The sequence below is a fragment of the Marmota marmota genome, unplaced genomic scaffold (assembly GCF_001458135.2).
Source record: "Marmota marmota marmota unplaced genomic scaffold, marMar, whole genome shotgun sequence".
Lineage (NCBI taxonomy): Eukaryota > Metazoa > Chordata > Mammalia > Rodentia > Sciuridae > Marmota > Marmota marmota.
Genome location: NW_026000241.1, coordinates 30,902,172 through 30,968,665, shown reverse-complemented (window position 1 = coordinate 30,968,665; position 66,494 = coordinate 30,902,172). Strand labels below are relative to the sequence as shown.

The 66,494-nt window shown below is 34.9% G+C and overlaps 3 protein-coding genes and 4 pseudogenes across 3 annotated transcripts; 4 read left to right on the top strand and 3 right to left on the bottom strand.

Annotated features, from left to right (window-relative positions):
• Positions 1 to 3,383: 3,383 nt before the first annotated feature.
• On the bottom strand, positions 3,384 to 5,463 carry LOC125613812 (annotated as a pseudogene).
• Positions 5,464 to 15,314: 9,851 nt separating this feature from the next.
• Positions 15,315 to 16,420, top strand: Tas2r10 (taste 2 receptor member 10). The gene is given in 2 exon segments (XM_015488949.1): positions 15,315 to 15,596; positions 15,599 to 16,420. Coding segments are annotated over 2 exon segments (1,104 nt in total).
• Positions 16,421 to 27,029: 10,609 nt separating this feature from the next.
• On the bottom strand, positions 27,030 to 27,654 carry LOC107145140 (annotated as a pseudogene).
• Positions 27,655 to 28,328: 674 nt separating this feature from the next.
• Positions 28,329 to 44,084, top strand: LOC107145139 (annotated as a pseudogene).
• A 1,799-nt stretch (positions 44,085 to 45,883) lies between these two features.
• Tas2r8 (taste 2 receptor member 8) lies at positions 45,884 to 46,801 on the top strand. The gene has a single exon (XM_015489637.1). It carries the CDS (start codon positions 45,884 to 45,886, stop codon positions 46,799 to 46,801), a length of 918 nt encoding a protein of 305 aa, XP_015345123.1.
• A 3,650-nt stretch (positions 46,802 to 50,451) lies between these two features.
• LOC107145138 (taste receptor type 2 member 7-like) lies at positions 50,452 to 51,381 on the top strand. Its single transcript, XM_015488948.1, has one exon. The coding sequence runs from the start codon at positions 50,452 to 50,454 to the stop codon at positions 51,379 to 51,381; it is 930 nt and encodes a 309-aa protein (XP_015344434.1).
• Positions 51,382 to 62,231: 10,850 nt separating this feature from the next.
• On the bottom strand, positions 62,232 to 63,457 carry LOC107145137 (annotated as a pseudogene).
• Between the last annotated feature and the right edge of the window lie 3,037 nt (positions 63,458 to 66,494).

The window sequence follows — 66,494 nt, the reverse complement described above, 5'->3', positions numbered from 1 at the left end:
CCTCAGTAAAAAAAAAAAAAAAAAAAAAAAAAAGTAGCTAACTTTCCCAGTTTCATTTTCCAGTGGATTCAATGGAAAACTTTCAAGATGTTTCTCAAAATTGTACCAGGAAAAACCTCTCTTTCTGCTTGTTCTTTCTTTTAGAGACTACAACTAAGTGCTGGATCAAAAAGCATGTAAACACTGACAGAAATTTAATATGGGACATCTTAGAAAATGTAGCTTAACTTCCCACATGCTTCTCAACATGATCTTCATCATCCCCTTTGTAATGTCACCAAAAACCTTTCTCCTTTTAATCCTCTCCTTAGGATACCACACCAGGAAGAGGAAGGGCATAGGTTCTGGGGATCCTAACACAGAGGTCACAGGAAATCTGAAATCAATGATTTTATTCCTACACCTCTTCATTATGTACTTTTGAAGCAATATTGTGATAAAGTGGACCAATCCTATTCCACACGGGGACATGGCAAGGACTTCTGCTCATATACTGATATTTTCTTATCTATCCAGCCATCCATTTATTCTGATCTTATTCAACAGCAAACTAAAATAGGCTTCTCTTTGTGTCCTAAGGAAGCTAGAGTGTTGCATGAAATAAGGAAATCTGTATTCCTAAAAATGCCTGAAGTGATCCATGAGTTTCTCAAGAATAAAGATGACAAATAGGACTTCATGAACATCTCTTTCGTTTAACCCAACATCTTTTATCATGTTCTGTGATAGGTCACTGAACTCCTTGAAAATATCTGCGTGAGCTGGGTTCATAGTGTGTGCCTGCAATCTCAGCAACTCGGGAGACTGTAGCAGGAAAATCACAAGTTCAAGGCCAGCCTGAGGAACTTAGGCCCTGAAAAATATAGTGAGACTGTCTCAAAAACTTTTTAAAAAGGAGTAGGGATGTGACTCAGTGATTAAGCGCTTTTGGTTTCAATTCCCAGTACCAAGAAAGAAAGTTTTAAAAAAGAAAGAAAGAAGAAAATATCTACCTGAAATCAGTTAAAAAGAATTTTGCTCTTTCCATCAGAATATTAATACTTAATAGTAAAATTAAATTAGCAACATATAATATTAATAGTCAAATCAGATGGTTAACACATTTTTGTTAGGCAATATAATTGACATTTTAATTTTAACTAATTTAATTTTCATTAAATCGATGATGAGGCATATATGTGTGTTTATATTTATATATACAAACATATTTAGAATAGCCATGGATTTTTAAAAATACAGATACATTCATATACATACAAATTCATGTAGATTTAATTCCTAAAGAATAGTTTAAGTTTTCAATTAAATCTAGTAAAGATCATCAAAATGAGAAGAATTAATATGCAAAGTAATATATTGAGAAGTTAATAAAACATTTCTTAAAAACTGTGAACCCAATTCGAGTTGTTAAAAAAATCTATATCTTCAGTGGCTATTTCCTAACACAATTCATGACTTGTTTGTACCTGCAACAAAAAGCATCAAGTAACAAAGTTTTTCAAGATTAAAAAAAAGGAACTCAACTAGCAGACTAGAATTAGAAAACAAAATAGCACAGATTTTTTATTAAATCTGAAATCAAGAGGCCTATAAAATGCTGTGTCCTTCGACCACTGTAACCACATCAGGTACAACCACAAGAATGGGAGGTATAAATAAATTAATTTTAAAAATTAATTAATTAACTAATAAAAAATGCAAAGTAATCTTCCATGTATGTATAATATGTCAAAATATATTCTACTGGCCTGTATATCTAAAAAGAACAAATAATTTTTTTAAAATGCCGTACCATTTTTAGTGGTGGGTGGTATAGGATTCAGCAAATTGTCTTTCATACTGGAGAAGACATCTCAACATGCTTTAAATCCCTGTATTATCAGAAACCTCATTCAGGTAGCAATCTCCTGAATTTAGGGGGGAAGGTTATCTCTCATGCTTTGATTAATATATATTTTACTATGGCATTTGAAGTACTTGCTACTTCTTGATTGTCAGAATCCACAAACTGATAACAATGTAATGGACCAGGTGATGCTTATGATGAGGAGTAGGAGGGCTGACAAAGCCTCAGACAAAGCTGTGACCATGTACCATTTGTACCACTAGAGTAAAGGCAAATTGCTTCCAATGGTTCTTAAGAATTGCTATGGCAGAAAAAGCACCAAAAGATCAACAACAGCATTTCAGATGCCAGAAATTGTTAATTTGCTCTACTACAGATGCTACTTCTGAAATAACATCTGTAACTGAAGACATTCTACAAAATCCACCTATCTAAAATCCATCAGGATAGCATGCTGAGTTGAGTGGGGATGTGACAGATACCACCATTCTCATGGATATGGAGACTTAAGGTCAGTCAGTGATCCCTGAAACTTACAGGGAGGCAGTTTTACTCCTGGTTTAATTTGGTGGGGAGAGTCTGCTACTTGGATATTTCTCTTTAAGGGCAAAATATCAGATATCAGTCTTCTTCCAGTTACTAAATATGTTTATTCCAGTTGTATTTTCAGGGACATAATTTAGGGTTGAATCAATGATCTATGGGCCAATGTTCATTCGAATATTTGCCAAGACTCCATGCATTATGTGACCAAAATAAGCTCTTATTATAATTGGTAGACTATGGTGGTTACTTTGGATCCTCAGGAATTAGTGTAAATTCAAGGGCAGTATCTTGCAATCTCTCAGAGTAACCTGGATATTCCCCCTTGTGCAGTGCACATTTTATAATATGGGCACAGGTCTCTTTGGAGAACACTGTAGGGAAGATATATTGTATAGAACTGTAGGAGAGCAGCAAGGGCTTTACTTAAAAAAATCTGCTGGCATCTGTAAATTGGCTGAGGTTTCCAAACAGAGTGGGAGACCGTGATTCTCCATTGTAGGACTTAATTTAGAATTTGGCTCATAAAAATTGAAGTTTCTCCTGTTATATGAATCAAGCAGTATTTTGTGGGTATGACCATCTCTGAAATGTTGAAGCATTTATCTTTATTTTTGCAATGTATAAATTTCTCCAATGTATAAATCTCTCCATGTATCTATGTGTACAGTTTATTTACTTGTTTTATCATTTTTATTACTACTATAAAAAATGAATGTGCTTTTTCTCTTGAAACCTCAAACATGTCCTCAGCTCAGCTTTGGAATAGCCTTTAATTCCAGAATGTTATTCGGCTCAGATTTTTTTAACTTTATTTGTTTGATTATTTCTTTTAATTTAGCTTTAAATTAACAATAGATAAACATTTGCATGATATTCTTATTCTTATTATTCAGGTCTCTTATTCTATCAGAGTTTTTATTTCTTTAAGAGGTTTCATTCATCTTATTTTTCTTATATAAAAACCCTATGTTGCAGCTGCAGCCTGGATCCTTTACACAGAGACTCTGGTGTGGGTTTTCACAAGATGGTGGGTGATTTCCTGATAGGGAGATTTGGTGAACACAGTCTCTTTCCAGAGATCAGGGTCAGGTCGCTGTATGTCTTGGAGATGGCATCAAAGGTGGCTTTGGCAAAATTACCCAAAGTGGCAGTACAACCCCTGGCAGAGGTGTAGCAGTCATCAGTACCAGCCATCAGCAGCAGCTTCTTGGGCACAGGGGCTGAGACGATGCCAGTGCCTCTGAGGGCAGGAATGAGACACAACAGCACAGAATCATAGCATCCTGTCACCTTGCAAGGGACAGTGTGGAGCTTGCCAATCTTGTTCCCTCAGTAGCTTCTCCACACAGAAACAATAGAGAGCTTGGCCAGGATGATGTCCCCTCCATAGCAGTGGCTACCTCCTCCAGCTTCTGTACAAACATGATCTTCAAAGCCTCTTCCTTGAGTGATGCCCCCAGGAAAAAAATCAATGATCTCAGATTCCTTGATAGCCAGAGAAAAGAGCTAGGTCTCCTTCAGGGACTTGATCTTCGTGTTGTTGACCAGGTGGCCCACCTTGGTGACCAGGATCCACTCCATGTCTTAGGCCTTACCTCAGAGGCCACTGCAGAATCCTTCCTGGACTGTAGCCTCCCATTTCCAGGCCCCCAGGGCCTCTGGGCCTTCCCACTACAACTTTTGTTATTTTCCCAAAGAAACAAGAATTTTCATTTCTTAATTCTTCTGAAATGTGCAAGTTGTTGGGCTAGGAATTCCAATTCACTATTCACTATTTAGAAGTCTGGTCTCCAGTCCAGCATTTACTATCACATCAAAAAAAAAAATTACAGAAATGATTAAGATTCCCAAATATTCTGTTTACCTTTTTGAAAATTATAATAGCTTTTTAGTTAAGGAAGACTTCCAAGTTTCTCTAAATTATTAATTGTGCCTTAATAATTTATTTAATATTCTATTAATTTAATAATTAAATTAATATTGATTTATTTAATATTCTCTCATGTCTCCTCCATTAACTGAACTTTCTTAAAGATTAATTCTTTTGTTAGTTCCAGCTCAGATTTCTCTTTATTGTTATGATTTTCTTTAATTTTTTATAGTATCTCTACGTGCAGTTGTAATCATTGGACAGGATTTAGACTAAATATGCTGTTTTTACTGTTTTTCTTGTTTTCTGTTGTTATTGTTTTGATTAAAATAGTATCTTATAATTTCAACTATGAATGCCTTCAGATAGGCCATGTTCTAATTTTCATATCTCTACAACTTCCAGTGGTCTGTCATTCAGCAGAAATAATACAGACACATGTTCCAATCCACCCTTTTAGATATTGAATTTTAAGACTTTAAATTATGGGTATGCCTTGGTTAGTTTAGGTGTCTAAAAGCCATCACTTTGGACCATATCAAATCTCCTGTTGTCTGAAAGCTGGAGCTTTCTGATGGGAGAGTGCTAGTTCTGGTGATTGTGCTGTGCAGGGAGTAAAGAAGGACCTTGAGAGATGTCCTCAAAGGTGAATGAACTGCTTTTTTTTTTTTTTTTTGGAAGCATGACATCTTTGATATATCAGAAGAATCTGAGCTATTGCACTATATTTTCTTAATCTGATTATTTGTCTGGTCATAAACTTTGTCCATTTTTCTACAGAACTATGCAAACTGTTTTTTTACGAATTCATCAGATCCTGTTATGAAGAATGAGTATTACAAATATTGCAAGTATCTTTCAATAAATTATTTATTATTTATTTATGTAATATTATTCCCCATAGAACTGTTTTATAACTATATGAGCTTAAACTGTCACATTTCTTTTATAGTTCTAAGATTTTGAATTATATTCTTAGGACTTTCATATTAAATTATTTAAATATTTTTATTTTTTGTTTTTGTTACAATCTCTGTGTTTTACAAGTAGATCTGTAATCAAATTCATAATTTGTATATTTTGTGAGGAGGGGAACCTGATTAGTTTAAATAAATCACCAATACACTAATACAGCTTTAAGGAGGTCTGCAAACTTAAGTACCTGCAGGTGCAAGGAAAGCATGTAAATGTGTAAAGACATTGTAGTAGAGTTCATTGACATAAATTTGTGTACATATTCCTTATAATGTGTTCAAATTTATTTTTCAGTCAACTTTTGCTCATAGTCTGTCAGTGTGTACTTATTTTTTCTTTTCTTTTTCTGAGCTATTCTGCAACATTTACCCCTCTAGAAGATTTTTGGAATCAATTTCTCAAATCTCATCAAATATACTATTGGGATTTTGACTAGAATTGTGGTAAAGTTATAGATTTCTCTAAAACATAGTATATTTTCTCCAGAGGATGTAGTATATTTTCCTCCAGCTTCATTATTTTAAGCCTTCCCCTAGATTAAAAAAAAAAAAAAGTTTCAGTGTTTTTTTTTCTGTCTTTTTTGTGTTACATTTTTTTCTATGGATTCTATCCTTAAATCCATTTTAGTTTCATGACAAATTTTGAATTAATTTTTTTGGATTATATATGAGATGAAGAATAATAAAACTTGATTTGAAGACTTGATAATATACCTGTGAAGTCTGATGACCTTGTAAAGAAAGGTTTTTGAACAATAGCAATAACCTGTAACTAGATTTGAATTTACTGCAGCAATGGAAATTGTGGGGTTGAAATTTTATATGAAAAGGACACTACAGACTTTTTGTTTGGAAGAAGAAGAGTATAGAGTATAGATGCTGATTAATAATCTGGTTTTATACATTCTTAAAATACAAATGAACAACTTCTATAGTAAAAAGTAGAAAGCCAACTAACAACTTTTCTCCTTCAAAAAAAAAAAAAACGGTAATATGTTATAACTCCAACATGAAAAGAATTGGTGGAAATGTGTCAGAAAACCACCAAGCTTCCTCACATAAACAGCTATGGTTGTAAATATACAATTTAAGATGAATAATGAAAAATACTGTTCCAATTTTCATATTAACATTTTAATTAATTAATAGTACTACTTTGCAAAAATTATCTACAATAGCAATTTGAATTAACAATCAAAAAACTTTAAAATACTGGTACACTTAAACTCATTATTCAACTTATTGATGTTTTATCTAAGTAAGTAGAGAATTATTTCTACATACTACAATACTGATTACATAATTTTATTTAATAGAAAAATGAAGTAGAAGGAGAAAGGAAGACAGAGATAATACCCCCAAAATAAGGGCTCCTGAGGAGTAAATATATTGTATGTCCTTGATATACCATTATAAAGTTATTAAAATCATTGTTGTAGAGAGTTTACAAACTTAAAAAAGTCCCTAAATTCTAATGCTGATTTAAAAACTACACCTCAGCATTACAAAAACTGTAATTCTTTCTGTGTATAATAAAAAGAAAAAATAATGAACAGCTAAATGCTAAAATATTGCATGCTTATATTTCATCCAAAATTTATCATTTTTAAAACAGTATTTAAAATGATATTGATATGACCTGAAAGGCTGCTTCTTTATGGCAGGAAGAAAAAACATTTCCTTGGGAATTATAGTCCTCAGGTTTAAGTCATATATTGCCTACCAAGTTTCCTGAAAATTTCAAACTCTGTATTTTACTTTGTAACTCAGCAACCTACACTGTGAATGCTCTATAACTGATCGCCAATGGGAGTGTTGCTGGTTTTAACTTGTTGAAGAACTTTATTATGGTAAAAATAGGTGTTCAAGGTTCCTATTTCACACTTCAGATTTGTAAATCAAATGATGTAGTTCTTTGGGAGAGCAAAAAGGATTTTCATCCAAAGGAATGAAAATTAATCTGTCTTTATTTGCGTGTTAGCAAATGAGTGTTTGGACCTTTTATCATATCTATATGTAGGAAAAAACAGTTTGCAATTGACATCTGGATCAAGACTGGAAATTTTTAGCAGAAGTGGCTGGAAACTGTTTGATGGCTTATGAAGAGTAATTCCACAGTCCTACTGCAAACAGTGGGCTTCATAGTTAAAGACAGAAACCACATCAAAAACAAGGAGAAGAATACTAATTGCATAATCAACCTTAAGATCTATATCATTATTTAGTAAGTCATCTGACAATTCCTCAACCAGCAAACTACAGTGTAGAGTTTTCTGTTGACAGCCATGTTGAATATGTTGGAGAAAAATTTCATGATTCCAACACATGGGAAATTTATGACAGGAATTTTAGGGAATGAACTCACTGGACTCATAAGTTGTATTGCCTGGATTAGAAATCAGAAGTTCTTTGGATGACTTCTTTCTTACTAGTCTAGCCTTTAACAGAATCTGTTGATTTGTTGCTACAAATTGTAAATGTGTTTTCAGTTCTGTCCCAGGAAATCCCTGACACATGCTAACTGGGACCTGCATATTGGCCAACCTCTTGAGCACTTGCTTTGCCACTTACCTTGCTGCATTTTATTTCCTGAAGATTGCCAATTTCTCCTTTTTTTCCATTAGCTAAAATGGAGGATTAACAAGGTGGGTTTCAGAGTCTACTGGTTTCTGTGCCTTTCCTGTTCATGAGCTTTGCTTTGTCACATAGCTTTGATGTCTTCTGGTATCATGTCCAAAAACATAAAAGAAATAAGGCCAGGTTTTTTCATATGAAACAAAATTTTATAGTTAAACTATTATTATCTTTATTTTTTTTGTCCCTCTCTCCTGTATTTCCTCTTTTTTGTTGTTCCCTTTTTTGTGGAAATGCATGAAGCATATTAAGTTTAATGTCGGGCATTTCAGAGATCCCACGATAGAGGCCCACATCAAAGCAGTTACTCTTTTTTTCTTACTGTGTCTTTTGTCCTTTCCTCTGTATCAATTTATCCTTTTTATGACATTTGAGAGTTTGGGGGCTGGAGGAGTATTTTTGTTTTGTTTGCTACAGAACAAACTGGTTGTGATATTTGGTTTTGTGATAGGAATTCTATATCCTTCAGGTCACTTGTGTGTTGTGATTTTTGTAAATGTCCAAATGAGAAAAGCCTGAAGCTTATCCTAAAAAGACAGGTACTCTAAGCTACACAGATAGGCCTGAAAGAGAATTTTGTAGAATCTACCTGGCTTCATTGGATTCTTCTTTTGTATGTGCACTGTGACAGTGAGGATCACATAAGTTATTCCTAGACTTGGATAGAACTCTAATCTAATAAAAACAAACAAACTAAAAAAGCAAAGAGAAAATACATCAGAGGACTTCAAGCTTAGTTAGAACTTTTATATTATTTTTTTAATTTTTTAAAATATTTTTATTTTTTAATTGTAGTTGGACACAATACTTTTATTTTTATTTATTTTTATGTGGTGCTGATGTTTGAACCCAGGGCCTCGTACGTGATAGGTGAGCACTCTACCGCTGAGCCACAACCCCAGCCCCTTTTATATTTTTTAAAGTATTTACTCACATCAATCTACAGAAGATGGATGTTGTCAGAAATTAAAGATCATCAAAGTAGAATGAGTAAGAGATAGTGAAACTTAACCAGGAAAAAGTTAAATAGAAAACATATTCACAGAACATTGAAAGTCACTGATTATTAATACTGAGTTGCTTAAAAGTTAGGATGGTAGAATCAGTCAGTGTTTTGTGGAATTATGAAGTCAATATGGATCTGCAAAGTAAACTATTGTTCAGAAAGTCATAGTTTATGCCAAATGTGCCATTATCTCCAACAATTTATTTCCTTTAGGAAACAACTTTGTCTCTCTAATATGGATTTAACCTTTATTTCATATTTTGCTAACCTTTTACAATAAATTTTTACTCATGAATATTTTTGACACTGATGTAACTAACCACAGAAATTAGATAGTCCAGATTTTGTGGAAACTGTTAAACAGTTGTCATGACAGCCTAGGTACTACTTCCTGAAATTTGATTATAATAGCATATTGTAAAATCTAAGCAATGAGAAATTATTGTATATAGAATGCACATTGTGTTGTTGGAAAAACAAAATGCCTGTTTCTCCTCTACTTTCACACCACAATAAACAGAAGATTTCTGCACTCTCAAAAGTTATGAGGACAAAGGTCAAATATTTTCCCTCATATGTGGAAGCTAGAATAAAATAAACACAAGGGGGAGCAAAGGATAGGATATTATAAAGATAAAGAGAAGATCAGTAATGCAGAATAAGGAAATCAAGAGGCAGTGTGAAGGGATGGGAAAGGAAAGGAAATGCAGAATGAATTCTTTAAAAATCATTTTATGTGCAAATATAGATAGGCCACAGGGAATTTCACTTTTATGTATAAGTAAAAGAACCAATCAAATGTAAAACCAATCAAATGTAAATAAATAGATGAGCAAAAAAAAAGTCTAACAGAGTAAAGATAACATGGGAGGGAAGAAAGGACAGGAAGCAAAAAGAGGAGGGAAAGAGTGGGGATCATGAAATGAAATCAAATTCTATGATTTTGTTAGGATGAACCCAACTACTGTATAACTATAAAGCTCTAATAAACAAAATAAAATAGAATAAAATTAAAAGTTATGGGAGTATTTCTCCACCAGTGAGCAATGAGTTCCCCAATAGCAGATACTTCTGTCACTATCTACACTCTCTAACACTATATACCTAGAGATCAAGTTGCATCCCTCACAGTGAATGCTCAGTCCAAAGACTGCTCCCCACTTCAGATACAAGTTGCAAACCCCAGATTAGTTTTTCCTAACCCAACAGCTATCAGCCTGGATTCCCACAGTCCTCTCTTTAGGTTCCATTAATTTGCTTGGCCCACAAAACTCGGGAAATATTTCCTTATGTTTATCAGCTTTAAAGGATATTACAGTGGACACAGACAAAGAGATGCATATAGTGAGGAATGGGAAAGGTGCAAAGTTGTTGTGCAGTCTCTGGTTGCACCACCCTGCAGAACCTCCACCACATCTTGTGCTGCCTGAAGCACTCTGAACTCTGTCCCTTTGGGTTTTTAATGGAAATGCCATGAATTAGGTATGATTGCTAGCAGACTATGCACAGAAAACTAGCAAGGCCTGCCTGCTGAGATTCTTTTGCTCCCCAAACAGCATGTTTTCCTCCAGGATATGAAGCAGGACCACACTGGAATGGGGAGGACCTATTATCAGACAAAGTAGATCAGGGAATTTCTTTACAGCCAGGAAAGATTCGATTTTTCTATAACCTGTCTTAGAAAGTTATAAACCAGGAACCATGGGGGAAAAAATATGTGTGTGGAGGGGGCAGTCCTTGTATAAATTTTTTTTTTTTTTGCATTACTGGGGATTGAACATTACTGGGGATTGAACCCAGGAGTTCTCTGCCTCTTAGCTACATCCCTGGCCCTTTTTATTTTTATTTTGAAACAAGGTCTTGCTAAGTTGCCCAGGCTGACCTCAATTTTGATTTTCCTGCCTCAGCTTCCCAAGTTGCTGGAATTACAGATATGTACCACCATATCTGGCTTGTACAAAAAATTTTTACATTTTCATTCACAGCTCTGCTGGTTCCGAGGGAAGAGGATCATGCTGCTTGATATATACTGTGTTTTTGAACCACTTACATTCATTGTGTGGATAGTAAATATTCCCCTAAGACTCATAAATGTAGTTTTATCTTGCTTGTTCTTAGTACAGAATGAGGACACAAGAACCACTATTAACTTGTGTCTATTTTATCCTGTGATTTCAGCCATAGGGAACTTTTTCTTATTCAACCATCGTTCTTCCTCAGATTTATATTACTGAATCTTAGCATAAGAGTAAACTCACTCTGAGGAATTTCCACTTAAATTGGAAACTCATCAAACATTCTCCAAAAACTACATAGGTTAACTAGATAAACTAAAGCCACAAAAATTCCACACCCTCAGCTTAAATAGAAGATAGAAAATAATAAAATGTTCGGATGATTTCTAAATAGAAAATTGCACACCAAATTCCAGCAAAAATCTCTCTATCCTCCTGCTGTAAGCCCTTTGGAGTTTGGTGGTGATGGTCATGGCATGGAAGGTCCCTGGAAAATTTGTGTGAAAGACACAAAAGTGGAGTGAGGATCTAAGAATTGACTAATCTCTCCCTGAGAAGAAAAACATCCATCTTAAATGCAAAAATTCTGAAAAAAATAATCCTGGCAGATGATAACAAGGACCACACGAAAGGGAATTTAAAATGTGCCGTTTCATAAAAATTGCTTTTGGAGGATGAAATGGAGACAAAAGAAGGGAATGACCCTGGGGAAATCTAGGTAACCAAAGAAAAAAAGAAGAGTAGTCAGTTTGGACTTAGGACCCTAAGTCTGAGATGATTACATCTGCAAGGCCCCCTTTTCCAAATAAGGTCTCATTCAGAGGTACCAGGTTTAGCTCCAGTACTTTTATCCTAAGAAAAGATACTTCCACCAACTACTCTATCCTAATAAGAGTTGGAGCTCTACATGGAGGGAGTAAGTGGAGGGAGAATATCCCTCCTTAAAATTTATTTTCTTCTCAGGTACTATAATCAGGTGGGTTCTGAGACATTTGTCAGTTTGATATGCAAATGAGACCAGACAGGACATAGAATAAAGGAGGAGACCCTGGAGAGACAAATACTTTCCTCCTGTTTTCCCTCTCTGGTATATTTTAGAAATGAGATCTCAGTCAAATGGGATGTTGTGGCTCAGGAGTGAGGAGGTGTGTGGTGCAGACCTAGTTGGACCTTTCTCCAGACAGAAAAGCCCAGAGGGCCTGAGCCAGTGTGGTAAAGAGAGATTTACAAATGCTGAACACAGGACTTCTAACCCTTAAGAATCCCAAAATTAAAGCTGTAACCAGTAGGGGATTCTGGCTATATTTAATCTCAAGAATCAGAATTTATAAAGAAACATAAAATTTAGTTCTAACTTGTTACTTTAAAGTTTTAGATGAGTAAATTTAAACTTTCCTGTTAGAAGAAAGAACAAAATGATGTCATAGAATCTTCTCATTTGCATTTTAGCAAATGTGAGTTCAGCCTTCAGCTAATCTGAGAAATTCAGCCTGAGATAATGGCAAAAAGATATATTTGATAATCAATCTGATACAAGGATGCTGTTTAGAAGGATTTTGTGTTTGGAATGACTTTTATGGAGCTTCCAGTAGTGTTTGCTCACATCAGGGTTAGATATTTTTTTGGTCTGAAACAGACTCCAAAATAAAAGCCCAAAGAAGAGTATTTTCAACTGTTGTATCATTTTCCAAAAGTCATCTGGAAAACAATCATTCAGTTTTGACAGAAATAATGAGAATGTACTTCTGATATGTCAAGTGCATTCAAAAAGTTTTTAATAATAATTGAAAGTTTAGAATCCATAATAAGGATTTGGGGAAATGGATTCATTGGATTAGTAATTTGTACTGAATAAATCAAAACCAAGAACACCTTGTTTGACTTCATCCTCAGTGTTTAGCTACCTCCAGAATTGGAGATGCATACAGTCTTCCTGCTTTTACCATCAGTCTTAAAAGGGAAGAAGACCAATTTGCAGGTGGTACACAGTCCATTAAAACAGAATGAAATAAGAAAAAGTATCCATATTAGTTGAAGGATTTAACAAAAATACTCATGCAAGATAAATATTCAAATAACAGAGAAATAAATGCATTTGAAAACATCTTTCCCCATTTCTGAAAGTGATCAAAAGCATAAAGAGCCAAGAAAAATCTTTTAAGTAGTAAATAAAGACTGTATTCTTTAAATTTTGAAACACTGTATGAGTTATACCTAAGAAGACCCAAGTAAATATATAACTATACTATTGGGAATTTAAGATTAAGTATATGGTAATACCAAATCTTTCTTTATTATAATTTTATTGAAATGACATTTAAAATAGATTTAGTTAGGAAATTTACAAAAAAAAAAAAAAGATTGCAGCACATCAACAAATATAAAGATGAAATAATTGCAAAGTACTTGTTTTGGTTTTCTTCCCTCTTTCCCTCCTCACCCCTAGTCTTTCTCTTTCAAGATGAAAAGCACTTTAATTTCTGAATGCAGAATTTCTATGGATTCACTACATTTCTAGTTGAATGTGGAAATTCACAAAATACCACCACATCCATTCTGAACATTAGACATTTATTGGAAATTGTTTTATGAATCAAAGTATAATTAATCTTGGTGAATCCTAAGTGCATGTGAAAAGAATGTATATTCTGGAGTTATAAGTAATCCTCTGTAAGTGTTGATTTAATAAAATTACTTGACAGCGTTCTTGGAATTCTGTATAACTTTACTGGTGTTTTATCTATTTGTTTCGTCTATTAGTATGAGTGGGTGTCTTAGTCTGTTTGTGCTATTAAAAAACCCCTTAGATTGGGTGATTAATAAACAATAGAAATTTATTTCCTCATAGTTTTAGAGTCTGGGAAATCCAAAATCAAGGCATCAGCAGATCTGAGTTGTTGTGAGGGCTATTATCCGCTTCCAAGATGGCACCTTTTGCTGCATCTCTTGTTGCTGCTTCTTTCTGAAATTGAATCTCTTGTATTTGTACACACTTCATTCTTAGCTGATATAGCACACAAATTCTTGTTAATTCTAATATGGGTAGTCCATATGAAGATTAAGCCTGTTTCTTTTTTCTTTTCTAAATGTCATTCCTGGACATTCCCAAGCCTCATCGTGAGCTCATTCTGTGATTACGCTCTTGGGAGTCATGCCAGTGTTAACGGCAACAAGCTCTTCTCTTCACTAAAGCTGCATTTATTCATTTTTAAGACAAAGGTAAAGATAGTTCCTGTCTTAAAGACTTGAAGCCTTATTGTGAAGTTGAAATGAAAAAATAATAATGAAGTACTTAACAGCGCTAAGAACATAATATGGGCTAAATATTAGATTTTACTTTTAACATTTAGATCAATATAATGGTTTCCTTGAGTGTTTCCTGATTTTTACATTAGAACACAAAATCCGTGAGTTAAAAAACCTTTGAAAGTCCATCTGCCCTCAGTGACCAGAAGCAAGCATGGTATACTTTGACACTCAGGAAATATTCATTGAATAAATGATGGATGGATGTGAGCAAATGAAACTATGCTTTCATGTTAAAAGTGGTGAACATTATCTTCTGAATTCCTGGATGCAACAACTAAGAGTATTGCATAAAAAACATTGCAACAACTCTGTGAGATAATATTTGTGAAACTTACTATGCCAACAAAACAACTTTTTTTTTGTTTTTGTAACAGGAATTGAACCTAGGGGTGCTCAACCACTAAGCCACATCTCCAGCTCTTTCTTTATGTTTTATTTAGAGACAGGGTCTCACTAAGTTTTTAGGGCCTCACTAAGTTGCTGAGGCTGGCTTTGAACTTGATCCTCCTGCCTCAGCCTCCTGAGCTGCTGGGATTACAGGCATATACCACCATACCTGGCTAGAACTTACATTTTAATTAAAAGTTTAATTAATTTTTCAGGATAAGCATCTACAATGACTACATTAATTTGTTACTTCTATATGCTAGTTTTTCCTTTATATATATTTAAACTGTGATCATAGACAATAAAAATGATGGTGATTTTATATTGAAAAAGATGAAGTCCAATGTTTGTTTCTGATATGTTTTTTATCATGTAGGTCTAGTTTGGCACTTCTACTCCATAATTCAGTTTATTAAATGCAAAAGAGTCTTAGAAGGACAAGGAAAATCTATAAAACGGAAACTTTCATTTGCATATTAACAAATTATAAGTAGGCATCTGTCTAGATATATGTTCCATAGACTAGCTAAGTTATATAGAAATAACTGGGTCAATTTCTGTAAAGACGTTTCTGATAGGATCACCAGTCATTCCCGAGGCACTTTAAAGTCTTTATTTAAATAAAGAGAAGAAAGTCACACTTCCCATCAAGCCGCTAATATATGCTTCTTTTTGGAGCAGGTAATTGAAAGCAGATGCAACAGAAGTGACCTTGGATACTGAAGATATGCCAAGCGTGGTAGAAATCCTCTTTTTTGTCACAACTACTCAGTTAGTACTGGGGGTTTTGGGGAATGAATTTATTGGACTTGTAAACTGCATGGACTGTGTCAAGAATAAGAAGTTCTCTATTATTAGCTTTATTCTCACAGGCTTGGCTATTTCTAGAGTTTCTATAATATGGTACATAAGTTTTGATGGAGTCATAAAGTCATTCTCTCCAGATATGCATACTTCTAGTGACCTAACTGAATATTTTAGTTACTTAGTTGAATGTTTTAGTTCCTCTATCACTCGAATATCTGGTTTGCTACCAACCTCAGCATCTTCTATTTCCTGAAGACAGCGAAGTTTTCCCACTACATATTTCGCTGGTTGAAGAGAAGAATCAATAGAGTTTTTGCCTTTCTGATTGGATGCTTGTTTGTGTCATGGTTACTTACTTTTCTACAAGTTGTGAAGGTGATTAATGGTGATAAAATAAACCATAGAAACACATCATAGCTGTTTCACCTACAGGGAAGTGATTTCTTACTTAAACAGATTTTTCTCAATCTGGGAGTCACTCTCTTCTTTACAGTATTCCTAATTACCTGTGTCCTATTGATCGTTTCCCTGTGGAAACACAAAAGTCATATGCAACTGAACAACACAGGATTCGCAGACCTCAATACAGAAGCTCATGTGAAAGCCATGGAAGTTTTAATATCTTTTATCATCCTCTTTATCTTGCATGTGATAGGCATCCTCATAGAAGCAGTATGTGGTAGTAAGCCAGAAAACAAACTGCTATTTACTTTTGGTTTCACAACCACAGCCATATATCCCTGGGGTCACTCCTTTATCCTAATTCTAGGAAACAACAAGCTAAAGCAAACTTGCTGGAGGGTACTGCAGCAATTAAAGTGCTGTGAGAAAGGAAAAAATCTCAGCGCCTCAGACAGGCTTGCACAGAAATGTATGTTCCAGGAGAATAATCCGCTGAGAAAATCCTCAAAAACCTTTCTCCTTCCTTTGCATCACATTCTTTTATTGTTCTATAACTGTGTTATGGAACTTCATTCAATTTTCCATGAAATGTTCTACTATGTCTCAGAGAATATCTCTCTCTGATGAGATTTTAGTCTCATGTGCAAGTTCCTGACTCTTCAACATCTTCTCATACTCTTCCCAGAGGAAAAATGTCAGCCTGGAACTATTCTAGGTAAAGACTATTGTGTTGGGAAGAGACATTTAAAACAAGCCTCTTTATTGTGCTTTGCCCAACTGCCCTGAAGCACCAATCCCCATCTTCTTCCTCAGGAAGATCTACAGAAAAAGAAACCAAGACAGAAAATCTTGATCAATCTTGACAGTTAAGATATGGACTTGAGAAACAGAAAAGGATGCTTTTTGTGTGTGTGCAATTTTAATAATTTAGAAAGTTACTTTTATATTCACTGTTAAAATCCTAATGTGCTTTAAAAAAAAAAAAACTTGGGTATGTTTGTTAAAGTACGAGTAATCATATTGGTGAAAGTGAAAATTAGTTAGAGAAAGAGTCTGCCTTAGGGAGAGGGGATCAGAATACCAATGAAATGAGTCTTCAGACTCCTCAGTAAAGTGATTTGAGATGAAAAGTCATGAATCAATCAGTTGAGTAAGGATTCTGCCACATCTACAGATCCACAGGACTCAACATGATCTCTGACCAAGGGACAAAAGACTGACCAAGGAAAAGGTCAGGAAAATAAAATGTTGTGGCCCAGGGCTCCTCAGGCGCATGGGCATATAGGCATATTCACACACAGTTCCAGGAACTGGAAGAGCATATAGAGAATATTGAAATTATTTTTAACAGAAATTCTAATGAAAATGAATTTGATACATTCCTTGCAGAATTGGTAAGTAGTCTGCAGCAATAGTGAACCAATATTTCAATAGTAAAAAAAAAAAAAAAATCCATTTATTCCAATCTCAAAATCACTCAAGGTTATTATTTTAATGTTGCTACTTAGATTATAAAAACACTTTTGAATTTGTATATATTTGATTACTAGGGTGTTTACAAATTTTTATAGGATTTAAACATTTTAGGAATTACTTTCTCTTATTTTTTCAAGTCTTCTGGCTATTCTTACCAATTTTGTGATTATAAATTAGCACTATTATATGTTAGGATTTTTTTCACTTAATTAGTTCTTTAGCAAATAATTCGTGGTGTTTGTAGAAATGCCTTTGTAATTTAGATAAAAACAAAAATCAAAATTTACAAGTTTTATTCATGATTTCTTCTAGTGTTATTTTTGCCAATATTAATTTACTTTTATAGATTATTTTCCCTTTTTCAATAGTTCCATTTTTTACTATAAAATAATATGATTTTATTGCACCTAAAATTAGCACAGAAAAGCATGAAGGAGAAATTGATTAATCATGTTTGCAACATTTAACCATTATTAGTATATTTTAAATAAATTTTAAGATAGGTGGATAGATAATAGGTTATTGCTTAGAAATCTGTTTCATACATTGATATATATAAACTGAATAAATAGGTTTCTTATGCCTGAGTAGTAGAATTATAGATTATTTTTATTTTCTTAATCCTTTATAAATTGCTCACTTTTCTATGAAATAGTTTATGTAATCAGAAAAGATAGTTAAATAAAAGACAAAAGACATGAAAAAAAAAGTCTGCTTGGTTAAAGTTCTTTAATAAATGAGAGAAAGAGCCAGGCCATATGGGAAGGTGGCACATGCATGTAATCCCAGTGGCTTGGGAAGCTGAGAAAGGAGGACTGCAAGTTGAAAGCGAGCCTCACCAACTTAGTGAGGCCCTAAGCAATTTAGTCAGACACTGTCTCAAAATAAAAATTTTTTAAAAGGGGCTGAGGATGTGGCTCAGAGGTTACATGGCCCTGTATTCAATTCATTGAGTGAATGAATGAATAAATAAGTAAACAAATAAAAATAAATAAATAAATAAATAAATAGGGTTGAGGTTGTGGCTCAGTGGTAGAGCAGTTGCCTAGTATGTGCAAGGCCCTGGATTCAATCCTCAGCACCACATAAAAATAAATAAATAAAATAAAGCTGTTATGTTCAAATACAACTAAAAAATCAATATAAAAAAATAAAAATAAATAAATAAATGCAGTGCCTTCCCCTGTGTTTCCATAAGCTGTGTAAGTATCAACTCAAATGTCTGCTGTCTTTGTTGGTCTGATAATTTACTGTGTTGTTTACACTGACTTTTGATTTTGTTAGCTTGGTTTTCTCATATTTTGTGTCTTTATGGACATAGTGCATATTGCCAAGAAGGATTTGACTTTGTCCATAAAGACTGACTAAGAACCCTATCAATTTTGGACTTCTTTAAACTGAATTTTCATTTTGTAAATTTTTAGACAAATCAAATTCTAGAGCAAATTATAGTCCCAAATATACATGTATGCAAGGCTACAGTAGAAACTCAAAACAACAGAACTACCTCCCCTTCCATTCTGTTTACAGGTAAGCATCCCCGCTTTAATCTTTGGCTGGGTGTCATTGTTTTTTCGTTTGCCCATTACTTTCTTGCCTTCCAGAGATCCTGGCTCATTGATGGCATCCAGTCTAACTTCCAGCTTTGGAGAGGCCCATGCATGCCTGGTTTCTTATCCTACATGCACATTGTCTGTAGAACTTGAAACTCTGGTTTCAAGATAATTAGTGATGCCCCAGGGAAAATTCTCTTTTTCAGGATTTGCACTTTCCCACCATTTTTACAGTGCATTTTTTTAAATATAAATACAGTGAATATTTTTTTTCTTACTTCCTGACAGTTGGACCACCCACTTAAAATATTTCTGAAAACATGTTTTTCAGTTTATTTGTATATTCTGAACTGAAAGCATTTCTGCAGACATGTGGTTAACTGTACTTTTAAAAGCAAAAGTTGGCCTTCTTTTATCCTTTTCAATCTTTACTTTTTTTTATAAATGTATTAAAAACTTTGAGGTTTTTTTTTTTTTTTTTTGAGGATGGTGGAATGTAATGGACATCTTTATCCAAAGTACATGTATGAAGACACGAATTGGTGTGAACATACTTTATATACAACCAGAGATATGAAAAGTTGTGCTGTATATGTATAATAAGAATTGTAATGCATTCCATTGTCATTTATTTTTAAAAAATAAATTTAAAAAATTTTTTAAAAAGTATCCAAAACTGTTTTCTGCTTGGATATCATATGCATTCTACAAATGTTGGCATATGGTTTTTATATTTTAATTCAAAAATTTAAAAATATTCTTTATAATTTCCTTTAAATGTCAAGGTCATTTAACACAGTAATTTTATAGCTATAAGATTTACTTTAGGTAACTTTTTTTGTAGTGATATTCTATTTCACTGAAGTTGGGTCAGACAACATGTTTGTATGATATTTGGCATAGGATATATTTATTTGGCCAAATAAAGATTTACTTTTATGAATGTACCAAGTTTTCCTAAAAGAGTTTTATGGTGCCAGTGTTAAATTTATGTGAACCCTATTACTTATATTACCTCTATCTTTGCATAATGTATACCAACTTGGAGAAGTAAAGTTAGTAAACATACACTTTAATTATTGATTTGCTTGTTTTTGTTCATTATTTTTTTCAATTAAAGTGGCCTTAAACTGGAAGCAATACTGATAATTGCATTTGTATTTGGAGGCATTACTTTTTTTTTTTTTAACCATAGATTGAACCCATGGGCACTTAACCTCTGAGTCACATCCCATCCTTTTTTATTTTTTATTTTAATACAGGGTCTCACTAAGTTGCTGAGACTGGGCTTTGAACTCATGATCCTCATGTCTCAGCCTCCTGAGCAGTGGGATTACAGGCATGTTCTATAGAACCTGGTTATGAGCATTACATTTTTATAATTATTTTAACTCATATTGAAAACCTTCTTTCAATACTCCAAAACTTATGCATGCTTCTGCTTTAAGTTTTATTTTATCTGTGCTAATATTCACTAATTTTGTTACCTTGCTTTGTATTTGGTAACATTTCTTCCATCCCTACATTTCTCTTTTTTAAAATGTCTCTTGTAGAAAACAAATTTTGAGTTTTGATACTTTATTTAATAAGATGTTAAAATTAATTATCATTGACTAATTATTTTTGTATTCATTGCAATGTGATTATATTATTTTTCTTTCTTCTGTCCCATCTGTTTTTTTCTTTTTTATGCTTTTTTTCTGTTTTGTCTTGTTTTGTTTTCTCCTTCTTTCCTGTTTCTACTGATACCAGAATTTCATATGCTGAGTTAAACATGAATACTTTCTCTTCGCTCCAAATAAAGTAAAGAATTTTAATTGGTTTTATCTCATACTTCATCTTGTGTGTGAATATGGTCTGGAGTTTTATGATCTTTATTTATATATTTATTCAAAAAACTGTGATAAAATATGTATAACAAAATTTATCATTCTAACCATTTAAGGGCATAATCATGTGACATTTATTATATTCACAATGTTGTGTAGCCATTACACTATTTCCAATACATTTTTATTATCCTAAACAGAAATTATGAGCACATTAGCAATAATTACCCATAATCTTCCCTCCCCCCACCCTGTTCTAGTTTTATGAACTGGACTATTCTACAAATGTCATTTAAGTGGAATCACACAAAATTTGTCATTTGGTGTCTGGATTATTTCACTCAGCATAGTGTTTTCAAGATTCACACACTAATCAGATCCTCATTCTTTTGTATGACTGAATAGCATTCCATTCTATGAAAACACTACACTGAGTGGTATTACTGGACCAAACCATAAGTCCAATGTTTAGTGTTTTGAGGAAACACCAAAGTATTTTCCACAGTAACTGAACTATTTTACCTCCCTTCTAACGAGGGTACAAGGGTTCCAGATTCTCTACATCCTGACCCACTTGTTTTTCCAGGTTATTTGTAACTATCCTAGTTGATTTGAAGTGGTATTTCTATTTTGATTTGCAATCCCTAATGACTAATGACATGTAAATCTTCAGAGAGAATGTCTATTTTTTTATTTCTCTTTTCAAAATTAGGTTTGGTTGTTTTTTGTTTTTGTTTTTTGGGGGAGTACCAGGGATTGAACTCAGGGCATTCAACCCCTGAGCCACAATCCCCAGCCCTATTTTGTATTTTATTTAGAGACAGTGAAGTAGAACAGTTGAAGTCGGACACCAAAGCATAGCAGGAAGCAGATTTATTGGCAGCAGCCATGTTCAAAAGGGGGGCTTTTCGCCTCCTTCAAATCATCCCTTTGAACCCCGAGTTTAGAAAGTTTTAGAACTTTATGTCCAGTGTGTGAGGGGAGCGGCTCAGGGGCTCACAATTTGTGAAAATTCACATAAAAGTAGCTTTTTCACTGTTCTGGGCACCCAATTCAGGCCTAGGACATTCTCTGTGAAAATCAGTGTCTGGGTAAGGGAGTTTTTCTCCTCTTTCCTTTGAAGAGCTGGTTTTCAAGGATTTCTCCACTCTCCTTTAAAAATGTAAATGCCTCTGTGAAGGCCTTGGGTTAGTTTTACCCTCTGTTTCAGCAAACATTATCTCCTGCCTGAAAACTCTGTTGTAGAAATTCTTGCTGATAGTCTAAGTACAATTATGTTAAACAGAATTTTTGAGGGTCTCTGGAGAAGCTTAATTAAGATTTTCTGTGAAAAGGGGGGTGGCATTACAACAGGATCCCACTGAGTTGCTTAATGCCTTGCTCTTGCTGAGGATGACTTTGAACTCAGGAACCTCCTGCCTCAGCCTCCCAAGCCACTGCAATTACAAGCGTGTGCCACCACTGTAGGTTTTTTTTTTTTTTTGTAACTGAGTTGTAGCAGTTTTATATGCATTCTGAATATTAAACCTTTTTCAGGTATAAAATCTGCAAATATTTTCTCCCATTCTGTAAATTGTTCAATTTATTTTACCAGCTTTTGATGCAAAAAAGTTTTCATTTTGAGTTGAGTCCAATTTATGTACTTTTTGTTGTGCTTATACTTTTCATGTCATATTTAATAATTCATTGTCAAATCCCAGGTTCATAAAGATTTACCAATAGATTTTTCTCTTTTAATTTTTATCGCTTTGGCTCTCTTATTTATGCTATTGGCTCATATGGAGTTCAGTTCTGTATATAGTATAATGTAGGATCCAATTTTATTCTCATGTGTAGATATCCAGTTATCCCAGCAGCATTTGTTTAAAAAGATTGTGTCCTAATGAATTCTTTAGTTTCCTTGTCAAAAATCAATTGACCATAAGTCAATTTAAGAGTTTATTTCAGGACTCAATTCTATACCTTGGGTTTCAATGTCTGTCCTTATGCCAGTACCACAGTCTTAATTACTGTAGCTTTGTAGTAAGTCTTAAAATCATTAAGTATGAGTCCTCCAACTTTTTTTCTTTTTAATATTTAATTTGGAATGGAATTTAGGATCTCTATAATTCCATGAATTTGAGAATCAATTTAATGTGTTCTCATAAATGCCTATGGGAATTTTAATAATGTATTTCACTGAACCTGTAGCTAACATGGGGTAGTACTGACATTCTAACAAAAGTATCTTATTAATGAACATTTACTTGTGTCTTTTTAAATTTCTTTCAGCAATATTTTATATTTTTCAGGGCATTAGTATTTTGTTACCTTAGTGAAATATTTGTTTCTTTTGGATGTTATTATAAATAGGATTTTTTTAATTTAAAGATTTTTCATGACTGGTATGTAGAAAAACAACAGATATTTGTGTGTTGATCTACCTTGAAATTTTAGTTTTATTTACCTGATATCCAGATATGTTTTTTTAAGATTTTTTTCAAAAATATCAGACACTATAAACTTTGCAAAATTCTTTACTAAACTTTATTCCCCATATGTTATATAGGCTTATTCTAACCTCATTTCAGCTTTTACTGATACATCTTCCAAAACTTTGGGGAAAGGGTTTCTGCATACATTCTGAAAACTTTATTACGGTTTCATATTGAAAGATGTTGACTAGCCCCTTAGAAATTAAATAACAATCACAACTGAAATTCACAGCAAAATCATAACACATGGAAGGCCTATAGATAACAATTGATGTGGATATGGGTGGAGATTTGGCAACAGAGCTTATACTGATAGGAAAATTCCAGCTGATCCATGCACAGGAGCAGAAATTTTAGAGGAATTCTGGAAATGGAAGACCCCAGAGGCCATCCACGAGACTCACACCCTAAGGAAAAGATAGGTTATACTGTGAGTAAGCTTAGGGAGGCAGCAAGTTTTCAGAAGGGGAGAAAGGCTTCACAGGGGGCTGAAGCATAGTTTCTTCAAGGAACAAGACAATATAAATCAAGAAAATGAGAGAAGACAAAACTGTAAGATATGAGTCCAAAAATTAGTACCATCTCATAATCAGCAAGACTGAAGCAATTCAAAAGGACCCAAAGACTGAGAAATAAGCAAAAAAGACACCCAAGAGCCCTTTAACTACCAGATCCTTTTGCTGGTAGTTGGTATAGGAATAACAATAAAATTTAAAGAAGAACTACCACACCAAGAATTACAATTGCAAAAATAAAATATCTGCATACATGTAAAAATATACCATGAAGAATGCAGGTGTATTTGGGGGAACTAAAAGGGGTTAAAAGTGAGGAACATTATAAAAGTTACTTCATACACAGACAGATACAACAAAAAGCAGATAGCAATCAAGAAAAAAGAGAGATAATCATCTTAGAAATAAAGAGAATTTTAACTTGCACAAGAACACACAAGATCAATAAAATACTATAAAAGCAATAAAGGACAGAAATGAGCAAGAGAAAAAATGCTCAAAATAAAAAGGATAATAATACTAAAAAGAAAGAGACAAATATGGAGATTTGAGATGAAGAAATAACTAAATCTCTGAAAAGAACAAAACAAAGTATTGAAACTGAAAAGGATGCTCAAAAAAAAGGTTTTCTAAAATAAATTACTTGATTTTATATAATGGAATGACATAGCATGCATAGAAAATTGGATTCAGAAAAGTCACCTTGATCTTAGTTATAACCTAAGACTCTAAATATAAAGAAAATGGTTCTGAGTCAATAGACAAAAAGACCAAATCTGAATATATAACAACAAACCCCACCAAACCCCATCTGAGGTGCCACAAGAAATCAACCTCAGAAGTGGGTCAGCAAGGCAAAATCTGTACTTCTGAAGAAGAATGCGCCCCTAAAGGGAATCCAGGGAATAACACACCTGGGTGGGCAGTCCACCAGTTTTTATCCGTAACAATGCAATGCCCCTCACTGCGATAGAAAGACTTTGATGGTACAGTCTATGTGATTAGCTAATTTGAAATTGGGGAGGGCACGGAAAAGGGCTCCAGATATGATTGGACACCTGTTCTGGACCACATGGTTACCTAATTTAAAATGGGTCCATTGTACACTTGAAATTTCAGTTACAGTAAACATGTTTGTGTTGCATTACAGCTTTAACTTTGATAGAAAATAAAACAAATCGTACATGTGTAACTATAAGGCACTAATAAAAAGTATGGAAAATAAGTAAATAAGATCAATAGCAATAATGGGGGAAAATCATTTGCTTATGGAAAAATAATTATAGCATGTACAAAAAGATAAATCCTCTGTTGTTTTATGTGCAATGAAAATGCACCAATAAAAAATATGGAAAGACAAAAGATAAATAAGTCCTCTTTTGCAACCCCAAACTGATTATTCAGCATGAGTTTTAGATAGATAGATAGATAGGTGTATATCTATCTATCTATATACATATATACATATATTATCTATATATATACATATATTATCTATATACATATATACATATATTATCTATCTATATATATACATATATATATATATGAATAGTATAATACCTAACAAAAAATAATAGAGAAAAATCAATAATCTGCCAGTCCAAAAAGTGAGTCACTACCATTTTCCTTAAGACATGCTGTCTCAGCTATCAAAGCTATTCAGGCAGTGAGGGAATGTTTCTCATATGTAAAAACTTGTGAAATAGTGCATTCACTAGCACTGTAGGAGAAAGAGAATAAAGACTTCATCCAATCAATAGAGGTTCCAAGAGTTTGGGCAAAAATAATGAAGGTGAAATAAAATATATTTAATCATAGATGGCCAAAATCAAGGAAGGAGGGCTGGTGAGTGATTGCAACAAAGAGGTAATATTTGTGTAAACTTATGATGGAAAAGTCCTGTGTGCCCTATGAGGAAGTGTAGGAAGAGTGATCTGGAAGCCAGAAGGAGGCACACAATGTCCCCAGCTTTAGACTTAGTGGTATGGGGGCAAGACAGTAAAGAGTTGCTGCATGAAAGGGAATTAGGGAAGGTAGCACCTTCAGAGAGGCAGGATGTCTTTGTACCGTATCAAAACAAAGAGATTCATGGAGAGAATTCAGCTATCAACAAAAGTGCATGGGCACCCAATTACCCATTGTTTGCAATCTATCTTTAACAGATCTAGCAATCCTTCCATTTTGAATGTAGGTAACAATCATTCAAATTTGCAAAACCTGTGATTTTCCTGCTTCTGGAAACCACGGATAACTGTTATCACAGTTACCGGGTATTTACTGTCATCAGTGCTCTTTCTCACAGATATTATTATGATGTCAATTAAGAAGCACACAGACTGCTGCATCACATTAATGTGTGTTTTAATCTGTCTGGAGTCCTTAGAAAGTCCTTAGATATTTATTTCATGTGTTTGAAAACATTATTCTAAGGAGAGCTTTCTAGGCACTGGACTGCCAAAATAGTCTTGCACAAAATAGTTCAAGTCCCCTTGAGTTCAAACAGAAAAGGTTTCAGTGGATCCACTGAAAGGTTTGAAATGGAGTGAGTGATAAGGGCAGCAACTATACAAAATATAAGTTATCATAAAATAGAATCAGTCTGGCAGAATTCTGTTGTTATTGGTGTATAAATATGAAGAACACAGTCATTTGCAATGAACAGTGGAGCAGATGAGACATTATATCATTACATATTTTCAGACATTATTTTAGTTCATTTATTAGTAATAGCAATATTTAGCATTAGTTTAAAAGTTAAATTAATAATTAAAATTTTGGAAACTTTGTCACTGTGTATTTATTTCCATCATTTCCAATTTGTTCATTTGGTTCAATGACATGTTGTAATATGTCCCAACAAAACAATATGTGTTTGTTTCCTTAATTACATACTAATATGTAATATGTATGCACACTGTCTACAAAATATATAGGTAAGAAAATTCAAAGCAGGTATTCTCATTACTCAGTTCAGATTGAACAATTACATGTCTTTTAGGCTTGTTAGTTCCAAAACATCACTTTCTAACCTTTCCTTTTTCTTCTCCACAGCACAGATAAATCTGTTTCCTGTCCCTTAAATTAAGAGACTAAGACTTGAGGGCTTTTTCTACATAGTGAGGATACTCTCCGATACAAAGCAAAACCACCCTAAGAAATTCTACTATCCTAACCAGAAATCTCTGACTGCTTTTTACCAATAGCATTACAATTCAATGTCTGCCTTTTAAAATTTTCTTTTAGATTTACTTCCTCTCATATTTCTTTTTAGTGACATGTTAATGAAAATTTCTCATTGCTAAAATAAAATTGCATTCACATGTGCTTTCTAAATTTTTTTTTAATCTTTACAATTGTATTTTTGTATACACATTTGCTTAAAATCAGTGAATTTCGAAGCCAGGTTCAGATAACAGAAGAGCCTTTACAATTACTTTCTATTGTCTAGACCCAAGGTATGCTACAAACAATCTGAAGAAAAATGGGAATTAACATCTTTCTGAAGATAGGCTTAAGAAATTTTAATCCAGTAAGTTAAGGTATTTCCTTTCTCTGGTAACAGGGCTGACTGATACCTGGCTTCTAGGCCACTATTTACAAGAATAGCCAAGAAAACAGGGTACAGACCTCCTAAAACAAAGCCAACAAGTCCAACCCGTGTCATGGTACAGGTTTCCCAATTCAAATCACTGGTACTCAAAGGTAAACTTACAAAACCTTTGAAAGATGCATTTGCTGTCAAAAATGGGAGCACTGCCATCGGTAAGCCAGCAGCTATTGGGGCCTGTGTTACAAGCACAACGTGTGGAAAAACACTGTTTGCTATTAGACACAGACAGCAGCCTTAAGTCCAATATATGTGGATTCATGTTCAAGTAGATTCCTTTTTGCTTCTGGTAGTTGTTCAATTTTTCTGTTTATGATATCAAAAATTAAATTTTCCTTGATACTATCATGTGATTTATAGTTTTCAATCTTGACCCTGTTGCTCTCCTCCCAACAGCCCATGCCTCTCCAGTTCTTCCTTTAACAGGCCTGGACTTAAGCTATAACTTTTACTCCCGCTCACCCAGAGGCAGCCATCTTTGGCTGACACGTGACTCCCTAAAATGGATTTTAAATCACTGTTTTTCCACGTTCTAAAATAGCCCTTGCCTCTGCCTTGTTTCTTAGGCTAAGTAAATATATGTACAATTTACAGTAACAGTAAAAATCACTATTTTTCCTCTTATCCTAGAAAGCAGGGAAAGTCAGAGAGGAAAAGAAAATTATGGATGAAACCAGAAAGCATGTATAATATATTGATTCTAAAGTAAATGTACTATAGGGCTGGGGATTTGACTCAGTGTTAGAGTGCTTGCCTAGCATGCACAAGTCCTGGTGTTCAATCCCGAGCACTGTGAATAAATAAAATAAATAGATAAAATGTGGGAGCTGCCAAAAGCAGTTACAATTGAACAAAATTTGTGAAAAAGCAAATACAAAAAAAGGAAAAGAAGCAGCACAGAGATTGATAAGAAGCCTGCAATCTCAGAAAGCAACAGCCAAAATATGAATCCTGAGTGTGAGGAATGCATGATGAAATGCAAAACCTGTAATCCTTATTTGCAACACCAGCTGCAAGAAATATGTAAGTAGCGCTCATGAGCAAAACTCTACTAATCCTGGTTTGGTTAAGCGTAATGGAGAAGGTGAGGATATACAAAACATCATTTAAATCAATTCTATTAGTAGGACTCAGCCTGTGCCTGAAGAAACAGAGGAAAAGGGAGCCTCTAGATGATGAAAAGGACACAGAAAACATGCAAATAGCTATTCCAACAGCGTGCAACCAACCCATTCAATTACTGCACTGGCATAACATATAAGTAAAAATAAATATTAAAAGAAGGAAAATTAATATAAAAGTTATAAAATTAACAACGGTCAAATACAAGAAAAATACCAGCACAGAGTAGATGAAAATCATGACCAAAATTTACTGTGGATCTTTTTTTAAATAATAAAGCAATACTCTCTATGAAGAAATATCAGAAAGCCATTAGTCATCCTAAACTAATAAAACTCAGGAAGGAAAGAAACAAACATCTCAGAAACAAAAAATTATTGTTCAATGAGTCCATAAATACAATGGGAAACACAGCAAATAACATGCACAGGCTTTAAATAGAACAAGCAAATGAAATGAAGCAAAATTAAGAAAAAAAAAGTTCAAAAGATGCAGGTAAAAACATTGGATGTCAAAAATAGGCCAAAGTGGTACAAGATATGGATAGATGGAATTGCAAAAGCAGAAAATAAAAATGATTGAAAATTATACATATGTAAATGTATACTTTAATAGATAATTCCTAAATTAATAAAAACTTGAACAGAATATGTTTTAAAATACCACACACATTACCAGTTTTAACAGATCCTGAGTAGCCAAATTTAGACATATGAATTAAACAATTTTTGATTGGTAAGCCAGAATAAAAAGTTGAGTCATCTTATAAAGGATTAAAAATATGGCTAAACTCAGATTTTTTTATAGAAACATATATTGTAAAAAGCATGGCTTATTATTATTCTACTTTAAGATTTTTTTTACAAGTTCAAGAAAATAAAGCATAACCCAAGAATTTTGTTTCTCCAAACTGTCATCACAAAGTTCTCTCTCTCTCTNTGCCCTTGGGGGGATTAAATTCCTCTCTCTCTCTCTCTCTTTCTCTCTCTCTCTCTCTCTCTCTCTCTCTCTCTCTCTCTCACACACACACACACACACACACACACACATACAATCTTTTAAGAAATGCAAGAACTCAAAACTTTTTTGAAGGAAATTATTCTGAGCTATATCTCAACAAGAGATGATTAACAATTTATAGTGGAAGAACTAGCATTAACACTTGAAAATATCTGATTATAAAACTAACACTAAAACAAATTAATTATATTTTAAGGGCCAAGAGAATGTAATAATAATACAATTGACAAAAATTATAAGAGTATGATAGAATGAAAGAGGTACTTAGAATAAGTTTGCTGTTTAAACAATAATGTGTGTGCATATGTGTATGTGGTATCTTGCATGTACTAAAACTCCAGGTTCCCAAGAAGAAACCCAGGTGTTGAGCAAAATCCACATTGTTTATACACAGGGTTTTAAGAACAATGAGCCACTCTCTTCAGGGAAAGGAAGAAGCTCTCCAGAAATCTAAGTTTCCAGATCCCAACCAAGGAACAATTTAAAAAGTGGGACTTTCTAAGTCTAACAGTCTTAGGCCACAGATTATATCTAAAACCACTCGAAGGACAACTCATATTTAATTGCAAATACCAAAAAATACCCAACTCAGAAAATCAAACAAAGAAAAACAAAATATATCATAAGAAAGCAGAAAGAATGACTAGAGATCAGTAATCTAGAAGAAGGAGATCCAGAGACAGAGGGGAGGGATGGAAAAGGCAATGCAGAATGAATTCTTTAAAAATCATGTTATGCACAAATATAAATATATCACAGGGAATTCACTTTTATGTATAAGTAAAAAGAAGAAATCAAATAAATATAAATGAATGAATGAAAGGACATCTCTTAGAGTAGAAGAAGAACAGGGCAGGGGAGGGAGAATAGGAAGGATAAGAGGGGTATCATGAACTGAAATCAAATTCTGTGCACAAATGAGTGAAGTGTGTCAGGATGAAACCAACTACTGTATGTATAACTATAAAACTCTAATAATAAGAAGAAAAATGAATGGAGGTAAAATTAAATGCTGAAATGTGTGAGTTAGCATACTCTTTTGAGATGAAAAAATTAATACTAGTTAGCAAATAGTGTAATCAAGAAAAATAGTGGGAAGAGACAAAGTGCAAGTATGCAAGCTAATTCTTTGAAAATAAAATTTTAAACTTCTGTGGAATAAATTGGTCAATGTGTCATAGCTTTAATCAAACTTTAGGAGAAATATTAAACATAAACATCCTGATTTTCTTAAAAGAATATGAGAATTTTGTTAAGGAATTACAACCAAAAAAATGAAAACTCCAAGCTCTGGGGGGAAAATTACCAGCACTTTAAAAGAACAGATGATTCTAACATTATTTAAGCTGTTCAAGTGTTATGGTTTGAATCTGGAAATGCCCCCCTAAAAGCTCATGTTTTGGAAGCATGGTCCCCAATTCAGGTAGGTGCAGATGTGAGGCTTTTAGGCAATGATGAGACCTGTAATCACAACACTTCATTAATCCATTTGATGCATTAACAATTTGAATGGATTACTGGGTGATAACTTTAGGCAGGTATATCATGATTGGAGGAAGTATGTCACTAAGGAAGTGCCCTTGGGGGGATTAAATTCCTCTCTCTCTCTCTCTCTTTCTCTCTCTCTCTCTCTCTCTCTCTCTCTCTGTCTCTCCTTCCTGGCTGCCATGACTTAAGAAGCTTTCCTTCACCACACCTTTTTCACCATGATGTGCTTCCTCACCTCTGGCCCAATTCAATAGAATCAACCAGTGATGAACTGAAGCTCTGAAACTGTGAGTCTGAAAAAAACGTTTTCCTTCTCTCAGTTGTTCGAGTCAGGTATATAGGTCACAGCACTGAAGTGATGACTAACATTAACCATGTAACAAAAGAAAAACTAAATTTTTTTCTGAAATGTTCCGTTGGTATCAGAACCTGCCCAGAGTGAGTTTAAAAAAAAAAGAAAGAAAGAAAGAAAGAAAAACTACAACCTAATCTTGTTTTTTTTTTTTTAATTTTGGGAATATCAAAATAAAGTTATAAACATTGACAAGCAAAAATAACAGAGTTTTCTTATAATAGTACCCTAAGACCAAGTAGAATTTACATTATGAATACAAAAATAAATTAATGTTAGAAAATTTATCTAAATAATTAACCATAGTTATAGAGGTCCAAAGGGGAAAAAACATGTTATCATCCCCATAAACTTAGAAAAGATATTTCATAATTGCATCACTCATTCTTGAGAGAAATATCTAATAAATTAATTTTATCTAGAATTTATAGATATTTAATTAATATATTATTAATGGACATATCATAAAATTTCACCATTCCTGCATATTTCAAGTCTTCAATAATGAAACAAATGTTGGCAATTCTGCCAAATACAAAATTTAGCTTTGCTCTCTCTGTGGGAAGTGTTCTTCATGGAACTTTAACTATATTAACTCTCACTCCATGATTATAAGAACCAACATGGGATTTTTCTTTTGGGGGGTATTTTAATTTTAATTTTAATTTTTTAATGAATATAAACTAATTATTTACATACAATTTTTCTTGGAAAATAGCAAGTACATATTTTTATGAGCTTCAGTGTGTTAGTACATGTATACAATGCATAATCAGATCAGGTCAATTAGTATATCAACCACCTCAAATATTTTGTTTTCAAATATTTACCAATTCTTTTCATTGGGAATATTCAGAATCTTCCCATTTTGAAACACTATCAAGTATTGTCAACCATAGTTATTCTATGTTGCTATAGAACATTAGAAGTCATTTTTCCTATACCACTGTACTTCTGTACCTGTTAACCCTCCCCTTTATCCCATATCTTCTGAAGCTCTGGTCACCACTTTCTGCTCTCTCCTCCGATAAGATCAACATTAGTATCCACATGTAAGTCAGAATGTGTGGCATATGTCCTTCTGTGCCTGACTTTGTTTTTTTTGTTTTTTTGTTTTTTTTAACTATGAGAAAACATTTGCAAAACACATACTTGCTTACACAATACAAAAAGACTGGAAAACTCAACAGTCAGCAAATAATGCAGTTAAAAATTAACAAAACACATAAACAGGTATTTCATTGAAGACAATAATCAAATGGCAAATGAACATATAAAAAATACCCATATATATATATATATGTGTGTGTGTGTGTGTATATGTATATATTTGCATATATGTATATATTATTTTTATTTGCAAAATAAAAAGTGTTAATAAACAATAAAATAAACCTGTTGCTGTGTTCTTTATGATAAATGAGTGAATGAATAATTGCAACAAAAGCATTCTAACAATCTTCTCTCTGAGCTTGACAGTCTGATAGGGGAAGAGGAACCCGTCCCACATTCAACCCATTTTCTAAAATATTATATCATCAAACCTATCATTTATCCAATTTTCCACTAACGTTCATGTCAGGTGTTCTTTGTTTTTTTCCAACAATAGCAATTATTAATTTAAATATAAATGAACTAGATATTGTAATTTAAAAATATAAATGCTCAACATGTGTAAAAACAAACTATATAAAAATAACTATATGCTCTATACATATGTAACACTTTAAATATCAATATAACAATAGGTAAAAAGCAAAAGAAGGGAGAAATAAGCATGAGAAATCTAAGAAGAGCTATTAATATAAATAAATTTAAAGAAAAAGTATTTTCAGAGATAAAAAGGAACATTTTATAACCATAACAGGGTAACTTCTTTAAGAAAGTATAACAACCCTAAATGTCTATGTACCTAAAAACAAAATTTTAAACTACATGAAGTAAAAATTAATAAAACTAAAATTTCAAATCCACAATCATAGAGATTTTAAGCTTCCTCACTTTGCTGGAAGGAGTAATGATATAGAAGGCTTAACATTATCAGCCACCTTGACCTACTTGTTATTTATAGAGAACTACACACAAAAATGACAAGTAAAATGTTAATAAAGATAGACTATATTCTATCATAAAATAAGCTTTGAGAAAATTTGAAATCATGCAGACTGTGTTTCCTGTGTGATTTATTACATTAGAAATCAATCACCTTAAGATATTTAGAACCCCACCCCCATGTCTCAACTACTTCAAAATTAAACAGCACACTTATTAATATCTCATAGATCAAAGAAGAAAGCACAAGAAAAGTAAATAATAAGTGCTTTGAGCTAAGTGATAATAAAAGATTAAAATATCAGAATCTCTGAAACAAAATAGTACTCAGATGAACACTTATAACTTAAAGTACTTATATCAGAAAGAAGCTAAATTAACAATCAAATTATTTTCAAATTAGGTATAGAAAGAAAAAATAAGAATAGGAGCAGAAATATGTGATATAGAGAAGAAATAATACAGCTAAAAGCTGATAAAAATCTAACAAGTCTAATCAAGAAAAAATTAATAGCAGTGGAAAGGGAGCCAACAAAACAACTTTACAAATGCTAAAAATGTATTAAGGTAATATTATAATTGTATAATCACAATTATATAGCTTATACAACTTGGTTTGATTCATGTGGGTGATGTGTTTTTCCAATCCTTTTGTTTTTAGTCTGTTGATATCTTTGCCTATGAAGTGAGTCTCTTACAGACAGCATATTGTTGGCTATCGTTTTTCAATCATCTGCCAGTCCATGTCTTTTGATTGATGAGTTTATGCCATTAATGTTCAAGGTTATTATTGAGATATGATTTGTGTTCCTGGTCATTTTGGTTCATTTCTAGTTTTTAATTTGAATTAGTTTCTCCTTTGAATAACTATTCCTTTTGTGTAGAAGACCTTCACTGGTTTTCACATTTTTTTTTTCATTTCATCTTTATGGAATATTTTGTTGAAAATATTCTGAAGTGCAGCCTTTGTGGTTGCAAATTCTTTTAGCTTTTGTTTATCATGGAAGATTTTTATTTAATCTGCAAGTCTGAAGCTTATGATGGATATGGGATCCTTGGTTGGCATCCATTTTCTTTCAGAGCTTGGTATATGTTATTCCAGGACCCTCTAGCTTTGAAGGTCTGGGTCGAGAAATCAGCTGAGATCTGAGTTGGTTTCCCCTCATATGTAATCTGATATTATCCTCTTGCAGCCTTTAAATTTTTATCCTTATTCTGTATGCTAGGCATTTTCATTATAATGTGACTTGATGTGGGTCTGTTGTAATTTTGCATATTTGGGGTCCTGTAAGTCTCTTATAGTTGATTTTCCACTTCATTCTTTAGAACTGGGAAATTTCTGATATTATTTCATTGAAAAAAATGTGAATTCCTTTGATTAATCTGTGCCTTCATCAATTCCGATAAATCTTAAATTTGATTTTTTTCATATTATCTCATAATTCTTAGAAGTTCTGTTCATAGTTTCTAAACATCTTCTCTCCATAGCCAACTCTATTTTCAAGATTATATATTTTGTCTTGATTGCCTGAGGTTCTGTCTTTCAAGTGGTCTAGTCTTTTGGTTTTATATTGAATTTTTAATTTGGTTTATTGTTTTCTTTATTTTGAGGATTTTTGTGTTTTTGTTTTGTTTTCAGAACTTCCATCTCTTTTTTGAAGTAATCTTTTGCTGTATGTATCTGTAGCATCCTTTACTTCAAAGATCAGTTTTACTGTGTACATTCTAAACTCCTTCTTTGACATTTCTTCCACTGTGGTATTGATGGATTCTGTTATTGGAGTATCTTGGTTTGCTTGGGGGAATTTGTTTCTTTGCTTTTTCATGTTGTTTGTGTGTCTACCCATCTAACTGTATGAATATGAGGCAGTAGAGTTTCTGCTTTGTGGACTTATCATGTCCCTGAAGGTTTCCAGTATCTCACTGTTTAGAGGGAGACAAATAACAACAACCAATGCAAACATAAATGATATGATCAGTTATGCCTATAATAAAAATAGCAAGTTTGCAGGAGGGTTTACATTTTCAAATGGTGGACATGGAGAGAACAGAAGTGATATAGGATGAAAAAATTACAAAACAGGAGAGAGAAAAGAGAAATAAAAGATTAAAGGAAGAGTGAGAAAGAACAATAGAGATTTGCTATTAGCAGAAGAGAGAATCAAGGGAAACATGTAGGAGAAAATATATAAAGCAAATATTTAAATAAAAAATAAAAACAAAAGAATATTTAAAAACTTAAAATGTACTAATCAAACATAAAATAAATAATAAAATAAAATATACTAAGGCAACATAAAATAAAATATACTAAGGCAACATAAAATAAATTCAACTAATGTACCTATCTTCCTACATCTTTAGAATTCTTTCTTGTACATTCTATCAGTTTTGGCATTAAAATCTCATTTAATGTAAATAACAACTTAGTTCACAAAAAACTAATCCATGTGAAATAACTGGCTTCAAAGATGCTAGAGATGAGAAGAAGAAGAAAAATAGGAAACTGAATAAATGTCCATGTACCATTAAGGTCACAATTAAGCAGTGAAAAAGAATTTTAAAAATCTTGATAAAAAGTTAAAGAATTATTTCTGTTGGAGTTCAAAATAGTCTCAGCTTCTCTTCTCAGCAGTTTTAGGTGGGGTCTTCTGGAGAGTGATGCTCCACCCTCTGGATACTAGAGTGAGAGAGGTAATCCCATAGGCAGAATTCCTGGAGGCAGAGTTTAGGATTAGGTTGCTCCAGGCTCTTCCCTAAATACTAATTGGTCTGGAGATTTGATATCAGTGCACCTCCAGGGACATTTGCTGGTCTACCCTGGAAGACTTTACCCCAGGGCTTCCCTGGGTACCATTCTTATGGTAAGGGAGCCAATTCTCAGTCCCTTTTGTTCACCTACAGACCCCACTTTTCCTGATCTCAGGTTCAGTCTCTAAACAATATCTCCCAGCAGCCCTTCCAAGTTCCCAGCCAGAAGCATCTCTCCCAGCTGGTCCTACAAGCAATCAGATTGAAGGGGGAGGGGTAGAGCCAGGTGGGTTTCCGTGACCAGTTGTCCCCTATGTAAACCTCTCTCCACATTTGATTTTCTTCTGGTCAGTTAAGCACACTCTATGTTGTGCATTGTGTGTTTATTGGGCCTGTATTTCAAGCCAAACTTGGGTTTGCCAGAAATAGCCTTCCTCAGTTGCCAGCCACTGTGCCACAGCTGCAAAATTGTTCCTTCCTTTGTCCTCTACACGTCACCTGGAGTGATGGAGGGTTCTTTCCCCACACTTGGATATTATGCAGGGAGTTCTTCAGGTCTGTTGGGCAATGCCCTTGGTCTCTAAATGGCTCTGTACCCAGTCACACCTCTGGCCTCCCAAAAAATGTGGGTTTCTTGGATTTCTTTATCCCTCTACTACACTCATGGAGGGACTGCTCTGGCTGAAGCTCCCAGCCCAACTGTGGAAGCAGCCATGCAGCTGGGGATTTTTTTCTTATTTTATTCTATACAACCCCCTATGTCCCCAATCTGCTTTGACTGCCTCGTTTTAGGTTCCAGTAAAGTACACCCCCTCTCTTTTTTTATTTTTTTCACCCATCTTGTGAAGAAGCTGCCTGTCTGCTTTCTTAGTTTCACGCCATGGAGCAGCCAGGAACACAATCTCCTCTGTTCCACCATCTTGGATCTCTCCTTTCCTTGGTTTTTAGGTATGCCTGTTTCAATTACACATTTAAGTAATGTAAAAATAACCACAGACCAGCGCATGAGTTCTAGGTCCCAGTATAATTTCATACCCACAGATATAATTATCTATTTTTATCAGTTAACTATAGTGTTGTTTGGGGTCCTCATGAATAAATGTCAACTTAGAAATCATGTCCACTACTCAATCAAAGCTCTGAGTATTTTGCAGTCATCCCAATAAATGCAGCAGAGGATGTGTTAGAGGAAGATAGACAGATAGATGGCATATACTTGTGGGAGAGCTAAAGGCCTTTCCTCTGGAGAATCTGGCCTCATCTGCAGTTAAACAGCATTGAATTTGTACAGTGACTTATGATTGAAAACCAAGTGAAATCCATGTCTGTTTTTGGCAATTCAAGCCAGCTTTCTGGTGCCAGTGTAGAATGGCTACTGCTGTAAAGACTAGTAGGATTTTGGTCAGCTTCCCATCTCTTTCATTCTGTAAACATTATGATCAATTAGATACTATTGAATATAACTGAGGATCAAAGTATTCTGATCACGACTAAGTTCTTGCTGTTAAGTATAGTATTTGTGCCCATCTTGCTTCTGTTAAGATCTGACTCTTCAGGATCCCATCATTCCAATGAAATTAGGAAAGCCATATCAAGTATCTATCACCATAACACTTTCTATTGAGATAGCATTGCAGAGTTTTTCAAGAATACTGGTAATTCACTCAATAATTTATTTCTCAGTGCTTAAGTAAAAAGAGTGTCCTTCATGCTCTCTCAAGTGATATAATAATGGGGTAAGGATAAAGGCAACATAAAATAAATTCAACTAATGTATCTATCTTCCTACATCTTTAGAATTCTTTCTTGTACATTCTATCAGTTTTGGCATTAAAATCTCATTTAATGTAAGTAACAACTTTTTTCAAGCTTTGGTCAACCAAACAAGTAAACTGGTTACCTGAACTAACACTTTCAATCCTATGTCTGTGATGGGGTAATTACATCGCCCAGAAGCCAGTGATATATTTTCTTCTTGATCTAAAAACTATAAAATTCATTTTCTTATGTATTGTTCAAGTGTCTAGTCCACTTTTGGAGTAAAGTGTTTTCATCTTTGGTGAGAAATTGTGATCATTCTCCAAATTGTGGTCTCCCTCCCCATATTACCTGAAGGCATACTAAAATATAACGTTGATTACAGGTTTAGAGTTGATTAATGGTGATTGATGTGCATCTCAAGAAAGATAGGCATCCCTTTGCACAGCAACATTCCTAGGAAAGACTACTGTTCAATATTGGAGTAAAGTGAGAGTAATCCTTCCCAACAATGGAAGAAAGATTACTTCCACTAGAATGAGAGTTCTGGATTCCTACCTTTATCTATCCAAGTCCACACAGATACACTCTTTCTAAGTTTTATTATTTTTTTTATTTGTCTTCGTTCTGAGATCCTATTCTTTCCCACTTATTGCCCCAAATTTTATTTGTGAGACTTAGTATATCTGTGAATACATCTCATGTAGTAACTCTATTGTATACACAATAAACCATGAGGTCTGACTAATGGTATAAGAGGATTTTTCAGGGTGATGATAGAAAATTTATGATATTCATCAGTTAAAAATTTAAAACCTTCAATGCTCTTAAGTTCTCTTATGTAATTATAACCAGTCATATTACTAGTACTTGGTCTACAAATATAAAAGGCAAATTATTTAAGCAATGTTGGCACCTTAAAAGCAAGGGAGAAGGTGAATTGTTAAGTCAGAATTTTTGGAACTCTCTCTTCCTCTCATTTATTCTTCTTGTTCCCCAGTGGTTCATGACTTGAAGACTTGGTTGTTGGTTGTTAGTGTGCTACCATTAAGTTGATGGAATCTTTAAAAAAGTGGGATCTGATGGGAAGTGATTAGCTTATTGAGGTCATGGCCCTTAGGAAAAAATTAAGGTAGTGTTTGTGGGGTTCCAATTAGTTCCAACAGGACTAAGTTATTATAAAAGAACAAACCTGACCCCCATCCCTGTTCTTTGGCTTCCTACCTCACTATGAGATTTCTTCTACATGTACTCCTGCCATTGAAATTTCATCTGCCATGAAACTTTCTCCAGAGGCCAAATAAATAGACAATTTAATCTTGAACTTTCAGTCTCCAAGACATTGAGCTAAATAAACCTTTTTCTCTAAAATCTATCCACAGCATCAGGCATTTATGATAGCAAAAGAAAACTAAGACATTAAGACACACAAAAACATACATACAGAGAGACATGAAAATTTCAATGGAAAAGTTATAATTCCAAATTCAAAAGTCATAGGAAAATCACTGGCAAACATATCTTTTTAAAATTTGTAAACTTCTGCTTAATTTAAAAAGAAAAAGAAAAATCTAAAGACAAATGAAAAACTGAGAAATTACTGTAAATTTTTACCACAGTAAAATTGATTTCCCTCCATGCCTATATATCAACATCCTATTAATTCATAAAAAGGTATAAAGACCTCCTAGAAATCCACAAAAAGGATTTAAATGAGCAGAATATAAACAGTTGACAAAAGAGAATTTTAATACCTCATAAATTCATGAAAAGATACTTGAGTCCTCACCCCACCTGATGGGTGGGGTTCTTTGTCTCCAATTTGTATATATAGTTTAGGTTACTACCAACATTCTCAAAATAAATATGCAAAATGATTCTGGGCATTTGTTGAATGTCCTTTCACTCTGATAGAGATTGTCTCCTATTATAATAAGAGCTGAAAGTTTCCAAATTATATGTTAAGTTGGCGAAATATTGAAGTCAATGCAAGATAATCTTGCTGTATTTGGGTGTTTTTTTTTAAGGATTAAGATGCTGTGTGCCTTAATCATAAAAAACAAAAAGTATGCAAATAGTAAAAATCTAATCAGATGTGTCTTGCTTTTGAAATGAGTATCCATTCTCATAAAAGCTTCTAAAGATTATACTCATATTTTAATGAACCATAATAAATTTAATGCAAATATAAATAACTACCACACATCAAATAATGGTGTCTTTTCAAGAAAATGAAAAACTACTATTGCTGTATCTGCATTTTCTAATTAATGAAGCCAATGGGTTACTTTGATGGCAGAAGTATTAATGTTAACTTTTTAAACTATAAATTCATAATCACTTTTTAAGCTTCAAAGTCTATATTTGGGCAAAGTAGACCACACTTTTGGGGGACAGTGCAAGTTATTAGCAATGGTAATGATACTGAAACTGTTAAATTAAATTTTAGCTCTATTTTCCAATCAGAATCTTGAAGAATAAATTATAGTACAATAACTCCAATGGATATAGATGCCAAAAATTCGTAACGAAATACAAACAAAATTCAACAATACAAAAGATTATTAATGATGATAAAGTGGGATTAATTCCAGGGACATAAGGATAACTCAACATATGCAAACCTATAAATGGGATATTTCACATTAACAGAATAAAGGATAAGGACCTTATGACCATTTCAATAGATGCAAGAAAAGTATTGACAACATTTGACATCCCTCCATAGTGAAAACTCTCAATAAACTAAGCACAAAAGTAATGTACCATAAATCACAAAACCACAACCAATTTTGCACTCCATGGAAAAAGCTGAAAGCTTTTCCTCTAAGATCTAGAATAAGCCAAGAATGCTTGTTCTCACCCCTTCTATTTAACATAGTGCTGGAAGTCCTAGCCAGAGCAATTAGATAAAAGAATGAAATAAATGGCATGTAGATTGAAGAAAAAAGTTAAATTGTCACTGTTTGCAGATTATATGATCTTACATTTAGAAAGCCCTAAAAGTTTTACCCAGAACTGTTATAACCAATAAACAAATTCAATGAAGTTGTAGGATACAAAATTAACACAAAAATCAATAAGATTTCTATACACAAAGAATAAGCTGTTAAAAAAAGATATAAAAATCCCATTTATAATACTACATAAAATATGTAAGAAAAAACCCAGGGAAGTGAAATATCTTTACATGAAAACTATAAAACATGGAAGAAACAGAGTAAGACGCAAATAAGTGGAAGGGAACCAAGAACACACAAAAGGGAAGTGACAGTCTCACCAATTAGTGGTGCTGGGAAAACTGGATATCCTAATGCAGAAGAATGAAATTAGGTTCTATCTCATACCATATACAAAAATGAACTCACAATGAATTAAGCTTTAATGTAAGACTAAAACTATGAAATCACTAGAAAAAAACAGAGGGGAAGCCCCACAACATTGGTCCAGACAATGATATTTTTTATATGACCTTGACAATATAGGCAATGAAAGCAAAAGTAGATGAAAGGAATTTCATCAAATTAAAAACATCTGTTCAGCAAAGGAAACAATGAACAAGATGAAGAGACAAACTACATATTGGGAGAAAGTACGTGCAAACTATCCATCTGATAAGGAATTAATACCCTACACATAAGAAACTCAGTAGCATGAAAACAAATAATCAAACTAAAAAAAATGGGCAAAAGACCTGAGTAAACAGTTTTCAAAAGAAGACATAGAAGTGGCCAGTAAATATACCAAAAAAATAAAAAATAGAATTATCACATAATTCAGCAATATCAAAAAATGTCATTTATAGTACAACACAAAATATGTAAGAATAAATACAGGGAGGTGAAAGATCCTTACACTGAAAACAGTAAAACATTAATGGAGGAAACTAAAGAAGACACAAATAAGTGGAAAGCTATCCTGTGTTCATGGATAGGAAAAATAAATATTGCTCAACTTTCCATACAGCTGGGATATATCCAAAAGAAATGGAATCACTATGTTGAAAATAGACCTGCACACCCATGTTTATAGCATCATTATGTGCTATACCCAAGATGTGGTATATATACAAAGTGAATAGTATTAATTCATAAAGAGAAGGGAATACAGGAGAATGTTGATGTTAAGTTCATTAAGTTAGGCACAGAAAGACAAATATTGCATGATCTTACTTAATGTGAAATATAAGAAGATTTATCTCATAAAGTAAAGAACAGAAGAGTGGTTACGAAGTAGAGGAAGTTGATCAGGGAGTACTTGGTCAATTAATACAAAATTACAGTTCGATCATACGAATAATTCAAGACACCTATCAGACAACATAAGTTCAGCTAATGATAATATATCATAACCTTGAAAATGTTAAGAGTGGATGCTAAGTATTCTCACCACAAAAGCAATAACTATGTGAAGTAATTCATGATAAACGAGTTCATCCTTCCAAAATGTATATAGAATTCAAAACTTCATGTTGCAATAAATATATATAATAAATATATACAATTCTTTCTGTCAATTAGAAAAAAAAAACAAAGAACTATAATTTAAAAACAAGAAACAAGATGTAAAGATCTTAAAATGAGAAAGACTGTGCAAATCCAAGAAATCAGATCCATTCTCATTTGCATCTTAGAGCCTTGCAATCACCACTATTTAAATAGGAAGTTACTGGCCTCAGACAGGAAACTCTTCAGGCAGTCCTAGCCCACAGCAGAGCTGGCTATCTACTTGACCTGAAACACAGCTGACAACAGGGACAAATAAAGCCAACTGCAGCATGACATGAGCAGCAGCCATATACAATTTATCATCAGTGAATTCCAAATCAGAACTCTCTGCTGACATATCAAGTGCAATAGAGACAATATTTATGACTGATTGCTGGTGAACTGTCTAAAGGGATTTGAGGAAATGGATTCACCATCCTACTGAACTGCATTGGTTGGCTCAAGAGAGCTATCTCCTGGGATGACATCTTCTCAATCAGCTTGGCCTTCTCTAGAATATGCTTCTTATGTTTAATGCCTCTGAATGGTTTTGTTATGCTGCTGTCTCCAGACACGGAGGTCAGAGATAAGCTAGCGAGCCTCCTGGATAATTAAAAGTGCCTCGTTTACTTTTGGTCCCAGCAGCTTCTATTGACTCAAGGTGGCCTATACATCTCACCCATTTTTCCTCTGGATCAAGCTAAAATCAACTGTGTCATCCTTGGGATTCAGGCATTCTTTCTCATGATGACATAGGGTGTCACTTCATCAAGGTCAATCTTGAAAAAAACATAATTTGTGAATTCAAAGTGAGTAAAATCCTAAATGCTTTGAAACAGATTTCTGTAAGGAAAATAAAAATGAGACAGAGAGGCAAGATGCAGAGGCAGGAAAGATGGCAGAATGGCAGAGAGGCCAAGCTGCCAAACTTTATTTATATCAAAAGTGACTTTAGATCATTGGCATCATTAGTACATATTGTTCATTGTATTATTAGGCAGGTTACGGACTTAGCAACATTATGCAGCTTATTCCTCAGTTACAGAATAAGTTGCAATATGCAGTGTTAGGAGCTTTGTGCAGCTCTCAAGAAAGTCCATTGTATAAAGTTACTGTTATGTGAACAGCTTTAGGGTCAGTGAAACATTGTGGTTTTCTAACTACTGAGTCCCTGTATTCCAAGGAGTTGTGTGCCTGAGATCAAGGTCCAGGCTGATAAGACTCTAACAGACAGCCTCCTCATGAAGGACATTGCTACAGCAGCCAGGCATCCTGTGTCTTTGCACAGATGTTTCCCAGCAGTCAGGCATTCTGTGTCTTTGCACAGAAACTTCCTAGCAGCCAGGCATTCTGTGTCTTTTTACAGAAACTTCCTAATCACCAAGCATGCCACAGTCCTGAAGCTATCAAAGACCCTGATCCCAAACACAGAATCCTTACAGAGTTCTGTGGACCTGTGTGCTATAATTCCATGTATTCTTTGCCTGACTTCATTTTTCTTGGTACTCTTCTCCCTATTTAGACACACCAAGCAAATGACACTTCATGCCACAGGGTCCAGAGACCCCAGCAAACGGTGCACACGAGGGCTATGAAGGTAGCAATCATCTCAACACTCCACCTCACTGTGCGTCGTGCGGGTCTCTGGTAATAACCTCTGGCTCTCTGATTCCTCAGGGGAGAGTCAGTGCTGATGCAATCATACTGATATTTCCCATCACACCATTCATTTCTCCTGGAAATGGGAAATGAACTGAGGGAAGCCTTTCTGAAGGTGTTAAGGTTCCTGGATGGTTTCTAGAAAGGAAAAAAGTCCTCTGTTCCCTAGAGAGCCCTAGAGAATATCTTTAATTCAAGAGGAAAAAAAAAAGAGAGATCAACCAAAGACTTTCTCCCACCTCCTAAGTGTTTTCATTCATTTCTTCTTACATGCCATTGGAAATTGTTAACATCTAACATTATTCTAAAGCTTCTTTTTGTCTTCCTTTGCATTTTTTTTCTCATTTCATTTTGAATCTGATGCTGTCATTGAATCACATTTTCTTTGTCTTCGCAGGAAAATGAACATAAATCGCACAATAACGTGTCCTGTCACTGACTAAAAAAAAAAAAAAAAAAAGATTCTACTTCTTTCTGCCATGTGCTGGCAAAGGCCTTAAACTCAGTAAGTAGAAGAATTTCAGTCAAACAGGCTGTGAGGAAGATTTTAGAACTCATCAATCCTTCTTATAAAGTCAGCTGGTGAAAACCTGCCCACTTCAAACTGAAAGACAGGATGGGTGCAGTGGCACATGCCTGTAATCCCAGCTAATCAGAAGGCTGAAGCAGAAGGATTGCAAGTTCAAAGCCAGCCTCAGCAATTTAGCCAGGCTCTAAGCAACTCAGCCAGATCCTGTCCCAAATAAAAAGGGCTGGGGATGTAGCTCCATTCCCAATCCCCATTCCACCCCTGAAAAACAAACAAACAAAACTAAAGGACAATCTCACAATCCTGATCTTCCAAGCACCCTGGATTATTATGATTTGTATTACCCACATTCAAACATTTTGTGGGATAAGTCATGTTTCCCAAAAAGGAGAATCAATCTAATTTAATGGTAGGTTTAGTCCTACTCCCTGGAAATACTACTTCATTTTAAAAATATATATTTTTATGTGATTGCCCTATCTAGAGACATGACTGTAATGCTATGAGATGGTAAGTCTTATCAAAAGAAATGTATTGGAACTAGAATAAAATGTAAATTTCCTTAATTTTAAAGGACAATGCTTAATATCCAAAAGAGAATGTTTTAAGTTGTGATCCATCTTTGTGAGCACTTCTAACATTAAATAAAACTATAGACAACAAATCTTTGTCAGGCAGTTTTACTTCTAATAAACAACTGCACAGAAAAAATTCTTAGTAACTATTGCCAGGTGCCTGTCTGGCTAGTAACAATTTGTCATTTATAATGAGACTTGTATCATAACCTTCCCTAATTGATCATCTAATGAAGACAAAATTTATTATCCTCTGACTATTATTTCTGTATGATCTAATTGTACTAATATTTTCTAAAACAAAATCCTGTTTCCAGAGTAGACATGACTTGTGGCTAATTTTAACTATGATGATTAAAATGAAGCTTCATTTACACATTTTTATTTTTAGTTAACACTTATGGGTTTTGTGTTTTTAATGACTCCTAATTCAAAATTCAACTTCACAGATCCAAGTTAAAAGAACCTACTTCAAGAAGCCTATTGCAAATTCATGAAATAAATTATCTGAATTTGCATGAGAGCACTTTCAACCGAATGCTTCAGTTATCACTCACTAAAGGTAATAATTATAATCTTTACAGTCTAAAAAAGAAAGAAAGAAAAAAGACAAGACATTTGTTCAGATCAAACTGTTGGTTTAGTCTTTATGAATGTAAAAATGATCCTATCTCAGGTGAGATCTTGGTGCTCCAGGAAGGGGATCAATGTCAAAATAACGACAGATGAAAACATTATGTCATGCTTTAAAGAATGTATTAATCATGTTTTAACTCATCATCTGTAAACTAAACCATTTGCAGTGATATTGGAGATTAGAATATTCTCTCTACAAACATGTTCAGTACCAAAGATATCTTTACAATTGTGATCACTGCAGAATTCATAATAGGAATGTTAGGCAATGGATACATTGGACTAGTCAACTGGATTGACTGGATTAAAAAGAGAAAGATCTCATCAGTTGACTATGTCCTGTCCAATTTAGCTATCTCAAGAATGTGTTTGATTGCAATTATAGTACTACATGGTATTTTGGTAACACTATACCTAGATGTGTATGAAAATCAGAAAATACACATAGTTGTTAACAGCCTCTGGACATTCTTTAACTACTTAAGTATGTGGTTTACAACCTGTCTGAATGTCTTCTATTGCCTCAAGATAGCCAATTTCTCCCACCCATTTTTTCTCTGGCTGAGGTGGAAAACTGATAGAATGGTTCACTGGGTCCTGCTGGGATGCTTCACCATCTCCTTTGCGGTTGGCATTATAGTATTCCCAATAGTGACTTATGGTTATAAGCTTCATTACCTTATAAAAGATACAGGAAACATCACTGAAATGAGTAAAATTCAATACTTTGAGCCAATAACTTTATTTAACCTGTTTGCTCTGGTACCATTCATTTTTTCACTGATCTCATTTTTTCTTTTAATAATATCCCTAAGAAGACATATTAACCAAATGAAAATGAATTCTAAAAGTTGTAGAGACCCCAACACACAGGCTCATGTGAAAGCCATGATAATTATAACTTCATTCTTCTTCTTCTTTTTTATTTACTGTGTGTTTTCTCTTTTAGTGACCTTTAGCTATCTTATAACAGAACAAATGTTAGCTATAATGGTTGGAGAGGCTGTAGCAATTCTCTATCCATCAGGACACTCAGTTATTTTAATTTTTGGAAATAATAAACTGAGGCAGCCATCTGTCAGGATGCTGACATGTAGAAAAATAGCCTGCATGATGTGAAATATTGGATTTATAAATAGACTTTAAAAGCAAATCTTATTTTCTCAATAAAAAAAGCAAACCTTCTTTTCTGATTTAAAATAAATACAATTTTTTTCTTGGGAAGCTGAGGAGGATCATTTGAGCCCAGGAGTTTGAAGACAGCCTGGGCAACCAAGTGAGACCCTGTGTCAAAAATCAACAAAGAAACAAACAAAAAATGGGCCTATTCTTATTGTTTTTCCAGTTATGCCATTTATTTTGGATGCATATCTTTAGGCACTCCAGGACCTAATGAATAAATCCTTTGCTGTGTATAGTTCAGACTTTCTCATCTTTGTATTCCCTTTCCTCTAAGAATGTCAGGGCTCATGCATCTCTTCTTATCCTCTGAAGACAAATGTTAGGTCTGTGTTGCCTTGTTAACTTCTCTAAGATTTTACTTTGGCCTATGATAAACTGCATCTGGGCTACACTTTTCAGTTTCCCCTTTCTTCTGTCATACATTTTCAGTCTGGCCCTTAATTGTGCTCCATTCACATCTCTGCTGCACCACTTCCATTTGACTGATTAACTAGTAATTCAAAACTCCCCTGCCTGGTCTATGGTTTAGTTTCCTGAGTGATGCTTTAGGTCATCTCTGTGTCAGTAATTTCTGGTTGACTTTATTCTAGCACTTGCTATTCATTGCCCTTAAAATCAAGTTTCTTCACAAAGAATCTGCTTCTCAGACAACACCTGTTTAGGAAGAGAATCTATGCAAAAGCCGTTTCCTAAGTACTCTTTACAATCTGGATAAAAGAATGAGCATAACTAATATCAGTCATGTTATTCTGTTCAAGTTCCTTTAAAAAAAAAAAAAAGATGAGCGAGGAGTTTCACTCTTGACTTAAGGAAAAAAATGTAAAAAATTTAACATATAGCATGGAATATACATATACATTCTCTCTCTCTCTCTCTCTCTCTCTCTCTCTCTCTCTCTCCAATATCTGTCCATGACACATATAGGGCAAGTTACAAAAAAAAAAGTAGGAAAATGAGATTACTAATAAACCGTGGTTTTGCTGTGAGGATGAAGTCCTTCCTCATTAGGATGTTTGAGAAGTCAGGTCTGTTCTGATCTGGCTGTGCATTTTTGTGCTTACTCCCACCATTTTCTGTCTAATCCTGGTCTACTCCATTTCCTTGTATTATAGCTAAAAATACGAATTAGCTAAACTTTAATCACTTTGCTTACCATTGTGTAAAATTCACTTTGTAAAATACTCTTAATTATAGCCGTTAATAGTATATACATTTTATTGATTGTATTTGTAATATGTTAGTCACTTATATTGCTTTTTATTGTACAAGACAAGAAGATTTATGGGAGTAGGGTTTGGGGTTGTGGCTTAGTGGTAGAGCACTTGCTTCATACGCATGAGGCCCTGGGTTCGATCCTTAGCACTACATAAAAATAAATAAATAAAAATATCAGGGGTAATTGTGATAGTAGAATGAATTAGACTTTATTATCTTATATACATATATGATTACACAACCTGTGTAATTCATTTGCAACCAGACAAATGAGAAGTTATAGTCCATATATGTATGATGTGTCAAAATGCATTATACTGTCATGTATGACTAATTAGAACAAATAAAAATATATATTAATAAAAAAGAAGATTCATGTTTTTTGTTGCAATATATTAATATATTCTAGAACAAACCTTTGAAGTCTATGCTGGTTTGAACATTATATTTTTCTGTAGGTTTAGATAAAATAAATGTTTTATAAGATTAGTGCTTCTGGGAAAGTTTTATCTCATTAGTCTGAAGTTTCTTCTTCCATGTTTTGTTTTCTGTCTCTCTGTTTTCAAGTTTCTCCAATGACTCAGTGATTGGGGTTTGAAAGCATGTGACAAAATGCTCACCTGTGGAATTTTTTTTTTCTCTTTTTCCTCTTAACTGTACCATAACCTAACTTTCATGCTGTATGAAACTGGCATGCACAAAATCTATACTTATGTGCAAAAACAAAATAAAATATTGAAATTTTCTGAAAATTATTTGGTTGACACTGTTATGTATAGTTACGTCAATAAAATTAATGAAAAAGAAAAAAATTATTTGAGTAATTTAAAAAATTATTTGACTAAATAAAGCACTTATTTACCGAGATAACTATGGAGTAGAAATTATGTGCCTGGGACAGGCACAAGATAAAAGAAAGCATTCACCTATGAACATGGCTACATTATCTGCAATTTACCCCCAAATCAAGATGGCATTTAAGGAATGAAGTTTTCTCCTTTAAGGAAAGAAGAGAGAAGTCATACAACTCCAGGAAGGTGTAAATACCCAAAAATTATTCCACAGAAGATTTATAATTTTTCAGTAAATCTAAATTAAAGAAACTATTTTAAAACAGGAGTTAGTCTATAGAGAAGTGGTTTATTTAATATTCATTCTTGTGCTAGAAAGGAAAAAGGTCTGGAAACTTAGAAGCAATTTGATATGGAGAGAGTAGAGAGGAAAATAAAATGCAGAATTTTATGCTCATCTTTCTCAAGGGCCTTTGAACACACTTTATTTTTTTAAGAGTTTTATTGAGGTACAACTGAAAAACCGCATATCTTTAGTGTATACAATGTGATGAATTTGGACATATGCTAATACCATAACACCACCACCACAATCAAGGTAATGGACATATCCAACACCTGCTAACGTTACCTTGAAATCATTTTAAATGAAAAGGAAAACGAAATACAATCAATAGTCATGTTTATCATGACTCCTTTACCTTATTATATCTAGCATCATAAATTCTGACCAATAAATGCCACTTAACCAATTAAGATGACACATTATTATTTTAAGACACTGTACCATATAATTGTTCACCTGAACAACCAAGAAAATAAACTTAAAATTTGGAAGGTCCAAATAATCTATATTTAGTGTTCATCTTTTATATTTTCTGAAAATGTATAATTCTCATTGTGTGCCCAAATTTGGGATTCTTTATTAATAATCAGCATGCTCATTCAACAAGGCAGAGATACTTCCACAAATCTAAGTTTTTGACAATTTTCTAATTTTCAAAGTCTCGAGGTTTAGGTTTGCCAGATAAAATATAATATGCACAAATTTTATTTAACTTCAGGACTTCCTGAAAGTTCTGATCTTATGCAACTTGGCATATACACCAAAAAATTTCTCATCATTTATTACCTAAAACTCAAATCTCCATGGGAATCCTCTATTTTTATTTGCTAAATCTGGCAACCCTCTTGAGAGCACTAGTATGCATCAAGGATTAATGAAACCAAAATTCATATAACTTAGCCTCAGAAAGACAGTGCAGGACTATGAAAGGGTATTGGCTCAATTTGCATCTTAGCAAACACTAGCTCAGCCTAAATTAACTATATGTAGAAAACAATAGCTTCTGAGAAGGTAAATGGACATACAGCATCTAGGCTAAAGATGGCCACACACAGCGTTCATCAGCACTAATTAGGATTTAATGAAGATAGCTACAGTCTTCATTTCTTGTTCCAGTCTTCAAGGCAAGACCACAATAAAAGAGGTAACGATTACAGCAAAATCCAAGAACCAGGTGTAGATACCAAACTGCTTCAGGTCCACTAGAAAGTAACTGGGTATTTCTCTATCTAAGCATGCTGGAGAGAATTTTGTTGCTCATAGCAGTTGGAGAGTTTTCAGTGGGGATCTTGGGGAATGCTTTCATCGCCTTGATAAACTTCATGAACTGGGTTAAGAATAGGAAGATTGCCTCCATTGATTTAATCCTCACAAGTCTGGCTATATCCAGAATTTGTCTATTGTATATAATATTATTAGACTGTTCTATATTGGTGCTGTATCCAGATGTCTATGCCACTGGTAAACAAATGAGAATCATTGACTTCTTCTGGACCCTAACCAACCACTTAAGTGTCTGGTTTGCCACCTGCCTCAGCATTTTCTATTTCTTCAAGATAGCAAACTTTTTCCACCCCCTTTTCCTCTGGATGAAGTGGAGAATTGACAGGGTGGTTCTCAAGACTCTACTGGGGTGCTTGGCCTTCTCTGTGTTTATTAGTCTTCCAGTCACTAAGAATTTGAATGATGATTTCAGACACTGTGTGAAGGCAAAGTGGAGAAGAAACTTAACTTTGAAATGCAGAATAAAGAAAACCACATATGCCTCTACCAAGATATATCTCAACCTGGTAACACTATTTCCCTTTTTTGTGTCCTTGATCTCATTTCTCCTCTTGATCCTCTCCCTGTGGAGACACACCAGGCAGATGCAGCTCAATGCCTCAGGGCACAGAGATTCCAGCTCAGAAGCCCACGTGGGAGCCATGAAAGCAGTCATCTCCTTCCTCCTCCTCTTCATCATCTACTATTTGGCCTTTCTTATAGCCACCTCCAGCTATTTTATGCCAGAGACTGAATTAGCTGTCATTTTTGGTGAGTTGATTGCTCTAATCTATCCCTCAGGCCATTCATTTATCCTGATCCTGGGCAACAATAAATTAAGACAAGCATTTTTAAGGGTGTTTTGGAAAGTGAAGTATATTCTAAAAAGAAGAAAAATTTAACAAACAGATCTGAGAAGAAGCTATAATTCTCCAGGACAAAGAATTAGAAGAGGTTTCTTAATTATCTTCAGTTCTTGCATTAATTTTAGTTTCATGTGGTTAAGTATTCAAAATTTATTTAGCACATTTATAATTGTAACTTAGGAAATCTCATGTAAACTGACTTTGTCTCTATATCTTTCTCTTTCTTCCTCTTTTCAGAGTTGATTCTTTAAACTATGTTTTAAAGCAAATTATAATCAATATCCTAACATAAACCATGAAAGGGGAGGGCATTTTCATTGCTTGTTCTAAATCATTTCTCCAGATGCAAATGTATAACCAATTCAAAACAACTGTAATAGCATCTTGCTGTGTTTGCATCCTTATGAAAAGCAGCCAATGTCATGATTCTTCTCAGATCATCGAATTAAGCTTCACCTTTGGAAAAGACTCAATCAAGTAACAATTCTTAATAAATTCTGTGGAATTGTATGAATATAGTAGTAATCAATACTGATTAGAATCACTGCTAGCATTATTTTAGGATCATAGACTAATTAATAAAAGATATTGTAGAAGCAACAGAAAGTTTGTGTAGAAATTCTCTGCAAAACAAAGAGCCTATTGTTTGCTTATTGAATAGAATTTCTCCACAAAAGACATGTGTAAGTTTGCTTTTATCAAGATACCATGATAAGATGAGAGCTTCAATCAAAACCTTAAATATCAAGATGTTAAAACTATCAACAAAACATTGATTCAATTCAAGTCATCTCTATATACCTGGACTGTATACATTTATAAGATCTGTTTGGGACATTCCATCAAAAACATATTATTTGTATATGGCAAAGATATTGTGGAGAGATCAACTCTGTTAATAGCCAGCCTAAAGTAGTCATGAGCTTTGTGTACATAAAAGAAAATATTTACAAATAAAGACATTAAATAGTCTCATCAATAGATTTGTTTAAAATCAAAATGAATTTTATACTATATTCAGGTATTCATTTATCTTTTCTGAAAATATGATAGAAAGGATAGAGTATAATAGAAAGGATATAGATCAATTAAATTGACAAATTTCTTAAGGTTTATTGAGTGTCTTGTAAGTTAAAGAAATAGAAAGTTAGATGCATAGCCTATAGTTTGTATTTCTTTAAATAGTGCCCAAAAGGATACCAGTCCCTGCTCCTGACACAGCTAAGGCCTAGTTTATATGGATTTACATACACAAAAACAAAAGAACTCTGAGGGCTGATGGAAATGTGGAAAGCTTCAGCTTTGATGTTCTTATATTGTGAGCCCTGGAAATGTGACCAGCCACCTATGCCTTGAATGCAGCAACTCATTATTCTATTTCTCTGTGAACAGTGTCAGTCAAGAGGAACTAAAGTGAGACCAGTGTATGTTTAAATATGTAATTTTCCTTACTTGTATGAAAGTAACATAGCCAGGGTTCATGGTTTCTCTTCTGAGATTATGTTAGTTCTGAGAAATCATGCAAAGGTGAAAAGTTGAAAGAAGTATTTATACTGCTTCTCTTACTCCTAATATTTGGGGTAGAGTTTTCAGGTCTTCTCCATGAGAATGTAGTAAAGGAGCTACAGACAATGCAGCTTGTTTCCTTTCTTTGTGTTTTTGTCCTGTGCTTAATAGATACCTGTTCACACATTGAATGTCTGAGAGTCACACAGATAAAATGTAACATTCATGGAATGCACACTCCCCCACATTCCCCATGTTTTGACTGTTGCACTATAGTTGTACATAATAATGGGACCTCTTGTTACATATCCATACATTGCACATAATACAGCAATATAATCAGGCCAATGTCACTCCCCAGCACTTCTACACTTCCTCTCTACCTCTCACCCCACCCCCACCCCCATCTCTCTCCTCTACTGATCTCTCTTTGATTTTCATGAAATACCCCCTATATACCTGTCTTTGCCTTTTTCTTATCTAGTTCCCATATATAGGGAAAACATTCAACCCTTGACCTTCTGACTGGCTTTTTCCATTTAATACAATATTCCTAAGTTTCATTCATTTTTCTGCAAATGACTTAGTTTCATTTTTTTATAGCTGAATAAAACTTCATTGTGTATGTATAGCATATCTTCTTTATCCATTCACCCATTGATGGACACCTAGTTTGGTTCCATAGTTTGGCTTTTGTGAATTGTGCTGCAATAAATATGTGTATGCATGTATCACTGTAGTATGATGACTTTAATTCTTTAGGATAAATACCAAGGAATGGTACAGCTGGGTCAGGTGAAGACAAGTGCATGGAGTACTGCATACATGGCATACTTTAAGGGCATCTGAGTGGCAAACCACTCCCCCGGGCTAGGCATGTGAACAGCAAACTGCTCACCCTGTAGGCACAGCCCTGGCATGTGTTACAGTCCCTGTGCTTGCTCCATGGCCCCCTCCTGGATTGGTTGCTGCAGGAACAGTTGGCTAGAAATTGTATTGGTGGCTGCCTGTAATCTGCGTAGCTACTGTCTGAGTATACATACATGGTAACCGCGCAATAAAATCAGACCTGCTTCCTGCTTAGTCCCTGGAAGTTTGATTAGCGACTCGGCAGCCACACTCTCTTCTACCCTGTTCCATGGACCTCCTTGCTGGACTAGACAGAGCCCATGCAGGGTCATATGGTGGTTCCATGCCTGGTGTTTTGAGGAACTTCCATACTGATTTCCACAGTGGCTGAATTAATTTACAGTCCCACCAATAGTGTAAAAGTGTTCCTTTTTCTCCATATCCTCTCCAGATTTATTATTATTTGTATTCTTGATGACTGCTGTTCTGACTGGTGTGAGATAAAATTTCAATGTAGTTTTGACTTGCATTTCCTTAATTGCTGAATATGTTGAACATTTTTTTATAAATTTGTTGCCCATTTGTATTTTTTTCATTTGAGAGTTGTCTGTTTAATTCATTTGCCCATTTCTTAATTGAGTTATTTTGGTTTTTGATATAAAGCTTTTTAAGTTCTTTATATATTCTGGATATTAATCCTCTGTCAAAAAGAGTAACTAGCAAAGAGTTTCTTGCATTCTGTAGGTCCTGCATTCTTCTTGCATTCTATAGATTCCTAATTGTTTCCTTTGGAGAATGTACACTTTTTAAATAATCCCTCTGTCAGGACCCTATTCTCAGCAATGGAGATGCAAAGGTGAATGTAGCATTTTTACCATCCTTAGGAGCTCAGAATCTAATGGTTGATGATGCTTGGACATAACCATAGTCACTATCAGAAGGGGGGCAAAGAGGATATTCTGAAAGCCCATAGCAGGGAAGGAAAGGAAAGTTCTCATAAAGGAAGTGACAAGGGATTTGTTTGTTTGTTTGTTTGTTTAGTACCAGAGATTGAACCCAGGGACACTTAACCACTGAGCCACATCCCTACCCATCCCTTTTTTTTTTTAATTTTTAAATTTTGAGTCAGCTTCTCAATAAGTTGCTTGGGGCCTTGCTAAGTTGCTGAGGTTGGCATTGAACTTGTGATCCTCCAACCTCAGTCTCCCGAGTTGTTGAAATTACAAGTGTGTGCCTCCATGCCCAGCATAACATAGGATCTTGACCATGGACATTGGAGAGTGGAGGAAGGTATAATGAAACCATGGCTAACTCTATGCATTATCACAGTATTTTCAGTGGTTTAGGAACACTGAGTAATACAGTAAGATTTAAATGAAGATTAAAAACAGAAAGTTTCTTTCACTTTCATCCTTACCTATGATAAGTTTTCAGACATTTCTACCCTTAGGTTTATATATCTTCGTATATTTTGCATTGTGATTGTTACTCAGGTCTACTCACAGTGTCTACTCACAGTGTGGTCATATTATTTCAGAAGCTGGATAGAAATGAGAAATTATATCCCATCTGATTCAAATGTATGATATGTCAAGGTCATTGTACTGTCGTGTGTAACTAATTAAAATTTTAAAAAAAGAAAGTCCATCAGGGCATAGAGAAAAACATAAAACAATAAATTAATTCCTCTTCTGAGACAAAAGCTAGTTCTAAATATGATTCAGAATTAAACATAATAGTGAATATACAATTAAATAGAATTAAACATGTTTAATTTTCCTTTATGTTACCTTAAACTGTAATGTCTTCATTAATACTAGTACAAAAATAAAACTACTCATACCCTTGATGGAATTGGCCATTAAAGCCATCATTTTTACCCTCATCTGATTTTATATCAATCTTCTTAGACCACCTTCATTCACATGTGTATATTCCCCATAGATAAAATGATATTTTAACACTTAGTAAAACAAAAGAACTTCTAGGTTAAGCAGAATTCCTAGCTTGACTAGGAATTGAGGCCAGAAACTGAGAGATGCATGCCTGTGATGTCTTTTTCTATTGATCTCCATTCAGAAGCTTGGAAGATACAATGGAATAAATGTTATAATTTGTCTATGTTTCACACACCCAAAATAATCTCATAAGTGAATTGTCTCACTCCCCCCAGACACACACCCCGGGGCTTCTATAACAAAACACCACAAACTAGGGGGATAGGGTGTGGGAGCTTAATCAACAGAACCTTTTTTTTTCCTCAGAACCTTTTTTTCTTATGGTTCTGGATGATGGAAGTTTAAAGACAGGTGTGAGCAGAGCTGGTTCTTCCTGAGTGCTGTGAGGAACAATCTGTTCTGCCTCTACCCTAGCTTCTGGTATTCTTCAAAGCTTTCTCAAATCCCAGCTAAACAGAAATATAACTAAATGGCACATATGCTTTGAAATACTGACTGAGGTCAAGGAAATACACAAGTTAAATTTCTGTTTGAACTGAGAAAATGGTGTGTATATTGGTAATCTGGTTACTGGTTTCAAGAATAAAGTCTTTTGCTTTAAAACACTGGTGGTGCTTAAGTCCTTGTCTAATTATTAAAATCTGAGCTTTCTATAAACCTCCAATATACAGATGAGTTGGAGTCCAATCAAGACCCTATATCTCCCTGCATATTCTTATTCCTTGATGGAGATCTATCACCCTAGAAAGAAAACAAGAGCCAAGGCATTAATGCTGATGATTTTATTGGAGTCTTTGTGGGTATTTTTGATTTTTTTGTTTTTTGTTTGTTTTTGTTTTTTAGGGTACCAGGAATTGAACCCAGGGGCACTTAACCACTGAGCCACATCCTCAGTCCCTTTTATTTTATTTTTTATTTTGAGACAGGGTCTTACTAAGTTGCTCAGAGCCTTGCTAAGTTGCTGAGGCTAACTTTGAACTTGAGATCCTTCTGCCTCAGCCTCCTGAGCCACTGGAATTACAGATGTGTGCCACTTTGCCCAGCTTATTGGTTTTCTGAAGTTAGAGAAAGAAGGGCCACAAAGTTTACACTCCTGAAAAGTTTATAGTTGCCTGTTGATCTCCATCAATTTCTGAAACAAAAGAAGAATTTTAGGTAAGAATAATAAATTGGCTTGTGCATGACCTATGCCTGATATCTCTTCCATTAAGTAGTCTCACTAAAATACCTTACATTAAGAGAAAAAGGAGGAGAAAGAGGGGAAGGAAGAGAGGGGGCCAGAGGAAAAGGCAGGAAGAATGGAAGAAGAAAGGAAGATATTAAAGAAAAAAGAGAGAAGAGAAAGGGAGAGCTTGGAGAGCCTGCCAACCAACAGAAGAAGAAGAGAGTCAGAAACTCCAACAAGGTAGAAGGAACACTTGCTCTTGTGAAAGCAGAGGGTGTGTTCGTGTGTAAGGTTGGCCAGAGAGCAATATTGTTATGGACACATCTGGGAGAGAGTTTGAGAAAGAATAAAGTCAAGATTTAAAAACGGGAGACATGAGTAGAAATGAGAGATTTGGAGAATTTAAAAAGAAATTAATTAAATTACTGAAGGAAATACAGTCAGTACCTGAGACATCACTGGAGACCATCTTTAGTTGGTTTTCCACATCATTCACTGACAGGAGAGCTATTGCTCTGATCATCATGGTCACTTCTTCCATGATGACCACCCTGGCCACCTCTTCTGTGAAGACCACCCTGGCCACCTCTTCCAGGCTGACCTTTCTGGCCACTTCTTTCAGATTGGCCTTTCTGCCTACCCTGGTGACCCTGGTCTCTTTGGCCATCTCCCCTATGTCGCTTTCCATTTGAGCTCTCCTGTCCTCCATGGACAGTTTGGCCTCCTGGGCCATGCTGACGATCTTGGCCTTTCTTCCCACTTTTGCCCTTCTTGACACGCTGACCTGTGAGTTCTCTTTGATGTCTGACTTGCAATTTCTCTGGTGTTTCTTCAGTTAATTCATCATCTGCTTAGAAGAAGCAACCAGATACAGAAAAAAAATGAGAAAAGAAAAAGAATAAAAAAATTAAAAAAGAAAAAGAATAACCATAAGCTTAATGAAGGCAAGTATGGAATGCACCATAGCCTATACTTAGTGAGAAGATATTTAGCTGTTTTAAAATGGTATTAGGTACTGACCAGGGCCCAGGGGCTAGAAAAGGGGCAGAGACATCCTGACCAGAGTGCACGTACTTCAGCACCTTTTGTTTGGTCCTTTACAATTAACTCTCCCCTCACAATTGGTGCATCTTTCACTATTCTATATTGCTGTCCATTCTGAACCTGGCATGATATACAAGAAAACCATCCATAGGCCATAAGACTTCTCATTGTGCCTGAGAGAAACCACCAAATAAAGTCACATGGCCTACCCCTAGAAATATATGCTTTCTTGACACAAGTCCATTGAACAGGGGATAATTATCAGCCACCACATCCTTCCCAGTAGCAGAAAAATCACACAGCACCCACTCTGCTCTTTCTTCTAACATCTTCTACAGATTGCTCAGTCTACAGTTTCTCAAACAGAAGGTATAAAGAAAAATCACCCTACGTTGTCTCCTTTTGCAAATTTCTGGTTTCTGTGATTAAATTCCAGCCCTCATCATCTCTTGCATCAACTTTCAATCATTTCTTCAGGATCTTATGGGCACCACTCTTACTTACAATCATCCTTTGGTGGATTCAACATATATTTAATTGCATGCTCTATACATGTCACACACTAAAATTCAAAGCTTGAAAGACAAATCCTGTGACCTCAAGCTACTGGTTTTTCATTGTTGTCAGATCAACCAAAGAAATTCCCATTATAACTCTCTTATTCAAAAATCTCTTAGGCTGAATCATTTTGCTGATATGTGGATTTTAATTCACAATAAGTTAGGGGGGAAGAATAGAGGTATTTTGGACTAGACAGAGGGGAGTGAAGGGAAGGGAGTGGGAGGGGACAGGAGTAGGAATGATAGTAGAATGAATCGTCATTATTACCCTACATGCATATATGATTACATGACCTGTGTAACTCTACATCATGTACAACCAGATGAATGAGAAGTTATACCCCATTTATGTATGATGTGTCAAAAATGGATTCTACTGTCAAGTAAAACTGATTTGAACAAATAAAAATATATTTTAAAAAAATCTCTTTGTCTTGGTACATATATACAATGGAATATTACTGAGCCATAAGGAAGAATGAGATTATGGCATTTGCCAGTAAATGGATGGAACTAGGGATTATCGTGCTAAATGAAACAGGCCAATCCCCAAAAACCAAAGGCCAAATGCTCTCTCTGACATGTGGATGCTGACTTGCAATAGGTAGGGGTGGAGGGACAGGATTGGACAGGGTGCAAGTGTGGGAAGGGGGATGGGAATGGGACAGACAGTAGAATGAATTGAACATAACTTTCCTATGTTCATATGTGAATACACAACCAGTTAAGGTACACATCATGTACAACCACAGGAATGGGATCCTAATTAGAATAAGTTATAAAACGTATGTATAATATGTCAAGATACACTCTACTCTTATGTATAACTAAAAAGAACAAATAAAAATTTTAGAAGAGAGAGATATACACAAAAAAAACCTCTTTGTTGCCTATATAATAAATAACAAAATCAATTTGTTCGTCACAACATCTTTCATGACCCATATTTTCAACCTTATCTTCTATATTTATTTCAACCTTATTACAACACTCAAAGTTCCAAGAAGATTGAAAACACCACAATACATTCCCAGATTAAGCCATGTGTTTCTTCTGCTTTAGCCACCTCCCACTGTCCAAGGTCCACCGCCCATGCCACCTCCTGTATGAGGCCTTCCCTTTCTTCCCCTGTTCTGAAATCTCATAATATCTTCTTTTGCCCCTTTTCTTTTTCCATAGAAGCATATTTTCTTTTATATGAAAAAAAAAATGAAGGCCCAAAATACAGTTTGTGGAAGTAGCTATCAACAAGATGTTAAATTATTTTTCTTTTGCTTTGGTTGAAACAGCCTTAGGACAGCAGTCAGTTCTCCTTCTCACAGCATGTAAACACCATTTTTTCTTACTGAATAAACAAGTTTCAAGAAAAGAAACTAATTGTAAACTAAATCAAACATTTTACCAATAAATAGCTTGTTTTTTTTTGTTTGTTTGTTTATTAAAGGTAACCACTTCATCCTATAATCTTGGGCATAACATATATACCAATTTAAAATATCAAAATTTTCCCAAAATCATCATCACAGGTGTTAATGAAAAGAGTTCTGAAATGAAATTACTTTAATATATATTTTTAAATCCTAGTAACCAAACATAAATTTTAAAAGTTGGCATTTTCTATAATTATACATATTCTAAAATAAATGACTAATCCTATCTTACAGGGCATACTTCAAACTATTGTTGCCATTTCCATATATTCCCAAGGCAGTGGTTTAAAGGACATTTAGTATATCATATCTGAAACAAAGTTTACAATTCTTATTTACAGCTATGAAAAAGCAATTGAGTTCTATTTAAAACTGTAACCAATTATGAAATATACTTCAAAAATAAACATTTGGTCTGATAGTTTTAATATTAGTTAAAAACATTCTGCTGTTTGTTACTCATGGAAGTTACTTTAGTCCAATGTGCAAAAAAAAAAAAAAGTGCCACTGTCAGCTTTTCCTTAAAATACATAAAACCAACACTACCAATTACACACTTAGAAGATTTTAAATTTATTAAGTAAACTCACTGCAAATCCTTTATGGGTAAATAAAGTGCTGTACAGCACACAAAAGCTAGATGACATTCTGTTAAGTTCCACAAATGTATCTGAAAGTGCAAGTTGGTTTCTTATCCTAATTTTGATCCTAAATACAAATCTAATTTTAAAATTAAAAATTGTTTTGTGAGGTGGGGTTGTGGCTCAGTGGCAGAGCACTTGCCTCGCACATATGAGCACTGGGTTCCATCCTCAGCACCACATAAAAATAAACAAAATAAAGATTTTTTTTAATTGTTTTGCATCTGGCCTAGTAGCACAGACCTGTAATTCCAGTGTCTCCAGAAGGCTGAAGCAAGAGTATTGCAAGTTAAAGGCCAGCCTCACTAACTTAGCCAGACTGAGCCAATTAGCAGACTCTGCCTCAAATATAAATTTTAAAAAGGGAGGGAGGGGCTGAGGATGTGGCTCAGTGGTTAAGTGTTCCTAGGTTCAATTCCTGGTACCAAAAAAAAAAAAGAATTGTTTTGAAGCTGGGCATGGTGGTGTTCTCCTGTAATCCTAGTGACTCAGGAGGCTGAAGCAACTTCCAGGCCAGTTTGGGTAACTTTCTGAGACCCTACCTCAAAATTTAAAATAAGGTCTGAGTGTGTAGCTCATGGGTAGAGCACCCTGGGTTCAATCTCTAGCATGAAAGAGGAGGAGGAAGACAAGGAGGAAGACAAGGAGGAGCGGGGGGGAGGGAGGAAGGAGGGAGAGAGGAGGGAAGAGGAGAAGGAAGGAAGAGGAGGAGAAGGAGAGAGAAAGGTGGGAATGGTGATGTAGCTCAGTGGTAGAATATTTGCCTGGCATTTGTGAGGCCTAGGATTTCTACCACTGAATACAAAAACAAATAATAAAAATAAAAAACTGTTTTGATCTAGCAAATCTTGGAATTGTTGCACAGGTGAAAACTTTATCTCCTCTTGGCACTGGTCTCCTCCACAAATCCCTGCTGGTGCAAGGTAGCAAAGCTCCAAAAAAGAGGAATGTAGGAACTCAGCCCCAAGACCACCAGCATCCTGGTGAGCTTGCTCAGCCTCTGGTATGTGTGACTGCAGCTTTTAGGGTAGATACAGAACAATCAAAACGGATGAAGAAACACTTGAGCAAGACAACTACTACTTGTTACAAAAACAGTTAAAAACAGTGATATAAAAAATTAACAAACCAAATATAAACCTAATTCCATTCTGCATTTCCAGAACTTGGGTTCATACTTGCATAGGGTTCCTGATCAAGCACCTAATAGCACTGTCTGCATTTATATGAAATATATTGATTATTAGTAATAATTCACATGTAATTATGATGATGAAGAAATCAATTTATTCAATTATTACTCTGTGCAGTGCACTCACCAGTATAGTAAGTTTAGAGGAATCAAAAATGGAACAGTCTTTCACTGCTAAACTGGACATAGGGGTTCTCAAATTAAGATCATAAAAAGAAGGGGAGAGTGGAGTTTATTGGCAACACCACTAATAAACACCAAAGAGGACAGAAAAACTGACTAGAACTTAAGAATATCAGTTTCCTTGAAAAGTTTTTAAAACCAACCACTGCCTTATGCACAATATGTACAATATGTACAATATTCTGTTCGTTTCCACAAAAGCATAATTGCTGGCATTCTCTGATTATGATGGATGCAGTCTCAGTCTTGGCTTCCTAGGCACAGGAGGACTTCCGGCCCTACACCTCTAGCTTCAGGCTGTTTGGACTGCCGCTGCACTCAGCAGCCAGAAAGGTCCCTGCACCTGTTCGGTCTTGTTCTAGATGGCGCCAAGGATGACTAGTGACCTCTCTCTGGGCATATTGTTCTGGTGCCCCTTCAGATCAAATGCCTTGGCAAATGTTTTGGTGCAGGAGCCAACACAAAGGACTGTCCCCTCTCTGTCTCCTTTCATGGTCCTTGAGGTGGGACTTGTGTTTGAAGGCTTTGTCACACTTGTGACAGAATGACTGTCCTTTGTTTCTGTGAACTCTCTAGTGTTTCTTCAAAATAAATGATTTTCCACACAACTCACAACTACAGGCCCTATAATTCCATGTGGATTTTTAGGTGTTCTTCCAGGTGGACCTTCTTCTGTACATATTTCACAAACAAACATCCTGTCCATTGTGTGGAGTTTTTCCTGCTTCCTCAATCTGCTTTCATCAGGAAACATCTTAAAACTTGCTTGGCAGACAGTCAGCTCCCAGTGGTGACCATACAGGAAATACTCAAACTTCATGCCCCTGGCGGCTCTTGTCCAGCCTGGCACCTGTTCATCTTTCATGCCACGTGTTTCATCCTTAAATGTTAAAGCCTGAGGGTTCTGGAACCCTTAATCTTTGGACTCTGGGTTTTTCATGGATTTTACTTCCTGGTCATAGCAATTGACTTTTGCAACTTCCTTGATCCCCTGTTCTTTCAAAATCACTTCCTGAACCCTGACTGAAGTTGTAGGTCACTTACCGTCCTCCTGACATGCCATCAGAAGGACTGTCATCCTGATCTCCAATTTCTTCCACATCATCATCCTGAGTGTCAGCAGTCTCTCCAGTGGGGCAATTTATGTTGAGACACACTTCTCCTTGACTGACTGGTATTTTCATTAGAATTAGATGCATCTCACTTCTGAGAACAGAGTTTATCCAAAAATCAGATGCCAAGAATATGACTCAAGTACATCATTAACATCCCTCTTTTTCAGAGAAATCTTTGCTGTATACATGCAGATCTTGACTTCTTCAAATACACCAGAACAAAGAAAATTTACTATCTGTTTCCTAAGAGCTATTTACCTCCCTTTTTTTTTTTTTAAAGCTTTTTAACATAAGTGCTGCAGGCTGGGAGAACACATCTGTGTGCTCTGAATTTCACATCTTCAACCACAATTTTAATATCACAAAATTGTTCTTCAAGGCATTGTTTGTTTGGTGTTTTCAGGAGCAGAGTTTTAGAAGTGTTGTTATTTGGTTGGGTGGTTTCAGACATACTGATGAAAAACTCCATGAACAACTCAGTTGACTATTTTAATACCTGAAGCACCAAAATATTCAAAGTCTGATCATGGGCACACCAGACTTGTAGCCAGGCACAGTCACAGACACTGCACACACACACACAAGCTCCCTGCATTTACTAGCATGCAGGCTGGATTGGAATGGACACACAGTGCAGGAACACTTGGGTGGCAGTGTTTTGGCTTTTTTCTTTATGTTTTGTTTTTTTTAGTTTGGGGAAGAGCTGAGGTACAAAGGGTCCACATCCGTGATGGTAGCAGCCTTTCTCCTGCAGGTGCACAACCTGCCTTCCCAACTGTGAACCCTTTTGCCCCTTTTTCTGACAATATATCCAAGCATCATCTTCCAAAAGATTTTGAGTTCTTCAAGACCAATAACAATACTTCATTCACCTTTGTATTCCCAGAGCTGAGCAAAGATCCCTGCCAAGGGGATTGCTAAATATTAAATTTTACTGAAATAGTGGTGGAAGAATGCAGATAAAACCTTTCAGGAATTCCCAAATAGGCATGCCATCACAAAGAAAGCCAAGGACAGGACCTTAAACAAGAAAAAAAAATCAGAACAAGCAACCCCGTACTGAACCTCAGAACATTCTTAAATCCAAAGCAAATATCTCTCTCTCCCTCCTTTTCTCCCTCTCTCCCTCTCTTGTTTTTGGTTTGGATATATTTTCTTGGTTTCTGGTTTTAGATTTTATATTCCTTCTATGATATAGAACTAAAACTGTATGGCAGACTGATTGAGAAAGTAAGTTTTAAAGGTTAAATATAATGTTTTTATTCTTTAAAACTACGGGAATTTAGCCAGGTGTGGTGGCACATGCCTATAATCCCAGCAACTGGGGAGGGTGAGGCAGAAGGATCTCAAGTTCAAAGCCACTTAGCAAGGCCCTAAGCAACTCAGCAAGGCCCTAAGCAACTCAGAGAAACCCTGTCTCAAAACAAAATATAAAAAAGGGCTTGGGATGTGGCTCAGTGGTTAAACATCCCTGGGTTCCATCCCGCGTACCAAAAAAAAAAAAAAGAACTACAGGAATTTTAAATTATATCAGTAACTCAGAGGCTCCTAGACTCCATTTAGAAAAACTCTCAATAACTTATTTGAATTCAAAATAGCTCACATGGCATTTGAGGCTCTTCTTCCTTTTGAGCAGCTCCTGAAAAGAAAGAACAAAGGAAGGATGAAATTTGAAATGATGTTAGAAAGTGAATGGAAGCATCACTGACAAGTCAGGAACTAGAAAAAAATCACTAAGCATAAAGACTTTTGTTAAGCAATCAAATTGTTTGTTAATTCATTTTTATTCAATTCTGCTATTGCTCTCTCATGTACTCTGGTTCTTATTTTATATCTTTCTTCTACACCCACTCCTTCACTCATATCATTTAAACTGACTTCAAATTCCTCAATTGAAGTGTGCATGATTAATAATGGCTTTAAAATTCATGTATTCAGAAAAATCAGCTTGTAAGCAGATGTCAGGGCTTTTGAATTAAAAAATGAGTCATTAGTGCTAAAAGTTCAGAGTGGAATAACAAAGTGCAATGGTAAATGCACTCATGAAAAAACTATACTACTTTAGGTAAATTATGGGATATCTTTATGCTTTTAGTTAGTTATATGTCAATGGAGAAGAAATCTTTGCAAATGTAAAGGGCTTACTTTACTCAGTTGCTAGCCGTTGTTTGCAGAAGGATTTGGAGAAATTCATGCCTATGCTCTGCTCATGTCCAGACACTGTTTGAATCTCTGATACAAGGGGTCCCAGTGTGAAAAGAAAGGAGATGGTGCATATTTAACACATCACTGAGGACTACTGAAACATATGGTCTTGTTATTCCTTGTGCCCTTTAGGACTCCCTAAACCAAATTTTTTTTTGTACTTGTAGTTAACCTAGGGGCACTTAATCACTGAGCCACATTTGCAGCCCTTTTTTATATTTTATTCAGAGATAGGGTTGCTCAGGGCCTCTCTAAATTTCTGAGACTAGCTTTGAACTCATGATCCTCCTGCCTCAGCCTCCTGAGTCTCTGAGATCACAGGTATATGTCACCACTCCAAGCTCCAATATTTAGGAACTTTTAAGAAACAACAGATTAAGAAAAAAGTATGATAGGTTCTGAAGAAAAAAGAAACATGCTGGGCATGGTGGCACACACGTGTAATCCCAGGGACTCAGGAAGCTGAGGCAGGAAGGTTGCAGGTCCAAAGCTAACCTCAGCAATTTAACAAGGCTGTAAGCAACCTAGCCAGACCCTGTCTCAAAATAAAAAGTAAAAAGGGCTGAGGATATTGCTCAGTGGTTACGTGCCCTTGGGCTCAATCTCTAGTGCCAAAAGAAAAAAAGAAAGAAAAGAAAAGAAAAACATATTTTAGTAAGGATTTACCTTTTTTTAGAAGAGATTCATGAAGTGTATCTAGGATTTTAGAAAGAAAAAAATAAATAAGAAGAGAGAATGGGAAGATGGCGGCGAGGGGAGTGCATTACCCCCGTGTGCTGCTTCACTGTGTGGGAGTATGACAAGTCAGGACGGCTAAAGGATATCTTGTTAGGAATTTCCAGCAATAGTGGGGTGCTCGGGAACCTGGAGGAAGGATTTCCATCGCACGAGGATCGGCTACGGGGACTCAAACGCGAGAGGTTTGTCGCACGGAGGGTAACTGCTTATTCAGCAAATCGCCCCGCGGCGAAAGTCTGCAGTGTGCGCTGGGATAGAGACGCAGGGTTACAGCGCTGCAGTTTCTGCCAGCCGCGCAAGCACCGTACTCAGGGCTGAATTCTGGGTTCCAGACGGGGGAAGGAAGCGGTCCTTCTCGGTTCTACACACCGGTCAGTCCACAGAGGAGGCCAGCAGCCACCATCTTGGTAAACTGACGTCACGTCCCCTGTTTTCGACTGACCGCAACTCATTCAGCCATAGATCAGGAATTCCAGGCTACAATTCGCCTGTGCTGCAACAGATGCTAGGGTTCTGCGCCTGGGTGCTACTAAGAACCTGAGCCTATCGGAGCGACGCCGAGC

Bases quoted from the DNA above. Each gene is read 5' to 3' on its own strand.
- LOC107145138 (XM_015488948.1), top strand. From the start codon at position 50,452: ATGCTGGAGAGAATTTTGTTGCTCATAGCAGTTGGAGAGTTTTCAGTG.
- Tas2r8 (XM_015489637.1), top strand. From the start codon at position 45,884: ATGTTCAGTACCAAAGATATCTTTACAATTGTGATCACTGCAGAATTC.